Below are 72,089 nucleotides of genomic sequence, written 5' to 3'. Positions count from 1 at the left end.
CCTGAGGACGAGTTGGAGAGGCCAAAGCCACCCCCCCACCGTGCTTCAATAGTGCACATAAGAAAGTAAACGGGGAGGTTGGTAGAGTGGTCATTATACAACACCCTGTTATACAACACCCTGACATATGGGTGCAGGATACAGACCTGTACAGAGGGGACAGAGTAAATCTTTCTGACTGGGGGAATGAAGTGTTCCTCCGGGACTTGCAACGAGGTTTTCGGGAAGTGCTAGCTGGGTGGGGGAAGCGAGGATAAACAGAGGTTTGCCCCACTTTGGTGGCAGGAGAGTGCGGATGTTGGGTAGGTAGATTCAGGGGGTCAGTGTTTGGCTGGAGGGCCAGTTTGGGTGAGGGGGTCATGGAACAGCCTTTCTGGGTTTTGCAGCCCCGGGGTCTGGGAATGGCCCCCACTTGGGGGGTAGTGTGACTCAACAGCTCAGAGCCTCACGCCTTGGGTTTGGGGTGTGGTGCCCCCCCCGGTGGGGGTAACCTCATGGTGAGAGAAGGTCGGGACATGAAGCCTGACCGAATCAGGACTCAGCCCTTCATCCTGGTGTGGGGTGCCCTTCACTAGGAGGGGCCACAACACAGAGTACCCACAATCTGATTAGTTGGGGACCTCGTTGCAAGTCTGTTATCACTGTACAATAATAAAGTGGCCCTTATTTGCTCCAACTAAGCATATCCTGTCTTCATTGGGGCCTGGAGATGCAATGCTTATCATGCTTGGACATAAGATTTCTAAGTAAGATAATACCCAACGCAGAGGCGTAACTAGGGAAAATGGCGCCCGGGGCAAGCACTGAAATGGCGCCCCCCCGCCCCCCCCACATACTACATTATACTTAGGTTTTTCCTCACAAGTGCCCGCCGCCACCAAGCCAGGCCACTGACTGGCCGCCAGGCGCCAGCAAAGCAATGGGGGGGGGGGCGCGGGTAGTGCGGAAGGGACCGATGCGCTCCCTTGACTGCTGCAGCGCTGCTGCACTGAGCAGGAAACATTTGTATTAACAAAAAATTTAAAAAAATTTAAAAAAAGATTTTTTTGTCATGGCGGCGCCCCCCACGTGACCAGAAAAGATGGCGCCCGGGGCACGTGCCCCCCCTGCCCCCCCTATAGTTACGCCTCTGACCCAACGAGCATTTCCTATCCCCAGGAAAGCTCCTTCTGCTGATGGTGACCCTCCTTTTCAAAAGGTAATTTTTTGTGTGTTTCAGAAGTGGGGAGGGGATTGGCAGGGGAGGGGTGTGTGCATCTAACCCACTTCTTTTCTCCCTCGTGAATACTTGAATGTGGCTTACAACATTTTTTGGAGTACTCATAAGGAAGGCTTGCAGAAAATGAGTACAACTGAGGCATGTTAATGGCAGCTTGCTCAGCATTAATTTTCATGTAAAGTACGTAAAGTGTGCCATCAAGTCGATTTTGACTCCTGGTGTCCACAGTACCCTGTGGTTTTCTTTGGTAGAATATAGGAGGGGTTTACTATTGCCTCCACCCGTGCAGAATGAGATGATGCCTTTCAGCATCTGCCTATATCGCTGCTGCCCGATATAATACCAGCGGGGATTCGAACCAGCAACCTTCTGCTTGTTAGTCAAGCATTTCCCCACTGCGCCACTTTTCATGTACTGCTTCCTTATGTAACTACCAGTGCATATGTTAGGATATGCCATGATTGATTGCAATGGGAGGTAATCATCAACCTATTATGTTTGGTCATATAACTCTGCATGTTTCCCATTCAGTGGGAAACTGTGCATCTTTGGCGTTCAATGAGGAAAACAACTGTCTGTGAAGTATCAATGAATGAGCAGTAAATAAAACTAGCAGAAGCTATCACACCATTTAGTCATGCAATGCAAGACTAAACTTGTGGTATGTTATGTAACAAAGGATGGCATTTAGAGAGCCTCTTAGTAGATATGCATCTTCTTCCACAAGCTTACTCTCAGAGTGACTTCTTCAATATAAAGCTTATATCCCTTGGTGCATTGCTGGATAGGAACTTTAACAAGCTGTCTGTTAGAATATATGTCCCACTAGCATATATTCTTGGGACTGCATAGGAAATAGACAGGAACAGTTGCCTGGAAGGCACTGCCAGGTATCACTTAAAGTCTTTTTGTCTCCTCAAATGTGAACCCATTTCCCAAAAAAGAACACTGTCTCAGTGCCTCAGAGAGGCGAGCCTCTGCTCTACTGACCTCCAGCATAGGTCACTCCATTCGTTCCAGATGTTTATTTACATTTAGCAATATGGTCCATCCACCACCAGGTTTCAGTCTATTTTTCAGAGTCAACGTGGTACACCCCTATCTTAAAACTATAACCTTGATCAGACTGTTGTAAGTTCTTAGCAATTTAAATAGCATGTATTGCTTATTGGCATTTTTAAGTTGTTGCTTAATTGCCCTTTTTTTGGTAGAATTTGGCTACCCATCGGCCTTGTGCTGGGGTGGTGGTGCTTTGTCCTACCCACAAGTAGGCAGCTTCACGATTGCCTTTGATTGGCTCTGCTGGGATGGGGTGGAGCTTCCTGGTCATTACAGCTGACATGCTCCCTCCCAGTCTCAGTTTGGTTTAGGTGAGATCCCCTCCTCCCCCACCCTAGAGTATAGAATAGGCTTTGGCTGGCAATCCTTTTGGAGGCTGAGCAGGAATTTTTTGCACCTCACCTGATTGATCTTTTGTGATTTTTTTTTTTGCCTACTCTGTTCTGTACCCTTTGTTAGTAAGCTAGATCACAACAGGCAGTATGTGTGTGTGTGTGGGGGGGGGGCGTTCAGCAGGAGTTGGGGTTTACACTGATGAACATACTGGGGTTATTTAAATCAGGGGCAGGGGCAGGGGCGTCACTAGCATTAGACAAGGGGAGACAGTTGAGGCAATGGAGGCTCCATTGCTTCAAGGGCCCCCCAGAGGCACATGACTCCCCACCCCCCCATTTTGTACCCCTATTAATTAATATTGAGTCTCTTGGAGATCGTCACTTCGGCAGTAGCAGAGAGTAAAAAAAGGGTTAACTTTCCTCCCAGCCCTATTGGTTCTCTTGGCGTCTTGTGCTCCTCCCCCACTTGGAATTTGTATGGAACTGCAGAGCCCAGGAAGCTGGCTGTTGGCTTGTTGTTCTTCCTCCAAGAACAAAAGTAAGAAGAAGACATTTTGTACCTTTTGCTCTTTGTTTGTTTTTGTTTGGTTTGTATGTGATTTGTTCCCCTTGGTCAAGCTACCATGTTGCTCGCTCCCCGCCCACCATGAACCATATGTTGCAAATGTGAGAGAAGTCCCATCCTGTGTGTGTGAGAGAGAATTCTTAAGCTTTAAAAAAAACCCAACAAAACATTTTCAAAGTATGCCAAACTATTCTAGTGCAAACTTGTAAGAAAAACTTTCCCCATCCCAACAGTATACCTTGTGAGGAAATTAGTTAGTGCAAAAGTATTAAAAGCTTTGAAAAGAAGAGGGGGGAGGGAATGCTCTGACAAAATGGATGTTTTTGTTTATGTTCCTTTTTATTCCGGAAGTTACACTGCTTATAGCTCTAATCTGGTCTCTGTGTGTGTTGCTTTCTCTCCCCCCACCCAAAAATATTTATATGCTGCTTTTTTGGCAACAGAGTTCTCACAATGGCTTAAGTAGCAAAATATGAGAAAATGGTTCTCTTAACATGTTTCCCCTTTTAAACATTACTATTTTATTTTATTTTGCTTTGTGCTTGTAGCATGCTCCCCTACCAAAAGTCTATTTTTGTACTGTGTACACTTGCTTCAAAATAAGGCTTTGCAAATCAGTTCACAAGGAACTCATTTTTAAATTGCACATGAAATGATTGGTTGTCTTTAAATTCTGCAAAATTCGGATAACTTCATATATGACATTCTGCTGTCCTATTTGAAGTCAAAATGATGGCTTTTCTTTCTGTAGCGTATAGACACATTATACATTGTATATATACTGTAGTATATAGACATACACTATAGTTGCATATGATTTTTTTGCATATGATTTTCTTGCTTAAATGAAATGTACTAAATAAAAGATCAACCTGAATTGCATGCTGCTGTGATTGGTGTAAAAAAGGCTATTTGAATGTGCTTCTGAGTACATGCTTAGGATTGGAGTGCATGTGGCTAAAAGTGTGTGTGTGTGTGTATATATATGTATTTTGAAGCCCGTTATAATAACGGGCGCTAGCCTTTTCCTCTCCCCTTTTCTGTTTTTTTTAAAAATACTGCCGCCGCCATTGCCGCCGAAGTCTCACCCTCCCTCCCTCCCTCCCAACTTCCGAAACCACCTTACCCCGCCCGTGACAGTTGAGCAAAGGAAGACCTCAATTGAAGAGGGAAAGAGGAGCTCGCAAGCAGTGCTCCTCCCTCTGCAAAGGCTCTGCCCGAACTGGCGCTTTAGGCGAAAAGGACACCTCTTGCGTCCTTTTCGCCTAAAGCACCAGTTCGGGCAGAGCCTTTGCAGAGGGAGGAGCACTGCTTGTGAGCTCCTCTTTCCCTCTTCAATTGAGGTCTTCCTTTGCTCAACTGTCACGGGCCGGGGTAAGGTGGTTTTGGAAGTTGGGAGGGAGGGAGGGTGGGACTTCGGCGGCAACAGCAGTGGCAGCATTTTCACCTTTAGTTTTCTTTGGCCTCCGCTCGGCCCCTGGTCCCGGCCTCCGTCTCCCTGGGCCGGTCTGGACCCCCGCCGCCATTCCCCCTCCCACCACCCACCGTGGCCCGCGTCTCCGGCCGGGCCGGCCACCCAGGGCTCCAGCGGGCCCGCCACCCGCCGCGGCCTGCGGCTCCGGCCGGGCCCTCCGCTGCCCAGGCCCATTCCTGGCTTCCTGGGGCAGCTCTTTCTGGCCACCCAAGATGTTTGGCGGCTCCTGCCGCTCGGTCCTTTGCCGCCGCTAATGGCTGAGGCGGCGGCTCTGCCGCTGCCTCAGCCAGTCTCTCCCTCCTCCGCAGTCCCGGCTTCTTCGGCGTGACCATTTGTGGCCGCTCAACATGGCCGCCGGGTGCTGGCGGACGTGTCTCTCTTGGACTGTTCTGAGCATGCGCTCTGCGCATGCTCAGAACAGTCGAGGCACAGACGGACACCAAGCGTTTTATTAGAGAGGATATATATATATATATATATATATATATATATATATATATATATATGAGAATGACACATATCCTATCCTATCCTTCTCCAAAGAGGTCAGGGTAGTGTACATGTTCTTCCTCCCCACTTTTATCCTCACAACTATCCTTTGAGGCAAGTTTGGAGGGGAGAGAGAGAGTATCTCAGCTAAAGTCCCACAGTGAGTTTCATGACTGAATGAGGAACGCAAGTCCCCCAATCCTAGTCTTGACACTCTAATCACTACACCACACTGCTTCTCAGCTGTGTGCACAAGACACAGGAGAAATCTGATGCAGGAGAAAAAGGAGATTCATTTTTAGCTGTGAAGCAAGCTAGTGGGGAGGAGAGTGCTGAATACCTTTAAGAGAGCATGAAAGGGTTTCATTATCAAAATGTGGGGAGGCTGTGGGCCCAAGCCCTAGATCTTTTAAGTACCTAGCAACACCTTTGTAAGGGAGAGAGGAAGAGTGATAGGATTTTCCATGCAAAAGCTGGTATTAGCAGCTATGTTCTGAATTTCTTCTAAAAATAAAAAAATCAATCTTTCCCTAAGTGTATTTTAGAGTAAAAAGCAGTGAATTCAGCTAATTTAAGGGGGGAGGAGAAAAGAGGTGGTATGAGGTGGGTGCAAGGCTATGTGTGGCTCACCAGAGGTGCATCAGAATCTAATCTGGCCCACCACCAAATTTTAGTTTGACACCCCCTGGCATAGTGCATTTGCAAAAGAGAGAAAATCCAAACCCCAATATTTATATGGAGGGGATCTTTTATGGAGAGGTATTCTTGTTGCACCCCCTGTAATTTCCTGCTGAATCCGCCCCTGTGAACTAGATTCAATGTGAACTAGATATTCACTGTATTCATAATGGGGATGTGAGTGTGAGTGCACTATATATTGTGAAGTGTGTTTGTGTGTGTATATCAGCAAGGGGCCCATTTTAAAATCTTGTCTCTGGGCCCATTCCAACCTTGCTACACCCCTGATCAGGGGAGTGTGCAATCTGTCCTTAGAGGCATCAAGGCTCAGCGGGTACATTTGATACTCACCCCTGCTTCAAGGACTTCACAACCTCAAAAGTCTGGGCAGCTTGGTGATGTGAAGTCCGTGAAGTCCTGACCCTTTGGGTTGGCTATGTGGGACAGGTATCAACACTGCTCTGATGCCAGGTTCTGAGCCAGGGTGTGTCATCCACCAGTTGGGAAGGGTTACATACATTGTCCAACCTCAGCATAGGTTAGTCCTGCATGGCCAGGTGATAGGTTTTCCATCAGCAAAATCCAGTTCTTGAATTTATTAATAAAGTTGTGGTCCTTTCTCCCAAGTCATTGTATCAGTGTGTTTTTTGGCTCTGTGCTAGTGGATGTGGGGGCAAAGGTGCATTGAATATTTCTAGCAGCAGTCATTGTGATACAACAACAATGCACTTGTGCAGTGCAGTCATATTGGCATTGACTGACTAGAGCAGGGCTGATGCCAACTGGCAAAGCCATTTGGGACTTCCATATGTTCTAATAATCCCTAGCATGGAACCTGCCTTTTTCACAGCGGCTACGCACTGAGTCAACACTTTCAAGGAGCTGTTCACGACGACCCCAAGATCTCTCTCCTGGTCTGCCACTGATAGCTTAGACCCCATCAGTGTATATGAAGTTGGGGTTTTTTGCCCCAGTATGCCTCACTTTACACTTGCTTACGCTGAACTGCATTCTCCATTTCGTTGCCCACTCATCCAGTTTGGAGAGATTCTTTTGGAGCTCCTTGCAATCAGTTTTGGATTTCACTTCCCTAAATAGTTTGGTGTCATCTTCAAATTTGGCCACCTTGCTGCTTACCCCAACTTCTAGATTATTTATGAATAAATTAAAAAGCATTTGTCCCAGTACAGATCCCTGGGGCACCCAAATGCTTATTTCCCTTCATTTAGAGAACTGACCATTTGTTCCTACCCTTCTGTTTCCTGTCATTCAACCAGTTGCCAATCCACATGTGAACCTGTCCCTTTATCCCCCCTAAGTTGACAATGAGGCTCTTCTCACGATCCATGAGAAAAAGCCTCTAGCGGGTTAGCCTGCTCTCCCTGCACATAAGCAGGGCAATAGCCCTGGGTGGCCAGATTGGCTGCCTACAAGACTGCCGGCTCCATTACGGAGCCAGCGGGGGCTGGGAGTATTGGGGGCTGCGTGGCCCCTGGAAGCTCCAGCATGCCCTATGTGAGCATGCAGGGCATGGTGAAGAGACCCCTGAGCCAGGAGGCTGCTTTTCAGCCTCCCGGTCAGGGGTCTGCTTGGAGCCACACTGCAGCAACTCACAATTTAAAAAATGAGTTTGCAGAGTGCTCGCTCCGCAAACCCGGTTTAAGGGGAGGGATACTTTAGCGGGTGACCCGCTTACGAACCACTGGGCTCACAGCCAAGCCTGGTGGTTTACACGATGGGAGAAAATAGCCCGATTTTCCCCATCGTGTGAATAGCCTCAATGTCTGGTTTCACACCCAGCATTCTCTGCCCAATTTCTAATGTTGGTTACAGATATCAGGAGAATGTTGGGTGGTGGAGGGAACCTGGAATTGTCAACTTGACATGTCCATTTTTTTTTTTAATGACATAGAAGGGGTAGAAGTACTGGGAGGGTATGCCTACCATTAACTGGTGGTTCCCTTGTACTTACTTGCTGCTGTTATGTGTGAAGCCATTCATAGTCAGCAAGGACTTCTTAGACCTCTAGAAGATGGTGGAATTCAATGAGCCAACAGAAGCCTTCATCAGACTGCAGAAATTGCTGTATTCATGAGCACAAATTCTGTACTTGGTTGGTTAGTTAATAGGTTGGAGGACATCTTAGTATTCAGTATTGTTGTTATTTAGCTTTGATGAACTTTTGATACATTCTTTCTCTTTCTTAGAATTGCTGAGAATATACTACAGGACAGCCTGTCTATGTAATTCCACACAAACAATATACAGTCCCTTAAACCATCAAGAGACGATTATCTAGTTGTGTGTGAGAGAGACAGAAAATGCAATAAACTCTAGAAGACCATAATGGGGAATAATAGGAAATTTCAATTTCAGGCAGAACATTTCTTATACCATAGCGGTGTTTACACATCTGAATAGAAAATGCTAGTTTTATCATAACAAACAAAAGAAGATTTAAACTATAAGGAGAAGAATTCTTCCAGAAGAATAGAAATGTAAAAAGCAATTAAATAGCTAAATTGCTTTCTTCAGTTTTCTCAACAAAAATAATAAAGTAAATATTAGGCCTGCCAGCTGCCTGGCAGAAATGTTGTATTGTTATACTGATATTATAGAGAATTTTGTGTGTCGTTGAGCAGCAATAGCGCACTTCCTTTTAGAATATACAACACTTCCCCTTGAGATTCAGGATGTAGTTCAGCACTCTAATCTTAAAAATATGCACTGCTTTGTGACTTCTGCTGACCTAGCTGGCCATTCTGCAAGTACACATTCCTGTGTTCCCTATCAGCTGCAACCCAGTTTTAAATATAGGTTTCACCAAAGTAGCTGTAATGTTCTGAGCCGCTATCTCCTCCTTGAGGAGAGATGAAAGCCATAGAGCTTTGCAGGTCTCTTCAGATCTAGGCATCTGCAAGAAAAATATTATCCAATTATTTTCATTACTAAAAACCTCATTGATTTTGTTATTCCTCTGTTTACATTGCATTCATATTGTTACAAACTTCATTTGTTCATGTATGCATGTATTTATCCTTATTGATTTCAAAGGTAGGGCTCAATGTTCTCATCTTGCTTCTAATCCTGTTGTTTTCCATTTAATTAACATGGAATTTTCAGATAACATAGGGCCTTTCTATGGGAACGGCCAAATTTCAGACATAGGACTAAAAGGCACTTTTCTTAGATACAGCCAGACTCTTATTTAAACTAATCGTAAATACAGACAAAAGCTACGGGAACAGCAGATGGTCTTCGAGGTGCAGTCTGTTAGGGCAGAAGAAGGAGCAGGACTTCTGGGTAGGAAATGGGAAGTGTTCCCTGAGTTCAGTCTGATAAGCCATGGGGCACACAGTTGTATTCTCTTAAGGGTTGGGGCTTAGGCAAAAGGCAGACTTTTGGCTGTCCAACTGCACCTTCACCCTAATACTGGGTGCCTGATATCCTTCAAAGTCAAATCAGAAATTCTTGGGCATGGTCAGGTACAGGACTTTGGCCAAGACAGAGCTGACTGGGTGAGTGAGTGAGGTGTGTGCCTAGGAAGTGGTGTGAACCAAGCTTGATTTGTATACTAGATATGCTCCGGAGCTAGCATATGAAATTAGGCTGGTTTCACCAGTGTCACAATGTGACCAGTTCTTTATACGGTGACTATGTATAGTCTGGGTGTGAAGGTAGAAAGAAGAAGACCCCCAAAATACTTCAAACCATTCAATGGGCTTTATTGATTATTGAAGAACAGCAGCATCAGTCTAACTGAGCGGAGAACAGAACAATCAATCTGAACTACTAACAATATTTCAATCATGGCTAGCAACAACATCATCCCAGTGTTTCTAACTATCATATGTGTGTGTGTGTATTAAATCTTCCTAGAGCCTAACATAATTCAGACATAGATGGAAGGGGTGAGGAGGTAAGGAAGGTGCAGGAGTGGTATGGTTGGGGAAATCAGGAATTAGTAGAGGGATGAGGGAGGAGAAGAAGGGGGAAGGAAAGAGGGATCCAAGACTGTAGAAGCAGCATATTACCAGGATCTGAGGCTTGAGAGCAGTGAGGCTTCAGATGGAGGGGAAACACAGGTGCTGGAGAACAGGAGCCTGGGGTGCAAGCTTCAAGCAGTCAAGCAGGCTGGGGGCAGATGCTCAGAGCAAAGTGGGGAGTGAAAGCAGCATGGCTGGGGGAAGTCTTTATTTCTCACTGTGCAGCAGAAGTCACAGACAGTCCCTTCTCCCTAGAAAGAGTTCCTGCTTTAGCCCCACGGCTTGGAGCAGCAAACCCTAGGATTGTTCTTGAGCAAAATCTGCTGGTTAGGCAAAGCTTGCTAGTTCTCTGTTCAGTACGCTCCATCCTTATAGTTGTTTCTACCTTTGATCTCCATAGAGTCTATTCAAAATATCTGCATCCATCCTGTATGCCAAAAAGGTGTCAATTTGCTGTTACCCTCTGGATATGGTCTTTTAATTATTAATATTCATTCAGGATATTAGCTCAGTCCAGGGTGAGCTCCATCTCCTGTTAGCTGCTGTTTAGGGGAGGAGATTGTTCTATTGAGATTTGTCCAAAGCAAATCTGCATCTCTGAGCTTGCAAATGGGCATCTTTTCTTGTACCCAGATTTCTGGCACCTGGTCCCAAAAAGTTTTTAAAAGGTGTTAGCAAAGAAGAATCAACGCTACAGGTGTTTTCTTTGTGTGCATCTACCTAGGGTGGAATTCCTAAAGACAGCAATCGGGTATAACCATATAACTTCTAATTCTACATAGCAAATGTCTCTCAGAGAGAGACAGGATTATCCCCTTTGGGCAGAGCAGAGCAATTGCCAATGATTAACAGTGAGGCTTTTCCCACAGCAGCAAAAATCAGGCTAGGAGAGCCTAGCCCGATTTTTGCTGCTCGTGTAAACCACCGGGCTCGCAGGCAAGCCCGGTGGCTTACAAGCGGCTATCCCGCTTGAGTAGCCCACCCTTAGCTCAGGTTAGAGGAACGAGCGCTCCGCTAACTGGGGTTAACAGATCGTGAGTTGCTGCGGCATGGCTCCGCAGCAACTCACAAGGAGACCCCCGACCGGGAGGTTGAAAAGCAGCCTCCCGGCTCAGGGGTCTCTCCAGCATGTCCTGTGTGCTCATGCAGGGCATGCTGGAACTACTAGGGGCCATGTGGCCCCTGGACTCCCCAGCCCCCACCGGCTCTGTGACAGAGCCGGCCGTTGTGTGGGTGGCTGCAGCGGCCGCCCAGGCAGGACTTGCTGCTTGTCTGCGGGGAGAGCGGGCTTAACCTGCTCTCCTCGCAAACCCTCCCCAGGGTCTTCTCACCGATCATGAGAAGAGCCTCATAGACTTTTTGGAGGAGGAACTGCGAGCCCAGCTCCTAGCTTCCACCAAAGACACTACCTGAAATTAAACTTAGGCAATTTTTAGGAGTTTAATCATTTTACTCCATTTGAATTCCTGTTGCAAGGAGTCCAGTTGTACTGGCAAAGATCAGAACTCCATCTGGTCTGCTGGGCTATGAGTTCTGATTGTATATGAATGCTGGGCACCAACATATCAACATTGCTAGTGTGTGTAAATATTCCTGCCATGCATCTGTAAAGGCATTCCACAGTGATAGTACTTGGATATGTGTGAGACACCTGAAACCAAGCCTGGCCATTGTGTCTCTCAATTACCCATTTCACAAACATAACAAAATAATGCCGGATTGCCTCTTCCTTCACAGAGCAATTACCATCTGTCCAGAGGTAATTCATGAGGCCTGGATGTCATGCCCTCTTGAGTTCAGGCATTAATTGATTCCTTAATAAAATGGAATTAGACACAGGCCTGGATTTCATATAACTGGGTTGGTGGCTATGGGTTTAATGTTGGAGTCAGGGTGTCCCCAACATGTAGGGTGCCCAGAAGAGCATACAGGGCATTATTGGCTCTGGACCAGATGTAGTATCAGGACATACAGGTGAAACTCGGAAAATTAGAATATCGTGCAAAAGTCCATTAATTTCAGTAATGCAAATTAAAAGGTGAAACTGATATATGAGACAGACGCATTACATGCAAAGTGAGATAAGTCAAGCCTTAATTTGTTATAATTGTGATGATCATGGCGTACAGCTCATGAAAACCCCAAACCCACAATCTCAGAAAATTAGAATATTACATGGAACCAAGAAGACAAGGATTGAAGAATAGAACAATATCGGACCTCTGAAAAGTATAAGCATGCATATGTATTCAGTACTTGGTTTGGGCCCCTTTTGCAGCAATTACTGCCTCAATGCAGCGTGGCATGGATGCTGTCAGCCTGTGGCACTGATGAGGTATTATGGAAGACCAGGATGCTTCATTAGCAGCCTTCAGCAATTCTGCATTGTTTGGTCTCATGTCTCTCATCCTTCTCTTGGCAATGCCCCATAGATTCTCTATGGGGTCAGGTCAGGCGAGTTTGCTGGCCAATCAAGCACAGTACACTGTATACTTTTCAGAGGTCCGATATTGTTCTATTCTTCAATCCTTGTCTTATTGGTTCCATGTAATATTCTAATTTTCTGAGATTGTGGATATGGGGTTTTCATGAGCTGTACGCCATGATCATCACAATTATAACAAATTAAGGCTTGACTTATCTCACTTTGCATGTAATGCGTCTGTCTCATATATCAGTTTCACCTTTTAATTTGCATTACTGAAATTAATGGACTTTTGCACGATATTCTAATTTTCCGAGTTTCACCTGTAGCTGGAAGAGAAATGTGTCAATGCAATTCCTGTTTTCAAACAGGAAAAGGTATCTGTGTGGGCAGACAAGGCATTGGACCTGACAAGATAAACCACCTTTTATTAATCAGATAACCAAGGTAAAAGAGCAGGAGTTTTCTAATACATGCAAACAGGAAGGGGCAATCGAGGATAGGTTGACCAGGGAAGGGATTGGCTCTTCTGCATGTAGTAGTTGGGCTCCAACTCAATGGTAGCAAAATGGTGCAAATTGCCATGTGCTCCAGCAGTGATAATTGTTCATTATCCTGAGTGGCAGTTTTCTTGAGCAGTAGGAAGGCTGTGTATTGCTTGTCCTGGTCCTTTCTTTTCATCTGTCTTGAACTACAGCATCCAAACTGAACTTGGGGAAACCTTTGGGCTCCTCATACTCTTGAGCAGAGTTGGTCTTTTAACTTCCAGTTCCCTCTTGTCCTTACTATCCAAATATATCCTGCTTAAAAATAAGATACCATCATGAGAAACCTCATCCTGCTCATCACGGAGGCTGGTAAGAATCTTGTTGCTATGAACTTCAAAAGCTGCTTCAGCTGGCTATTATAGAGCCTGCACTCAAACAGAATATATGAAACACTGATATTAAAACTGCTAGGATAATTGGCTTTGGGATGGGCAGGCTGAATCACATCCCTGTTAAGTCAGAACAACATAATAGGGCTGAAGCTGGTATGTCCTCCTAGCGTCAAGGTGACCAAATTGTCTTAAATCCAAATTTCAGCTGGCCTGGATTGTGGGTTAGTTGGTGTGAGCTGCATATAAAACAAGATAATGGCTTGCATTTTTTGAGATGTGTGCCACAACTGCAATGCTTCAAAATCCTCTCTAAATTATTAATGGAAGAGCAAACAAAACAGTAATAAGATCCTTTTGTTTTTTTTAAAAGACAAAAACTTCTATATAGCTTAATAGGTTTTGCAATTGTAAGCTAGCTGTTATTGATCAAAAGTATCCCCATAATAAAAAAAACCCAAAACATTATAAAACCCAAAGGAAATTGTTTTATTATAGGCAAAAAATCATGTATTATTTCTTTATAAAAAGTTCCTTGTCCCCCAAGGCAACAAGCTTCAGGTGAAAATATTTTTCTTACTCTTACTGCTTTACTTCTTAGATAATAAAAGTTTTCAGAAAGGCTTTTCTCTAATCCAGTGCCTCTGTTCTGTGAAATGATGTTGATCTATTATAGACATTACGGGATCCACCTTGGCCTTATGTTTCCTGTAAAATACAATATAATTCAGCATTTTGAAAAGAAATATAGAATGAAAACATTAATTTTGTGCTAAATCACAGGATTGACTGCATCCTGGATAAGGGTTAGTTTACAAGTTAATTAGGCTATTCCCATGACCAGGACAAACTGGGCTAAGGGAGCCTAGCCCGGTTTCTCCTGGTTGTGTGCTGCAATGGGAGCTGTGAGGCTCCTGGCAGCAAGCCTCCAAGAATGCGCCTCCCCTTAAACAAGGTTAGCAGAGCACGCTCTCCTCTAACCCCGTTTACCTGATTGTAAGAAGCTGTGGCGTGGCAACTCATGAGGAATCCTCCCCCCGCAAGGCTAAACCAAGCTTCCTGGCCTCAGGGGTCTCCCCAGGATGCTCCGTGCACTCGCACTAGGCATCTTGGGACTTCCAGAGGCTGGGCAGCCCCCGATCCATGCTGCCCCTACCGGCTCCGTGATGGAGCCAGCAATCGTGTGGCTGGTCGATCTGGCTGCCCAGAGATGGCTCCCTGCTCGTCTGTGGGGAGAGTTGGCTAAGCCCGCTCTCCCCACAGAGGCCAGTTAGGCTCTCCACACTGCTTGTTTGGAGAGCCTCAATATAATCACATGGCTTTGTTTTCCTTATCCATGAAGGTCTGTGATCACTTACATAAAATAAAACTCAACTATTTATTTGGAATCATCTTTTCCCTCTGAAGATCCTATTGCATGCTCACTGTTTTCTGTCCCCATGATTGCTTGTTTGCAGTTAATAAATTTAGCAGTTTAAGCCAAAGGAACCGTGTCCCACACTACCATAGATAATGTTGAAAGCAGCTGTTTTTAATATTTTATTTATTATATTGATAGCCTATATTTCCTCCTCCTTGCTGGAACTCAAGGCCACATTCATAATGTTTCCAGATGGTCCCCTTCAAACATTGACCAGACAGAGTTCTGTTTAGCTTCAACAAGTGGGCTGTATCAGACCAGGATACTTCTGTTTGTACCTTTGATTTCTTTTTTAGTCTTAAGAAGGTTAATACTACATTATGTTGCTATTACTTGTGCAGCTAATTGCCAGAGATTTTTAAGATTTGTGTAGATAATTGCCAGAGGTTTTTAAAGGGACATAACAAAAGTTGTATTAGTATGTTAAAAATGTTAGAAATGTTTGACAACATTGACAACTATCTTTGACAAGATAAGAACAGGAATTCCCTTGGGTAGTATTTCTTAAAAGTAGCCTCCAGGGATTTAAATTAATTTAGGATTTTTTAAAATTTCCATGGAGAAATCAGTAAAATTTTTCTTCCTCAGCTGTTTTTCTATTGTTTGTTTAAAGGTAATGGTACCCCTCTTGAAATGTGTGCCTGCCGCTTGATTCCTTTTATAGGTCAACGAGCAAAAGACACTTGCTGTTGTACTGAAAGATCCTTATATTGGTTTCCATTAAAAAGGGTGGGGTGGAGCCTTGGCAATACATTTGAGATTGTTATCAGTAAAGTCAGTCCTGTTACTATTTATCTGTAGGCTACAAGACATTACTGCATTGTTTCAGGGGGCATGGGACTACCCTTGTTGAAGCCAATCTCCAAATCTAGTAAGTAGAATGAATGGCATAACTAATAAAGACCTCAAAACATTGAAGAGGGAGTGAATTCAGACACGCACAGTCATCCTTTAATGACTTTAGCTGGGTCCCGTGCTGCTGGCCCGGAGTGATGCAGCCCCACACAATGCGATTAAGTAGAGCATGCTCATGGATGGGTGCACTCCCGACAGTTGACACGCAGTTGGCTGTGTGGGGATGGTCGGGCTTTCCACTGACAGACAGCTGTAGTGCCAGAAGACAAGGGGGTGGGGAAGGCAGGGGAAGGGACTAGAGCATGGTTTCTTAACCTTGGGCCCCCAGATGTTGTTGGACTACAACTCCCATCATCCTCAGCCAAAAAGGCCATATCTAGGGATGATGGGAGTTGTAGTCCAACAACATCTGGGGGTCCAAGGTTAAGAAACCCTGGACTAGAGGGAATGGAAGAGAAGCAGGGACTCTGGAGAGACCAGGAATCCAGAAGAGATTCAAGAGACCGTGAAGGCTGCATAGGGTTATTTATTGGAGGTAAAGGGAACATCAGTGATTTAGCAGATGTCTCCCATCCACCCTCTTACTTTGGCTCTTGGAGAGGACCAGGGCTTAGAGGTGATTCACAAGGAGGAGGAAGCTGAGGGTGACCACTGTTGGAGGTTGTTAATTTTTACCCCAGTAGCTAAAACAACAGAGCATTAAGGAATGAGCACACACTCCAGTTACAGAGTAGGTAGCAGAGGATGGTTTAGCTGTTGCAGCTAGTTAGAGAAAACACATGAAGATCCTTGTAGAACTAAGTATTTATTGGTTAAGTACACTTGGATAGGAAAGACCTAAACCTAATCTAAAGAACTATATAATGAAAAGGCAGAGGCGTATCTAGGGAAAATAGCACCTAGGGCAAACACTGAAATTGCGCCCCCTGTCCAAGCATCTGACACCCATCTTTGAGATAACTTTACCATAATATCAGCTGAAAAATACAAGTCAAGCTCATTAATCTTTTAATATTTCAAAAACTATTTAGCAGTGGACTTAGCCAGACCAAAAAATGCTGGAAAATGATGAATTTCAGTATGCGGGGGCTCATGAAATACCCAAATACAATGTGGAGGTATACTTGGAAAACTAAACAGAAGTGCCCGTCTAATTCTCTACTATGCATTGTAGCATCACCATTACATAAGTTTTAAAAATCAATGGAGAATTTGACTTTTCCCAGATACTCTGTAAATAATTAAAGGATATGCAGAGTAAACTGTGTCACTGCTTGGAATATATTCTAGTCTTTGAGAAAGACAGTTAAATTGAGACAAAGAGAGCAAGAAGCTCCCAGTGGACCTTAATATTAAGGATTTCACACTGATTCAAAGACAAACTCACCATTAATAGCCATATTAGCAAGACATCACATTTAACTCACTTATCACAAGAAGCAAAGTAAGAGCAAATGAATACAATCCTAGCTCATAAGTGTCAGCTCAGTATTCACAAGCCCTGATTTTCTGTACATAGTGCCAATCTGAATATGTGTACAGTGTCTTATATTATATTATTATTATTATTATTATTACCTGTAGCCCCTTTGGGGGGCTTCCTAAAGGCTGGGGGGGTTTGCAAAGGTTTCCCCTCACTCCGCTGGCCTCTAGGGCCTCGCAGGGACCATTTGAGCGTGTGCAGTGGCCGTTTTTAAAAATAATCTTTTTTTTTTTTTTTTTTAAGGCCACTGAAAACAAAATGGCCACCGCGCATACTCAAATGGCCTCTGCAAAGCCTGGCATGACCTAGGGCCTCACAGAGGCCATTTGAGCATGCACGGTGGCCATTTTGTTTTTGGCAGCCATTTAAAAAAAAACAATTTTACAAAATGGCACCCCCCCTTCAAGTGGCGCCCGGGGCACGTGCCCTGCCTGCCCTACCCCTAGATACGCCCCTGTGAAAAGGGTAAGGAGGGAGAGAGATGTTTCCATCTCCTCTCTAGGAGGAAAGGAAGGATTGTGATTCAGCACAGGTAGTGTGGAAGAGTCAGATCAGGGGTCATAGAGTAGAGACAGATAGAACAGTTAGGGAGACCCTTACTCACTATCTCTACTCCTAATGCCCCTAGTGGTCATTAGGATAGTTGGTACAAAAGGTTGATGCACTGGAACTCCGTATCCAGTAACTACAACCCCTTCCCTTCTGTCTGAGATTCAGTAGTAGCAGAGGTGGGAGCCCCAACATAGGAAGCTGCCATATACTGAATCAGTCCATAGGTCCATCTAGCTCAGTCTTGTCTTCACAGACTGGCAGCGGCTTCTCCAAGGTTGCAGGCAGGAGTCTCTCTCAGCCCTATCTTGGAGATGCCAGGGAGGGAACTTGGAACCTTCTGATGCTCTTTCCAGAGCCTCTCCATTCCCTAAGGGGAATATCTTACAGTGCTCACACATCAAGTCTCCCATTCATATGCAACCAGGACAGACCTTGCTTAGCTTAAGGGGACAAGTCATACTTGCTACCACAAGACTGGCTCTCCTCTCCTCTCCCACAAAGGCAGACTTCAACATCACATAATGACTTAAGGGATTCAAACATTATGTTGTATGAGTGTACAGATGTCTGTCCACTCATCTGTGTTTTTGTACAGGTATGAGTGACTGTAATTGCATTCATTTTAAAAGTGAACTTGGGCACAGACCCCTCAGATCCATAGTTTAGATAGGAAGTTTGCTCCTGTACTCCTGTTGAAAGTAATGTGTGAATATCTGTACCTGTGTACACTGTACATTCCTTGTACAAGTATTCCATATCATGTCTAAAAAGAACTTTGGATATGTGAAATAGTCATCATAAATAGTCACCCACAGAAAGAACTTTCTTATCTTATATGCTCTCGTGAGATTGAGGAATTGCAATCTGAAAGGGCTCCGTGTATGCGTCCAAGCATGCATAGGCTCTTTGGATCTTGGGCAGTATATTCTATATTTATTTCATTCTCATCAACGTCTGATTGGTGTCTAATGCATGAAAGCAGGACATATTTTAGTTGCTCCCATAGCTAAGAGCTGATGTAGTATAGTGGATGGGAGACAAATCTGGGAATCAAGCCTTCCCTCTTAGCCTCATCTCCCTAGTGCAATATGGGGATAATAATACCTTACAGGATTGTTGTAAGGATTACATTGAAATAATACATATGAAGGGCTTTGCATACTCCAAAAGCCTTATGCAGATGCAAAGTTTTATTATTATGGCCCCTTTCATCTCTCTCTTGGCTGTATTCTCTATATATCTCTGCAAATTGTGCAATCACGGAACAATGTCTTGCTTGATTAGTTTATTGTAATCAGAAAATCAGGTGGTTTCTAAGTCTATGGTATAAAGGATAGCACGAGATACTGGTCTATTTTATTTAGATATTGCAAGAATATCCTCTTGAAAAAGAGTGCTGTGAAAGGTTGCAAGGAGTTCACCCTGCCATTTGCTTCTGAATAAAACTGGTACTCTGATATGGGTAGAAAAGGTTGTCTGGTACATTATAAAACATTTTTACATGTAATTCCATTTATTTTTTGCTTCTGGCATGCATGCTTACAGTTTGAAATATCATTCTGATGAGGCCATCTGAGGTCTGTCTTTGCTTCTAGCTGAGATTCTACGTTATTTGTTGTTCATCAGGACTACCCCTTGCCTCTTGTTCCAAGTAATATATTTTATCTTACTGGTAAATTGCCATGGATGCCCATTCAGTATGGTAAAGTGATTTGAAATCTAAGAAATAAATATATTTTTAAGCAATTTTCGTTTCTGTGAGTCTATCTGTGCATGCCATGAGGAAACCGGCCAAATAAGAAGCTTTATTTATCTTTAAAGGATTTCTATTTGACTATTTGTGTGTGCTCAGAGCAAGCATAAAAAGACAAGTGAAACAACCAGAAAGGAAGGAGTGGGGCACGCAAAAGGAGGAAAAGTAAAAATGCAATCTGTTGAAATATGTTTGCACCACAGCATTTATGTGGTCAGAATTTGATTCCCTAATTCTCCATGTCCTCTCTAATCCATATAGTTAAGCCCAATGGGAGTGAGGGAGGGGGAGAGGGAGAGAATGAATGAATGAATGGTTTTCTCATACATTTCACTTGGTCTTACTGTTCTGTGCTTTCCAAAAAACATTAATTTAAATTATCATTTAAAGGAATGCAATTTAACAGCCTCAGGGCCACTATGTACATTTTGAAGATCCAAGATCTCTCAAGGTAGACACTTCTGTGTTTGAATATACATATCTTTCATTGAAAGAAGCATTTTCAAACTATACTACTTTTAAATTATCCACACAGGGCCAAACTATAGATTCTACATAAGTATGTCTTTGTGTGCCTTGTGTGTCTTTGTGTGCTTGGATGTTTTCTTTTTTAAACAAAAGCAGCCTCCAAGGCTGCAAATATGGGATGGAGGAGTTGCTTAACTAAGAATGCTATATTAATCCACCACAGATTTTATTTACAATGTGAATATTGTGAGGCTTTCCTCACAACCAGCCTAACCTTGCCAGGGCTGCCCCAAGCAGGGTTAGGGTGGTCGTGAGAAGCAGTGGAATCCTCACTGATCCCTCTGCTCCCCACCCGCCTAACCCCCTTAATAAGCCCATGTAGCCCAAGGAATCACAGAGATGTGCACATAGAGTGCCGGTCTGAGGGGGGAATCCCCAATACAATATGCATGCCACACGTTGCATTGAGGGCTGCCCGGACGCCAGAACAACAAGTTATGGCCCCAGATCCCTCTGCCTTGCTCCATGCTTCATGGAGCTGCACGAAGCAGGGCTGGCCGTGTGGGTGTGCGGGAGGTGCGCTGAAACCAATCTGCTTGGTCATCTGGGGGGGGAAGGTAAGTGGAAAGCAGCCTGCCCCCACCTAGGATAATAGTGTGAATAGCCTCTATATTTTTGATGTTTTCCTGCCTCCAAAAGCCCTTTCCATGTGTATAAATATGGTCTTGAGGGCTGTGAGAGTGGAAAAGGGCTTTTTGAGAGAGGGAAGAGACATGAAAAAGAGAGACACAGCTGTACAAGTAGCCATCAGTGCAGGAACATTGAACACTTGTGGACCTGAAGCCCTCCTGTTGTTGCCGGAGCTCTGTGGAGAATGTCAGTTAAAGTGCTTCAAATGTTCACTCATGCTTTAAAACCATGGAAATTGCAAATTAAGGCACCCACCTTAACTTCCCCACTATATAAGCTGCACGGGCTGGACTGTAACCTAGGAACCTGTTTGATATTATTATCAAACAAATAAAATAAAATAATACCCATTGACAAAATGCATATATCACCTCTCTTTTGGGCAGGGGTACTATACTGGAAACAGAAAAATGAACAAATGTCAATATCAAATATTACAAGTTCTGCAAGCAGACATACATATACTGAAAACATTCACATGTTACCACAATTTCCTCCATTTGCAAAATTAGACCTAGAGACACATGGAACAGGTCCTGCAGGCCAACGCTAGTAGCAATTCAAATCCTCAACTACATAGCAGCACACTTGTAACAGTACCAAGTGCTAACAAGGATAACCCTTAAGATACCAAAAAACAATTACAGATACTGTGTGCAGACATGCATATACTAGAAAAAACATTTGTATATAGGAGGGCATTCATATATAGGAACCATTTCCTCCATATACAAAATTGGACCTAAATGCACAGAAAATAGATCCTATGGAGCAATACTAATGGCAATTCAAGTCCTCAACCGCACAGCCGTGTACTTGTAGCAGTTCCAGAAAGCACTAACAAATTCTATAGGAAAATATTCATATGTTGAAACAGCAAAAAGGATCCTGATAGGCTGACCTGGGATTCTACTGAGCCCATTTTGGAAATCCTCCTTCTTCAGAGAAATCCATCATTATGTAGAGATAAGATGTACATTTGCTAGTCCTTCAAACTGACTCCTTAAATAAATAACCACAATAAATCTCACACAGTCCACCCCCTTTAATCACAAATTAGTACAAACCAGATGCTTCCTTCTAAATGAGCCCAATAAACTGTAGCTCTATGTATACAAGTCTTCATGGAGGCAACATTCCCTCCTACAGCTCTTTGACAAAAAAACTTACTAACCTCCAACCACCAAAACCCTAAAGATATACAGACCAGCACCAATCAAAGTTCTACTAGACCAGGTGAAGCTGCTTCCAATTGGGTCTAAAAGAGAGCCGGTGCAGGCATATCTACACCAGCTGTATGATATTATCATGCTCTACACCACCATGACATGGAAAATACATCTTACTTTGCCTCTTACTGTCATATCAATATGGCTAACCTAAGCTCCATATACAAAGTTGCATAAAGTACCTTACTGCTGTGGGTAAATAACAGGCAAAAAGCCATATTCTGAGGTTGGTTCAGAGTCAAAAACCCTATATGTAAGTGGTTAATATGGGGTAGGTTGCTTTAAATAAAGCTGAGTGGAATTACTATCCCCATCAAACTGCAGACCCACTACACTAAATGGTCCACATGGTGAAGATGATCAACTACAAAAAAACCTGACATAGCACATGCAGAGTTAAGCCCATGAGGTATGGTCATGTTTAACCTGTAAATAAAGGTGGTTTCCATTCATAACAACACCTGTTCAATATTCTCATGACCAATTTTTTGGGGTTTGTATTTATATATAACACTAAACCTAATGTCTTCTGGGGAATGTTGAGAACTCCTGAAATGCTCAGTAAGAGGTGCTTCTGAGACCATATGTTTGATTCTTCAACAATGCTCGAGAATCCTAATCCTGACTACCCAGTTGCTTTCCCCCACATACATAAGTACGCAGGGGCACATGATTAAATAAATAATATTTTTGCTGCTACAGTCGGCAAAAATTTGTAGTTTTACCATTCACCCTTCTCTGGGAATATGCAATTCTTGAATTTCCGTAACCAGAGGGCAAGCAGCACAACATAGTGGAAACCTACTGGAGTCTCAAAGGGCAGTGAGGTGTCACAAATGTCTGCGTTGACAAGATGATCTCTGATATTTTTTGTTCTCCTGAAGGTGAAGTTAGGTGGACGTGTGCAGCCTGGGATGTCTTTGACAATACGCCATTCCTGGTGAATAATGTTCTTAATCTTAAAGCTAAGGGGTGAAAAGTCTGAAGACCACATTATACGGTTTGTATTTTTGTGAGATCTTTCTTCTAATAACTGTCTCCTTGTTTTACACCATGCTTTCTCTCTGGCTGCATTAATCACCTGATTCAGATACCCTCTGTTTAATAGATGTTTTGTGAGGATTTCTGCTTCATTCTCAAAATCAGACCTATAGTTGGCATTTCTTTTTAAATGTAAAAATTGCCCATATGAGAGCCCTCTGTGCAAATAATCTGGATGCCACGAGTCAAAATGGAGCAGCATGTTCCTGTCAGTTGGTTTGTGAAAAAGTTTGAAAAAAATACACCTATTACATCCTATGCAGGTATAAGTGTCCAAAAACGCAATTCTTTGGGGATCTGAAGCCAAACTAAACTTGATAGTAGGGTGAATCGAATCGACCCATTTATCAAACTCAGTGAGTTTACTATACTCCTTAAAGATCATAATGAGGTCATCAATGTACCGTTTGTAAAATGTTATATATTCAAAAAACGGATTACATTCCTGGGACAACATCGTGGCCTCTTCTAATTCAGACATGAAAAGACAAGCAAGGCTGGGAGCCATAGTGTTACCCATAGCAACACCCTTCTGCTGGAGGTAAAATCGTTCATTAAACCTAAATTTTTTTTCTTCTAATACGATGTCAGCCAATTCCATATTAAAGAAGGACGGAGGATCCATATTGTCCTGTTTGTCCAAAAAGTTTTGTACTGTGATCCTAGCCTCATCAAAAGGGATATTGGAGTACAGTGCCGATGCATACAAGGTGACCAATATACACCCTTCAGGCACTTGCATTCCTTCTAATTTGTTGATAAGATATTTTTTATCTTTTATATATGAAGAAATTTGAGGAACAAAAGTTCTAAGGAATAGAGGTCTAAATCTACAAATTTTATAAGGTCCAAAATCTGGGCAAATTGTTTTGTACCCGAACCTGGCCAGCTAGCCGAGGGGCAATTTGTTCTGTCCACAAATCGCCCCAAACAGGTAGATTTGGTTATAAATCATTTTGTACCAGAATTGATTCGCACATCCCTAATTGTTTTATTTTCTTAATAAATATTTGTTTTTTGAACTCAACTTAATGTCTTCAGATAATCTCTTGGGCTAAGTTTCCCCTGCACAAGAGCATATTATTATTATTCTTTTATAATAATAATATTCCCCTGCACAAGAGCATACTCTGCGGTGTGAGGATTTTAATGTTTCTTCTCACACCCCTCAACAGGGTTATGGGCCCAGAATTCTGAGGCGGATAATTAGCCTGAATAAGAAAACAATGAGCCCTTTCTCACAACAGATTATATCTAGTCCAGGTCTAGCCATGGAGATCGTGCACCCAGATGTGCAGCTGCCTCCTCTGGCAGCCCTGAGGGTTGAGGGCCAAGACGCATTGCCCTGGCCCCCGTAACTCCCATAATACACCATGTGAATGTGCAGTGCATTATAGGGATTCCCTTGGTGATGGATAGGCGCTCTGCCGTCTCCCAGACCTGACTGCAAGTAGCTGGGGCTGGCAGATGGTTGAAAAAATTGGGCTAAAGGAGTGCTCACTCCCTTAACCCTGTTTAAGAGGCTGGCCTCTTTGGCGGGTTTGCTGCCACTGGCAGAGTTCTCACTCACACAGGCAAGAGTGGGTGAACAGTCTCAACAACAACATATGAACAGCCTCAATGTTTTCTAAAAAATGGAGACAGGACAAGTGCTACAGAGTATTGAGAAGTTACAAGGTACAGATTTTGAACTGTGGACTTTCAAAATGGAGGTGCTCCTAAAAAGTCATGGAATCAACAGGGTGTCGAAGGAGAAGAAAGACAAGCCTAGGGCAGTACAGATGATAAAGCCACCAGGACAATTTGTTTATTGGTGAGTGACCCTTTATTGGTACATTTAATAAATAAACAGCATGCAAAGAATATGTGGGAAACACTGAAGAAATTGTATGGAAGAAAGTCAGCTGTCTCCAAGGCTCATCAAGTTATAAAGATGTGTAATATGAAACCAAAGGAGGGAGAGGATCTGCCAACACTGGCAGAGTTCACACACGCAGGCAAGAGTGGGTGAACAGCCTCAACAATGTGGGAACAGCCTCAATATTTTCTCAAAGATGGAGACAGGACAAGTGCTACAGAGGATTGAGAAGTTACAAGGTCCAGATTCCACTTGGAAGACATCAGTCTTGCTAACTGAGCTAAGAGGCATCTTTTAAAAGTGGTGATTCTTTTTATTTAGCGGGGGAGACAACTGGCGCTATCCAACCACAGCATAGCATCCCTCCAGTGGTTGTTGCTGGTGTCATTCTTATGTCTCTTTTTTAGATTGTGAGCCCTTTGGGGACAGGAAGCCATTTTTATTTATTTATTTATTTATTTATTTATTTATTTATTTGTAAATTGCTTTGAGAACCTTTGTTGAAAAGCAGTATATAAATATTCATCATCATCACCACCACCACCATCAATTAGCACAGAGGCAATGGGCAGCAACAAAAGGTCAAGTGAAGAAAATGCTTTAAAAAATCATCAAAAGTACAAAAAGTATTTTGTCTGTGAGAGTTCCAGATATAAGAAGGCCCAATGTCCTCAGAATAAATAATTTGCAGCTAAAAGGGTGATACCATATTTCAAGAGAAGTGAGTCACCTAAACATACAAAGAAACATGCATGGAAGCAAGAAGAGAATAGGTCTGACAAACATAAAACATATGTTGCTAATACAAAGAAGAATTTCAGAGGTATTTCTACAAAATGTAATGCTGGAATTTGTATTTATTCAGGAACAACCAGCAATTTGATTGAAGAAAAAGAAAGATTTACTAAGTTGGACACAAATTATAAGGTTCCCATTTTTCTAGTGGATGGGAAGCAAATGTTTGCTGAAGGGAGAAGTTCTGCACAGTTATGCTGCAAGCTGCAAAAAGGAGAGTAAAACTGACTGTTGTCAATGCATTGTTTGTGCCCACACTTGAATCCAGTCTGATGTCAGTTAAATATGCTACAGAGAAAGGTTGTGAAGTAAAATTCAAAGGAAAATACTCGTTTATCACAGATAAAAGTGAGCTACTAATGAAAGAGACTTTGCAAGAGAGTGGCCTATTTGAAGTGTATTGCATAGATGAAGAGGCCAAAATTGTAAAACAGAGCTCACATTTAAGCATGTTCAAATTTATGGTATAGAAGAATGGAACACAGAGACCGCAATACAATACTTCAGCAGGAGAAGAATTTAGCCAGAGGCCCAAATATAAGTCACTGTAATGTAGAGTCCAAGTGTACATGCCATGTAAGGGTAAAGGGAACCATCTCTCCTCAACACAGAGAAAGAGAGACAGAGAAATCTCTTGAGCACAGTGATATTTGTGGGCCCATGCAGATTAATTCATCATGAGGAAACAGGTATTTGTTAACTTTCATAGATGATTATTCGAAGTACACATTTACTTATTTGATTAGTGAAAAAAACCAAGTACTTGAAAAACTGAAGCAGTATGTTGCAAGAGTTTGCAATAAGTTTGGAAGGAAGCCTCAGATTCTGAACATAAGAACAGCCCTGCTGGATCAGGCCCAAGGCCCATCTAGTCCAGCATCCTGTTTTGCACAGTGACCCATCAGATGCTGCTGGAAGCCACAGACAGGAGTTGAGGGTGTGCCCTTTCACCTGCCATTACTCCCCTGCAACTGGTACTCAGAGGCATCCTGCCTTTGAGGCTGGAGGTGGCCCACAGCCCTCCGACTAGTAGCCATTGATAGACCTCTCCTCCATGATGTCATCCAAACCCCTCTTAAAGCCATCCAGGTTGTTGGCTGTCACCACATCCTGTGGCAGAGAGTTCCACAAGTGGATCACACGTTGTGTGAAAAAGTACTTCCGTTTCTTGGTCCTAGATCTCCTGTCAATCAATTTCATGGAGTGACCCCTGGTTCTAGTGTTGTGTGAGAAGGAAAAGAATTTCTCTCTCTCCACTTTCTCCACACCATGCATGATTTTATAGATCTCTATCATGTCTCCCCGCAGTCGCCTTTTTTCTAAACTAAAAAGCCCCAGGTGTTGTAGTCTTGCCTCATAAGAAAGGTGCTCTAGGCCCCTGATCATCTTGGTTGCCCTCTTCTGTACCTTCTCCACTTCAACAATGTCTTTTTTAAGATGCGGTGACCAGAATTGTACTCAGTACTCCAAGTGTGGTCTCACCATAGTTTTGTATAAGGGCATTATAATGTTAGCTGTTTTATTTTCAATCCCCTTTCTAATGATCCCTAGCATGGAATTTGCCTTTTTCACAGCTGCTGCACATTGAGTCGACACTTTCAACAAGCTGTCCACCACGACCCCAAGATCCCTCTCCTGGTCCGTCACCAACAGCTCAGATCCCATCAGCATATACTTGAAGCTGGGGTTTTTCATCCCAATGTGCATCACTTTACACTTGCTAACATTGAACCGCATTTGCCATTTTGTCGCCCACTCCCCCAGTTTGGAGAGATCCTTTTGGAGCTGTTCACAATCCATTTGGGATTTCACTACCTGGAAGAGTTTGGTATCATCTGCAAATCTGGCCACATCGCTGCTTATCCCTGCTTCTAGATCATTTATGAATAAATTAAAAAGCACCGGCCCCAGTACAGATCCCTGGGGGACCCCACTTCTTACTTCCCTCCATTGTGAAAACTCTCCATTTATCCCTACCCTCTGTTTCCTGTCTTTCAACCAGTTAGCAATCCACACATGTACTTGTCCCCTTATCCCATGACCGCTAAGTTTTCTCAGGAGTCTTTGATGAGGAACTTTGTCAAAAGCTTTTTGGAAGTCCAGGTAGACTATGCCAACTGGATTACCTTGATCCACACACTTGTTGACACTCTCAAAGAAGTCCAAAAGGTTGGTGAGGCAAGATTTACCTATGCGGAAGCCATGCTGGCTCACTCCCAACAGGGCCTGTTCTTCTAGGTGCTTTACAATTTTATCCTTGAGGATGCTTTCCATCAATTTGCCTGGAATGGACGTTAGGCTAACCGGCCTGTAATTTCCCAGATTGCCCCTGGATCCCTTTTTGAAAATTGGTGTTACATTTGCTACTCTCCAGTCCTCTGGTACAGAGCCCGAATGCAGGGATAAGTTAAATATTTTAGCAAGGAGGTCGGCAATTTCACATTTGAGTTCTTTGAGGACTCTTGGATGGATGCCATCCAGCCCTGGTGATTTGTTAGCTTTCAGTTTTTCCAGACAGACAATGGAGGTGAATATACAGGAAATAAGATAACTGAATATCTTAAAAAGGAGGGCATTGAACACCAAATGACAATGCCATATTCTCCAGAACAAATAGCATTTCAGAAAGAAAGAATAGGTCTTTAATAGAAATGGCCAGATGCATGCTACTGGATGTAGGACTACACAGTAAGTTTTGGGGAGAGGCAATTATGACTGCTACTTATTTACAAAACAGACTGCCTACTCAGGTTTTAAATACAACACTAGTCACATGGAGAAAACCCCAATATGAAGCATATGAGAGTTTTTGACTCAAAAGTATAAGCCTGTGTGCCAAAGTCTAAAAGAACCACATTCAACTGCAGGTGTAAGGAAGGGATAGTTGGCCATGTACCATGATGTAAAGGGTATAGAATACTTGATCTTGCCACAGAAACCATTAAAATGCATCATATGGTGCATTTTGATGAAAAAGAAAAGCCAGCTGCTGATGAAGTACCAGATACTAAACTAGACATTCAGATACAGAAGGAGCCTAAACAAGAAAAATCAGATAAAGAAGTTGATGCAATAGTTGTGCCAACAACTATCCAGAACAAAACGAAAACATTCAGGCTCAGTCAGAGATAGGTTGCTCAGTAAGAACCAACAAAGGTATTCCAGCAAAAAGACTCACATATATTACTGAGAAGAAAATGTGTAAGAGCCTAGTACATGGGAAGTTATTGATAAAATGTCAGTTGACCAAGCTTGAAACTGGAGAAAAGCTGCAGAAGAAGAGATTCAATTATCTTACATAAAAATAATACTTGGATATTTACAGAGCTACCTATGGAAAGAAAAACTGTAGGTTGCAAATCAGTTTTCAAAGTAAAGCACAATGCAGAAGGAGATGTGCAGTGCTCTAAAGCAAGGCTAGTAGCTAAAGGATATTCTCAGAAATATGGTGAGGTTTATGATGAAACCTTTGCCCCAGGTTTCTATAAGCAGCAAGGAAAATGTATATGGTCCATTTAGATGTCAAAACTGCATTTTTACATAGTGATGTTAAGCAGGATATTTACATGGAGCAACTACCAGGGCTCAAGGAACCTGGTAAAGAGGAACTTGTGTGTAAGATCCAAAAGAGCATTTATGGTCTAAAGCAAGCAGCAAGAGCCTTGAATATAAATCTAAAGCTATACAAAGCTAAAGGAATATAAAGCTAAAGCTTTATTATAAAGCTCAATATAAAGCTATTTAGCCTGGCCTTAATGATATTTAGTTTTAATTGCAATTTTAACCGGCTTTTAAGTGTTTTCTGATTTTAATTATGTATCTCTCATTTTAGTATAAACCGCCCTGAGCCACTTTAGAAAGGGTGGTATATAAATCAAATCAGCCAGTCAATAAATTGCTAACTAACCAAGGTTTATTCAAGGAAAAGCTGGCTCTATATTCAAGGTTTAGAAATAATAGATGGACTTGCATACTAATATAAGCTGATGATTTTATTCTTGTCAAAACTGAGAAGATAGTGAAGAGATTGTAAAGCATTTGAACAAAGAAATAGAAGTAAAGTAAATGGGGAACATTTGCTATTATCTTGGAATACAAATAGAGAAGAAGATGGAGGTTATCTTCTTAACCAGAAACAAAAGATAAAAGATCTTTTCTAATGTCTGGTTCTCACAGATGCCAAGGAAGTCTGCACTCCAATGGAAGCCAACATTTTGAAGCAGGATGCAAACAGTGAGCTTCTTTCAGACAGTGGGCAATATAGGAAAGCAACTGGGAAACTTCTATATACTGCCACAGTAACAAGACTAGACATAAAAGACTGGGTAGGTACCTTAAAGGTACAGGTCTTCTAGAACTGAGACAGCCAGCAAGTAGTAATCCTACACTAGTGAGCTATGTAGATACAGACTGGGCAGAAGACAGAACAGATTGAAATTCCACAGGTGGATATCTGTTCTTTTATGGAGGTGGAGCAATTAGTTGATGCAGTCAAAAACTAAACACTGTTGCTCTTTCCTCTATGGAAGTGGAATATTCCACTTCCACTCAGGCTTGCCAGGAGGTGGCATGGATGCACAAATTGTTGCAAGGCTTTGGAACTGATGAACCGAAACCAACTGAATTGTTTGAGCACAATCAAAGTTATAGATCACTTCCACAAATGGAGAAGACAAAATTTAGAACAAAGCATACTGAGATAAAATACCATTATGTACGTGATATACAAGAAAAGAGTATGGTGGAGTTGAAAGAGTCTGGTCCAGTGGAGAAGATGATAGCAGATGTACTTGCAAAGCCAAAAGATCATTTTCTTGCATTGCGAGAGATGATGGGAGTTGTTGATTGGTGCTCGAGCAATGAGAAGGAATGTTAACACACCTGACAGTATAAATGGTCTACTGTTGGTATTTCTCAGGCATTAGTTGTTCCCTTAGTGTTTTTAAAGCAAAACGCATACTCCCAGGCCCCCAATCATGTCTGCCATCAAGTTACAGGGCTTCCCTCTTCACACAAACACTGCTTGTTTGGTGAGCAGAGGGAGATAATGGACAGACAGGGGTGGGACATCAAATTCCCTTTAGGCAGCTGTAATCATATTTGGCAGCATTCTTTTGAATGCCTGAACATGGCTTATGGCTTCAATCACAAAGTGCTGTTTTCCTCTTTGTATGTGTCCTTCTGTTCAATTGTCTTTGTTTCTAGCACCTTATTTATTAAATTTGACTGCCTTCTCATTGGCTTGCTTTAACATTTTCTCATCTGGCAGGAATTCCTATGACCAAATGTCAATGCCCTTGTGGGTCTGGGGAAGTACTACTTTATGGTTATGTGAAGCACGTGTTTTTCCAATGCTGAAAGTTTATCTGGGAAGATCCTTAGATGACAACAACTTCTTCTTCTTACTACTACTACTACTACAATTGTTTGTTCATTTTTGTTTTGTTTTGTTTCCAGGGTAGGCCTTATATAGCAGGAAAAAGACCAGCTATTTTATTGGTTGCAACAATTAAAACTCATGGCAAATTGATAATAGAATGTATGTAATTACTCTAAGTCAGCTTAGAGTAATTGATGTATGCTGTCTGTGTTGCCTGGTCGACTGACTTCTGTAAACTGGGTGTAATGCAAGAATAAACTAATATGCATACAATATCTGTGGGGGGAAATGTGCCTGGATGAACAAAGTTTTGCATATGCTGATTAAAGGAAAGGAATAAATGTCGCTGGATGCATATTATCTTCTACAATATTGGGCATTTGTGAATCAAAGTTGCAGAATTACCTCAGCAGTAAGTAAGTAAGGAGAAGTTCCTGAATTGTAGATGTGAAATTGACAAGTGAAAATTGAACCCCATTTTCAGTTTCACCTCTGCATAATAATGAAGGGTGTTTTTGCCAACTCCTGAGCTGGTAGTGGTGGCAAGGAAGCTGGTCAGCTTTGCCACTTCACAGCCTTTGCACAGGACTAGATACAGTCATCCCTTGCCAACCACGGTTTTACCAACTGCAGTTTTGAGTATACATGAATAGGAAATTGTGACAGGTCTTGTCAACCATGACCCAAGTATCCACAGTTGGTGAGGCTTTTTTTAGTGATTTGGGGGAGATTTCAGCAATTGGGGGGGGGGTGAGATTCAGAGGTTCATTCTGCTCATTCCTCTTGGTGACCATTGCTGACTTTGCTGTCTCTTGCCAATTTAAAATGCTTTTGAGTGATTTTTTGGGGGGTGGGGTTAAATTTTTTTCCAGAGGTTCAATCTGCTCATTCTTCATGGTGACTCTAGGTGAGGAGAGCTGGTCTTGTGGTAGGAAGCATGACTTGTCCCCTTAGCTAAGCAGGGTCCACCCTGGTTGCATATGAATGGGACACTAGAAATTTAAACACTGTAAATTATTCCCCTCAGGGGATGGAACTGCTCTGGGAAGAGCAGAAGGTTTCAAGTTCTCTCCCTGGCTTCTCCATGATAGGGCTGAGAGAGATTCCTGCCTACAACCTTGGAGAAGCCGTAGTGAAGACAATATTAAACTAGATAGACCAATGGTCTGACTCAGTATATGACAGCTTCCTATGTTCCTATGATATTACAGGATTTTTTAGCAGTTTGTTCTGTTTTTTCCTCTTTATTTTGGTCTTTTTGCAGTTGTGGTTCCCCTAACCCCCTGTTTCTCATAGACTTTAATGCCTCGCCAACCACAAATTTGCCAATGGTGAGGTTTTGCCAGAATGGTTTCCTAGTGGTTGGTGAGAGATGACTGTAATATAGCAATAGCAATAGCAATAGCACTTACATTTATATACCGCTCTATAGCCGGAGCTCTCTAAGTGGTTTACAATGATTTAGCATATTGCCCCCAACATTCTGGGTACTCATTTTACCGACCTCGGAAGGATGGAAGGCTGAGTCAACCTTGAGCCCCTGCTCAGGATCGAACTTGTAACCTTCTGGTTACAGGACAGCAGTTTTACCACTGCACCACCAGGGGCAAAGTAGTATTGGAGTAGTTGAATTCACAAACCATTGCGCAGGTAAGCACAATGGGGGGAAATGCATGCATAGGCAGAACTGGTCAGAAATGACACAGATAGTGAGGCAAGTCTCACAATCAGTGAGACTTGCCATAAGGGGGTTTGTGGGGAGAGCGGGCTTAGCCTTGGGATCGGCCGCCCATGTGGATCAGCCACCCAAATGACTGCCAGCTCCATCAAAGTGCCAGCAGGGGCTGTGGGGATCAGGGCCCGTGCAGCCTCCACAAGTTCCAGGATGGAACAAGTTCCGCGCAGCCTCCGTGCAAGTGTGCGAGGCATTCTGGAGAGACCCCCAAGCCCAGGAGGCTTACAGCCTCCCAGTAGGGGGTCTACTCATGTGTTGCCACACGCCACAGCAACACATGAGCAAAAAGAAGAGGTTATTGGAGTACTCGCTCCATTAACCTTGTCTTAGGGGAGGGGTATTTAGGGTAGCCAGCTGCTGGGAGCTGCACGGCTCCCGTTGCAGCACACGGTCACCCAAAAGTGGGCTAGGCTCCCTTAGCCTGCTTTTGGGCGATTGTGAGAATCGCCTCATTGTAACCAGACTCACTCATTATCCCATTTTTGTGTGCTTCAATAAACTCCCACACAAGAGAAACATAGCCATTTAGACATTGAGGAGATTCTCGCGGTCGGCAAAAAGTGGGCGAAGGGAGCCTAGTCTGTTTTTTGCCGATCGTCTCCTGCCACAGGAGCCGCGCAGCTCCCGACAGCAAACCTCCCAAAGTACCCTTCCCCTTAGCTGAGGTTAACGGAGCGAGCACTCCCTTAACCTCATCATTCTTTTCGTGTATTGCCGCGCCACAGCAACACATGAGGAGACCCCTGCCGGGAGGCTGAAACAATCCGGGAGGCTGAAACACGCTCATGCGGGGTATCCTGGAACTTCCGGGAGCCACGCAGCCCCTGCTGGCTCCATGAAGGAACCGGCAGTCATGTGAGCGGCCGGCATGCTCGTCTTCAGGAAGAGCAGGCTAAGCCCGATCTCCCCGCTAACTCCACTGATCGTGAGACTCACCTCATTGCCTTTCTTAGCCTGTTTTGGAAGGGAAGCTTTAGCTGGCTACATTCCAGAAATTGCAGGTCGTTCTGATACATTTGCCCATGGTGCCCCCAGGTCATTGCCAGACTGTAGTAGACTAAAGGAAATGCTCCTCTGATTGCATCTGAGTGTATACAGAGAGATTTGGAACAGACCAAATCAAAAGAATAAAAGAGACAAAAGACATAGGAATTCTAGCTTCCTTCTTTCACTATGGGCCTCTGTTGATAACAAGTTTCAAGGAGAAACTCTTCACTCTCCCTTCTCTGTTGTTAACAAGACTGGTGAGTAAGGCCAGAGAGAGCGATGTGTCCTCCTACCATTTCTGTTCAGATTTCTGCCTTCAGCAATCATCTGTGAATCAGTTCTTTTGTTTATGAAGCACACAAGAGAAACACTCAGGTGAATAATCAATAATCAATATTCATGCCATATATGGAACAAGCATTCAAAAACCCTATAGTGTTTCAGATTATGCAGCAACTCTTCAATCATCCCCCATGGACTTCAATCAGGCTACTTTCCCAGCTAGAAGTGCTTCTCCTAAAAGGGCATCAATCTCTTGCACCTCCTCTTGCACTGATCTCTGGCATTCTGTATCCTGGACTACTCCCATGCATGCTACTCTTGTGCATAGATCACCACGTGCTTGAGTCAACTGGAGAGAAGAACCCCAGCTAGATCAGGTAGATATGAAAAATGGCTCTATTATTTCTCTTTCTTTCACCCTCAGACCTCTGACCCCTCTTCCCAGGGTTATGACATCGTGCTCTAGGACCCACCTTAGCCATCTTGAGTAGGTCTGCCAAACTCTATTACTAGAGTTATTAAAGTGTGCCATCAAGTCGATTTTTACTCTTGGTGCCCATAGAGCCCTGTGGTTTTCTTTTGGTAGAATACAGGAGGGGTTTACCATTGCCTCCTCCCACGAAATATGAGATGATGCCTTTCAGCATCTTTCTATGTTGCTGCTGCCCAATATAGGTGTTTCCCACAGTCTGGGAAACATACCAGTGGGGATTTGAACCAGCAACCTTCTGCTTGTTAGTCAAGCATTTCCCCATTGCGCCACTTAAGGTGGCCTGTAGCCATGTTACCCCTCCATAAAGCAACTCTTTGTTTTCAAGTCACGGGTTTATGTTCTTCTGTCTTTTCCAGTGTGTTCACACCACAACTAACTGTCTCAGGTATTTTAATATAGCTGTGGGCTGGTCTGCAAACATTTGAAGTTAATTCCCCCATTTTGAGCAAAGCATAGTCACGAAGGGTGTTAGTTGCCACACTTCTGTGCAGACTTGTCAACAATAGTTGAAACACTCTGCAGAGTTTCTGTGGATATCTAACACTATGAAGTGAAACAGGGAAAAACCTGCATAGAAAAATGAACAAGTTCCATACATCCCTTTGCTGAACTCTTTCCCTTCTAGAAAGTTTTTTGTTGTGCTAAAAAATCACCAATATCTGAGTCTGGGACTACATTATTTGGCTGAATTTATAAAATATTTGAGTTTCCCTAATGGTTTTCATTTTTTTAACCCACAAAAGAGTACTGGATTGCAGCAACTTCATTTGGAAATTGTTCCAGTAGTCTGGCTTGTAGTCATGAGATCACCTTCCCCTGGCGAAAAACTTAGAGAGCTTAGTTTTGATGTAAACAACATGTAAATTACTTAAATAAACACATAACAGGATTGCTGTTTTTCTAGAATGAGGCTGATCAAACAAAATCAGGATTAAGAATAATTACCTTGGCAATAGTTCAGTTGTTTCTAAATTCATAACATGCTTGCAGCTCTGAAAGTCAGGAGTAGCTTGAGCAGTGAACATCCTTTCTATGAGGAAAGAAACACTTAGGAATTTCAACAGAGATTAGAAGGCTTTCTAATTGGAATCCAGTTCTAACACAAACCTCCCTGTGCCCACATGTTAGGTACAGATTACAAAAAGTTAATTGTTCAAAATTTATTGCATTTCTGTTGGTTGTGTAAAATGTAATAAACCAGTGTGCATATTAAGAAAGGGAATGTGCCCTGTGCTGCTGCGGATTTACAGTTCCAGCATTTGAAGTACGGAATCTTGAGGTCAAATGTTCTAAAAATTCTGAAGTATGACTGTTCAAGTGTTCAAATCCTTTATGGAACACTTCAGATCCACCCACTGCACAGTACCTCCAGTGATTGTTGCTGGTGTCTAGCTTATGTTTCTTTTAGATTGTGAGCCCTTTGGGGACAGGGATCCATCTTATTTATTTGTTATTTCTCTGTGTAAACCACCCTGAGCTGTTTTTGGAAGGGCAATATAGAAATCAAATAAATAATAAATACATAACAATAATTAATACAAATTGAAGTTTAGTGTCCTTGTGTTCTGAACTGGTACACACACATCCCAGAATGGGTCATTACATCAATGTTCTGGCCAGTTGCAGATAATATGCCACCAAAAATCCATTCTCTCTCCCTCCCCCCACTCTCTCTATATATGTTCTAGAATACCCTAGTACAGGGGCAGGCCTCCTTGGCTCTCCAGCTGTTAAAATACAACTCCCATAATTTTCAGTTTATTGTGGCTGGGAGTTGTAGTTCAACAAAAAACTGAAGAGCGAAGGGTGCTTTCCCCCTACCCTAGTACTTGCCCTAGTACCTGCCCTAGTACTTCACTAAGATATCAAACCCAGGAAAGGGCTCTGTAGATTGGGGTTGTTTCACTTTGCAGTGGCTTATATCCTGACTAATGAAGTGTGCATGCGTTGTGAGACAGGATGGACATGCCAAGAGCCCTTGTGCATCTCTCCCAGTCCCCCTGAGCATGCGCTGTTGTACAAGAGCCCTCAGAGTTTGGAGACCCTTCACTGAGGCTCAGTGATGTGTTTCCGATCTTATAGGGCCCTTCCGGGACACAGGCAGTGCTCAGAACTCTATGGGCTCTTGTGCAACACACATGTGCATGGGGGGCTGAGGGAGTTGCAGAAGGGCTTATCTTGTGTCCCTGTACTCCTTTCAAGCCTGTGTATTTTGTTAGGATGTTAGCCAATGACTCCCATTACATTTTATGAGTCAAAGTTGAGAGTCAGTCTCCCATGGGCTCTGTGTGTGTGTGTGTGTGTGTGTGTGTGTAAGCCATTTTGTTCACTTATGTATGTTCTATTTTCTCCCTTCTCTGAGCATCAATAGTCTACCAAGCATCAGTTATGGGGTTTTTCACACTTCTGTGTTTCAATAGGGCTGGCAACAGGACCCAGTGCCTTCAGTGATCATTAGATAAACCATTATAGATGAAAAAAAGGGCAGGCTCTAATTAAGCAAATATGGCTTGATGGTCAGTAGTTCATTGGCAATGTTAATATGTGAGTGAAATAAGTGTAAGACAAAAAACACAGATGGAAGAAAAAAAGCTTTAAGTACTTTCAATAAGAAGAAAAGATAATGAAGTGCATAAATGCATAAAACATGGCAGTTTTATGATTGCTCTGCCATCCAGCCATAGGCATACCCTACCAACAACAAACACACACACACACACACACACACACACACACACTAGTGTCTGTCAACTGAATGTTTACAACATTTCATTTGTATTTGTACTCAGAAACATAGGCAATGCATAAGTCAAGTGCCCTGACTGCAGGATCTGAAACCCGTGTGTAACAAAGAAGTTCATGTTTGCATGAACCAATCAAGTGGGTGTGCTCTCTAAGGAACAAAAGCTGGAATGGCTGGTGGAGAGGTGTGTATATGGTACTGTATGGTTGAGCTCAAATGCGTTATTGGAGATGGGGGCTTCTCTTCCTAAGAGAGAGAGGTTTCTTTTTCTAATGATCCTAGGAAACATAGGAAACATAGGAAACTGCCACATACAGAGTCAGACCATTGGTCTATCGCACTCAGTATTGTCTTCACAGACTGGCAGCGGCTTCTCCAAGGTTGCAGGCAGGAATCTCTCTCAGCCCTATCTTGGAGATGCCAGGGAGGGAACTTGAAACCTTCTGCCCTGAAGGGAATATCTTGCAGTGCTCACACATCAAGTCTCCCATTCATATGCAACCAGGGCAGACCCTGCTTAGCTATGGGGACAAGTCATGCTTGCTACCACAAGACCAGCTCTCCTCTCCGGATCCTGTTTTGAGTCCGTGACAGCTCAGTCACTTGGTGATAGGAGACTCAGGGATGTGCCATGCTTATCTGAGTAGTTGTGAAAGCAATTAGCAAAGCTAATCCCATTGCGTAAGGGGTTAGGTATTCCACTTGTGAAGGTCTCTTTGACCCGAGTCTGCTTGTTAGCTACCTCCCCTTTTGTATAAGAGAGGCAATGGAGGTGTCCCTGCAGTTGTTTGCTAACCTGTCCTTGGGCAGTGCCTCCCCATGTGCCAAGCAACCTAACTGCATATTTGCCAAATATGGGCATGTGCAGAGTTCACAAGCCCGTGAGCTCAAGTAGCCAAAATGGAGGTTTATTTATTTATTTGATTATATACCACCCTTTCAAAAATGCAAGCCTGCAACTCCAAATCACATTGAGGGGTGCTGTCTGCAACACCAAGACAAACTGTTTCTGTAACATCTCTCATTTACTCATGAGTGAGAGAATCAGTCCCGAATATCTTTATATACTGGTACAGGCTCCCGAGTTCCATGAGTGGCTCCAAGGAGCAGTGATACATGGGTTTGACTTTCGTTATAGGAGAGGAGAATTATGAAGCCTGCTTTCATAAGCAGCCTAGTCCTGGCGAGGCAGACTAGCCTGGGTTAGGCTTATCGTGTGGAACACTGGGAAACCCTGCTCTTAGCCAAGGTTAAAGGGAGTGAGCGCTCCCTTAGCCTGGCTGCCAGGATTGTGTGACGCAGAGATGGGTGCCTAGAGTGCCCGTCTGATGGGGAAATTCCTCAATGCACAGTGCTCAGTGAGTAGTGTATTGTGGGATTTCCAGAAGGCAGAATTTGTCATTCTGGCCTCCGGAGATCCGTGCTGCTTGGCACAGCGCAGATTGTCTGGGAGTGTGGCCCATGCTCCCAATAACATTTTCATTGTTGTCTGCGGGGAGGTAAGTTTGGAGCAGACTTCCCCCCGCCCGTGTGCCTCCCCTCCCACGCAGTCATGTGAATACCCTCATGGTGTTTTTGTAATGTTTGGTTGATCTACAAATAGAGCAAAGGCAAAGACATGCAGTCTATGCTTTCCTACAAGGCAGCAGAAAAATTACCTGACAGATAACCAGAGAGAGGTCCTGCACTCTAAGATGCCTTCAACTTTCTCCTTCTACCACTCTGTTCCAAACTGCTTTTTCTTCACACTCACACAAGCTTCTTCCCATAGTCAGGGTGAGGTCATCTTCTCAAAGCGCTGATATTTCCCAATAGCTCCAATTGAGGAAACATCAAGTACACTTTCTGGATGTTATAAATAAATCTGCTTAACAAAAGGGTTTGCCCACCAGTTGTAACAGTACATGATGTATGTTTTAAGATTCATTGTTTACTGCCTAGAACTTTAAAGTTGAGGTAGTCTTCAGATCTACTTAATTGCAATGAAAAATTCAGTTTTTCTAAGGTGTGGGATACATTGAACTTCTGGGATTTCCTAATCAATCAATCAATCTTTTTTGGTATGGTCACAGACTAGCAAATAATTTTCTAATATTTTCCTATGTTTGTCAATTTGGATATGGTTTTGTAACTGATCATTAACCGAGGAGTAGCAAAATTCCCTTACTTTTACTTTTCAGCACTATATATTTCTAGGATCCTTGAGGGGCTATCTGAGAAACCTGGCAAACCCTTCTTGACAACCTTAAAATTGCTTTTATCTCTGTGGCATGCTTGCTTCTTGACAGTTTCTTTGAGTAATAAGACCATTCTTAAAAAAACCAAAGCCAATCCCTATATATTCTTGAGTTAGAGAACTCCTTTTGTGTGAAATCACAGATGTTCATGTACTCTGCTCTGGTAAACCTTATGGAAATGATGTTGCAGTGTTTATTTTAAGAATCTACTGAGGGAAACAATTGAGTCTAAAATTACCTCTTGTTTTCTACAAGGGGGAAAAAAGGAAGAGAGATGGGATCTTTTAAAGCTGCTGGTTTCTAGAAAACTAGCTGCTCAATCATTGCATTCAGTTGTCTGGGAACAAAGAGATATTACATCACATAAGGTTTCCAGTACCACAGAAATGAGAGAACAGTGTTCTGTCCCAACTGAATGAACACTGTCTATTTGACTGTATGTCTTGGGAAATGTCAGTCTTTTGCTCATGCAGTCTGATACTATCCTTTTTTTTTTTTTTTGAAATCTGCTTTCAGTGAGGCTTTCTCACTGTGTAAATGTGGATAGGACTGCAAGTAAATGTGCAACCCAGGAGACATTTCTCATTTTCAGAGCTTCTTACCTGCTTTTTCTAGAATATACTTTAATTTCAATTATTGAGTTTTAAACCTGAAGAAAACCTGTTTTGCTTGCATTTTTCAGGCCAAGAAGGAAGGAAGAGAAAACAGTTTTGTATTCATTCTGAGTCCTTGGAAGCACTGATAATGAAGTGATGAGCTCTGATTACAAGAATATAGTCAGATTAATAATTTACCATGCTGCTGTATTTCTGCCTGCTCTTATTGTAACAAAGAATTAACTTTCAGCATGAAGAGAGTGCTTGTGTTTTTATTTGCTAAGATTTTTGCAGATAAAATTTCAGGCTTATTGCCAATGCCTCGAAGGAGAAAAGTGTTTAAAACCAATTGGTCATTTTAATGCCTCCAGCTAGTTATTTAACTGTGTTTTGTGTTCCTTTTCTCTTTTGACCAGTTCACAGTAGCTCCTCATCACTGACAGTCAAATAAGCTGTTTAAATCGCCACTCCAAAAAAGGAACATTGATGTTTGGGGTGCAGAGGAAAAGGTCAGGCAGATTGTATTAGGCTTAACTACTGGCAAACTCTTGCAAATTTAACAAGATAGGTGCTAGTGTTTTGGACTCCACTGGAGGACTTTAAAAATGGGAGTTCTAACACACACCAGTGAGGATTGCCACTTCTCCCAAAGGAAAACCTACAGGTGAAACTCGGAAAATTAGAATATCGTGCAAAAGTCCATTAATTTCAGTAATGCAAATTAAAAGGTGAAACTGATATATGAGACAGACGCATTACATGCAAAGCGAGATAAGTCAAGCCTTAATTTGTTATAATTGTGATGATCATGGCATACAGCTCATGAAAACCCCAAATCCACAATCTCAGAAAATTAGAATATTACATGGAACCAAGAAGACAAGGATTGAAGAATAGAACAATATCGGACCTCTGAAAAGTATACAGTGTACTGTACTTGATTGGCCAGCAAACTCGCCTGACCTGACCACAAAGAGAATCTATGGGGCATTGCCAAGAGAAGGATGAGAGACATGAGACCCAACAATGCAGAAGAGCTGAAGGCCGCTAATGAAGCATCCTGGTCTTCCATAACACCTCATCAGTGCCACAGGCTGATAGCATCCATGCCACGCCGCATTGAGGCAGTAATTGCTGCAAAAGGGGCCCAAACCAAGTACTGAATACATATGCATGCTTATACTTTTCAGAGGTCCGATATTGTTCTATTCTTCAATCTTTGTCTTCTTGGTTCCATGTAATATTCTAATTTTCTGAGATTGTGGATTTGGGGTTTTCATGAGCTGTACGCCATGATCATCACAATTATAACAAATTAAGGCTTGACTTATCTCGCTTTGCATGTAATGCGTCTGTCTCATATATCAGTTTCACCTTTTAATTTGCATTACTGAAATTAATGGACTTTTGCATGATATTCTAATTTTCCGAGTTTCACCTGTATGTGGTGAAGGGAGGGTAGCTCATCTGCTGTTGTTGCTAGATTTGCTTATAGTTGTTATGAGTTTGGCTGTTTTGAACACAGTCAATGAGTGGTCAGGGCCTTTACAAAATGCTAGGACATGTTAATGTTCCTTAATGGATGTGGATGTTCTCCAAAATGGTCAAGTCAGGTTTAGCGATGTGGACTGAGACAAGTGTTCGGCAGGTGTGTATGTGAGAAACAGCAATTGTCAGTTGGAATAAACAGAGATGGAAAGAGGCCGAAAGCAACATGAGAGTTGCTAGTTAGCGTTAGTTGGCACTGGGGATATAGGCACTGAATTGGGCTGCACAAGTTGTTCTCTAGGAAACTGCTGCCTGTTGAAGGAGTGCCTGTTTGCTTCCACTATGCTGTGCTTCTATAGTTGTAAATAAATCAACTGTAGACACCATGAGACTCCAGTGCTCTCTGATCCAAAGGAAACTAAACCCCTGTAGCACTGCCCCTGGAACTTCTCACTGCTTGGAAATGGGGAGTGTGTAGCCCAGTTAAATGAAACATTTCCCCCTTAATATTGAGGTGTACCTAGAAGAAAAATGACCAGATAGAAGAGCTGCCCAGGTGGAAATTCTAGCCTAAATGTCTGCTCTTTCCAACTCTGGCTACTGGTGTTCTTAAATTAGCCCCATAGGGAACCTATGAATTCTTCAGCCAGTTACTTTGGATGCTTCACAAGGAGCTGCTAGTGCAATGCATATGAGTGCTGAGGGAAACAGAAAGTCAAGAAAATATCTGAGCTTGGGTTGACTGAAAAGGGGAAAATTCAGTGTTGCAAATATCTTGTGTTTGTATGTTATTTTTTTTTCTATCTAACTCTGTCAACTGCTCTGTAACAATCCTTTTACATAAGTAAATTTGAAAATCTAATATAAAATACCTAGGTTATAAAATGCCTAGGTTGAGAACTCTCCATTACACTTTCAGATATTAGAATGTATGCTAAAAGGATAACATGATGACATGCATACTTAAGGACAAAATTGTTAAACATATAGAAGAAAAGGCCTTGCTGAAGGAGAACCAGCATGGCTTCTGCAAGGGCAAATCTTGCCTCACTAACCATTTGGAGCTCTTTCAGAGTGTCAACAGGTATGTGGATAAAGGTGATCCAGTTGACATAGTGTACTTGGACTTCCAAAAAGTTTTTGACAAAGTTCCCCACCAAAGGCAGTCATGGGATAAGGGGACAGGTTCATGTGTGGATGAGTAACTGGTTGAAGGACAGGAAATAGAGGGTAGGAATCAATGGACAGTTTTAATTGAGGGAAGTAGGAAGTGGAGTCCCCCCAGGGGACCAATGCTCTTTATATTGCTCATAAATGATCTAGAAGTTGTAAGCAGAGAAGTGGCCAGATTTGTAGATGACACAAAGCTATTTCAGGTAGTGAAATTCACAACAGATTGTGAGGAGCTCCAAAAAGATCTCTCCTAACTGGGTGAGCAAGTGTAAAGTGATGCATATTGGGGCAAAAAACCCCAACTTCACATATACGCTGATGGGATCTTGTTGGAGATGGCGTTCCAGTGCATCGAACTTTTGCACCAACTATCCTAATGACCACTAGGAGCATTGGGAGTAGAGGTAGTTAGTGAGGGTCTCCTTACTGTCCCCGCTTGCCTCTACTCTATAAACCCTGCCTTGATTCCTCAGGTACTCGTCAGTGAGTCAGTGCTCTTCCCTCCAGGACTAGGGCTTTCCTATCTCAAATGTACTTCACCAATAAATCTATTTTGTTTAGATTGTGCAACAATCTCTTTGCATGTTCATTAAATAACGACAACAACTAAACTCTGCACTCTAACTGGAATGGGTAGCTTCTTTTGGACTTTTGCACCAACAGATCTGAACTGTCAGTAACTGACCAGGAAAGAGATCTTGGGGTTGTGGTGGACTCAGTGCATGGCAGCTGTGAAAAAGGACAACTCCATTAGGAAGTTTATTATAACTTTATATTATATTATTATGATATGATATGATATGATATGATATTTTATAACTATTATAACTCCATTAAAGTTTATTATATTAGGAAGTTTATTCTCCATTATAAGGAAGGATTCTTAGGAAGGGAACTGAAAATAAAAATGCAAATATTATAATGCCCTTGTACAAATCTATTGTGCGGCCACATCTGGAGTACTGCATACAGTTTTGGTCACCGTATCTTAAGAAGGATATTGTAGAACTGGAAAAGGTGCAGAATGGGGCAGTCAAGGTGAACAGGGGCCTGGAGCACCTTCCTTATGAGGCTAGGCTACAGCGTCTGGGTCTCTTTGCTTTGGAAAGGGGGCAACCCCTGCTAACTTGGCAAAGAGGCACCTTCTTAACTTGGTGATTCTCTTTATTTAGCAGGGAGAGAGTAACTGGCCCTATCCACCCCCAGCACAGTACCTCCAATGACTGTTGCTGGTGTCTATCCTGTGTGTGGTTTTTTTGTTTTTTTTAGATTGTGAGCCCTTTGGGGATATGGATCCATCTTATTTATTTATTATTTCTCTGTTTTAACTGCCCTGAGCCATTTTTGGAAGGGTGGTATAGAAACTGAATAAAACAACAACAACAACAACTTAGACATGGTAGAGTTCTATAAAATTATGCATGGAGTGGAGAGAGTGGACAAAGAGAAATTTTTCTCCCTCTCCCACAACACTAGAACTGGGGTCATCCCATGAAACTGAAGGTTGGGAAGTTTAGGACTGACAAGAGGAACTACTTTTCCACACAACGGCTCCCTGTCCCCAAAGGGCTCACAATCTAAAAAAAGAAACATAAGATAGACACCAGCAACAGCCACTGAGGGATGCTGTGCTAGGGATAGATAGTGCCAGTTGTTCTCCCCCTGCTAAATAAAGAGAATAACCACTTTTAAAAGGTTTCTCTTTTGTTCAGTTAGCAGGGGGTAAAGCTCATTTGTTTCAGGATGTTTTCAACCTGACTGCCTGAGAAGCAGAAACATTTTGTATGTTTGGATGGAGTGCAATGCTTTCTTTCAATCAGCTTGTATGCTTCCATAGGCTTGGTTCTGGCCTGTGCGCATTGTTGTGACCCCTGTGCATGCATGGAAGCTAGAACTATGCTGCTGCCAGGCTGGTGGCTCAGTAAAGGAGGAGGAAGCGGGCTATCCATTCCGGGAGGGTGAGAGGCAGAGTGTGGCCGGGGTAAGCAGTTTTCTTCCCTGTCTCACTGCTGCCACCTCAGGAATGCCCTTTACTGTCCCAAACCAGTTCACTCAAACTGGGCTCGATTTGGTTTGATCATGGACCGAACCACCCCTGGTTTGGTCCATGATCAAACCTTTGAACTGGTCCCGGTTAGAGGGAAACAATTCCGGATGAACCATTCATGCACACCCCTATTGGCAAGCTAAGGGTGCTGTCCCAAATGTTGGGGTGCTGCACTTGGCATTTGTACTTATTGCTTATGCTAGGTGTATACTAATAAAACTGTAATTAGGAAAAGATGAATGGCAATGCAATATTTATTCCAACAAATTAAAAAGGGGGTTGTGTGTGTGTGCATCTTCTCTAAAATCAACATTATTTTTATGCACTGAATTCCATGTGAGCATTTGTGGCTCAGTGGATAGAATTTTAAGGGCTAAAACTAGGAAGCATATCCTAAATCTGATATGGATCTGCTGTGTAGTTTAATCTAAGTCACTCTCCATCAGCTTCCCTTTCCCATCTGTGAAATTAGATGGGGTGCTGGTTTGAAAGATGATTGTGTGTGCTGTGTGCTGACACAACATATATACCTGGAGACAGAGAAAACTAAGGCTAGGGCAGGGAGGACAAGATGTTGGTACTGTTTGGTAGCATGATAAATATGTTGGTACTGTTTCGATAAAATATGCAATACTTCATATTTCTGCAGTTTAAGGAAGTATAAGTCATAAATTGTGCTGCATGGTTGAGTTAAAGGACTAATTTGTAACTCTGCACAGTGTGGTTTCATACAGGACCTCCTGGAGTGAAACTCTGGCTAATCAAGGTTGGCTTTCCTACAAGGCCTACTATCAATGTAATCTTTAAGAAGATGAATAAAAGATTACTAGGAGTTGTTCACTGTATTTCAAATACTGGCTTCCTATGTAGAGGACATTTAATTTACTGAGGTTGAGAGCTTATCTACCAGGGAAGTGGAAATAGGTGGCTATCTAAAAAGAAAATCAAATTGTCTGCTTCAGGGACTTCCACAGCAGGGCACAGAAGGTTTGTTTCAGAGGTGGTGGAAAAATTAGGCCTCTTGAATTTGGTGAGTTACTTGGGTAAGTTAACTGCAAGTCCAGCTTCTTGATGAGGCTATGACAATCCACAGGCTGATTATGGAAGTGGTGGGGTATGGAATTGCTTGTAATCTTTGAATCCTGACCTGCCTATTCCTGGGTTGTTGGGGTTTTTTTTGCAAATTTTCTGTCAGTTCACATAGCAAGTTGGCATGTTCAAGACGTTAGTTGAATTGATTTCCTGTTTGGTAAGTGCTAAAGTAATTGTGCAATCATTCGCATGCACTCCCAACTTGCACCTCAACCAGTATTTGTAAAACTGCCCAGACCTGGTTCGGTAACAGCTGATTAGAGCCAGGTTCACACTCATGGTTGTTCTTTTGTTTCCTTTGTGAAGTGGGTTGAGTTTTGGGGCTATGCTCTGCAAAATCTCTGCACAGTTGAACTAATATTCAAAATACACCCGCTTCCTAATTATGAGGAAAGAATGATGGTTGTTGTTTAATAATGGTTATTTCCTGAGCTTCAAGCAATATTTTCATGAAGACATAACATAAGCATCATTCCTGCACATTACAGTATCAGGACAATCACATGAGCATCTCTAACCCTATCCAGACACTGAAGTCATTCTCATGACGGGGAGGCAGACAAGGCTGCAGAAGCCCACCTTCCCTGAAGACGATCGCTGAGGACTGTTTGGGCACGCGCATCACGTGCCCAGATGGTCCACCACTGCCCTAGGGAGTGCAGAAGTGTGCAGGCTGGGATGCGTCGTCCTGGCCCCCATAAATCCCACAATGCACTGAATGATGCATTGTCGGAAATCTCCCCAGTGACGGGTGGGCACCCACCAGTGTGACAACACCGGCTGAAAGCAGCTAAGTGCTGACACACAGTCAAGAAGTGAAGCTAAGGGAGCACTTGCCCCTTAACCCCATTTAAGAGGCGGGCTACTTAGCTGGGTTTTTCCACTGAGGCACTGCCGGGAGTCAGTTGGCTCCTGCAGGTTCTCATGGACAGCCAAGCCCGGGCTCAGCTGCCTTAGCCCAGTCTTGGCTACACCTGAGAAAAGCCTCATTGTGTTGTATAAGTGTACAATCTGTTCAAAGTATACAAAGTATAAAAAAGTGTACAAAGTATACCTGCATTCATTTTAAAACAGAACCTTGGACCAGGCCCCTGAAATGCATGGTATGGACAGGAGGTGAACTGTTGTACCTTGGGTTCATATAATGTGTGCACAAATGTACCTAAGTATGGATTTGTACCTGTGTACACTGTACACTTGTATGAGTATTCAACTTAATGTCTGAATAGGGCTTCTGTGGATGTTACCAGGGTCTGCTGGATATGTGCCAATTGCCACGGCTCATGTCTATGCTTTGCTTAAAGTGGGGGAAATTAGTGTCAAATGGGTGTAGATCCATGAACAGCATGAAAATAATCAAAGCCCAGTGGGACTGTGGCTGCAGTGTGGAGATGCTGGAAGGAGAAGAGAGAATGGAGATGTGACTTTGAAAACAAAGAGTTGGCTTATTGAGGGATAATGGGGGTACAGGAAATGAAAAAGAGGTTGTTAATCTTGCAGCATGTTTACCAAGTTATTGTACTGGGAAGGGGGATAGGGGCTTGAGGGTGAAAGAAAAGGGGAAAAGTGAAAGTATTTTTCATATCTACCTGAATCTAGCTGCGGAATTCTTTCTCTCTGGGAAGCTCAAGCATAAAGCGAGCTCAGTGGGTGCACCTGAATGATGTGGGGCACACTGAGCCAGGTCTCACGGTCAGTGAGACCCAGTTTAGAACCGTGAGTGGGGAGAGCAGGCTAAGCCCGCACTCCCTGCATACGAGTGGGGAGGGAGACCTGGGTGGCCAGATCGGCTGCCCACACAATTGCCGGCTCCATCACGGAGCTGGCGGGGGCTGGAGAGCTCGGGGGCTGCATGTCAGATCACTTCCTTCTGTGTTTTACAGTCTTAGTGGCTACACCTCTCTGAATGGGTGAGGGACCTATAAAAATGGTCCACCCCCCAGAGACTGATGGACTCTGATGGATTCCTGAGAGTTCTGGTGGGGTATTCCAGCTAGTACGGCAGGCACTAGGGATGTGCGAATCGGTTCGAATTCGAACTGGTTAAAATTCAAACCGGGGTGGTTTGAAGGTTCAAATTCGAACCAAACCAACCATCAGGTTCGAGCTGCAGGTTCGAATTTGAACCAAACTGGGGGTGGTTCGATTCAAGCCAGTTCAGACTGGTTTGAACTGGTTTGAACCTCCAAAAGTGGGTAGGGTGGTAGCTGGCACCCATGGGTACCTACCACCCAAACCCCAAAGCAATTGGACACTCATTTTATGAATTTTTGAAATTTATTAAAAATCAGCCCTTTGCCCAATTCCTTTCAAATAATTCTGATAGCTTCCTTGCCTCTCTTGGGCACTACCATCCACCACACTCTGCTCTAGGCCACCCCTTTGCCCCCGACGTGAAGCTATACATTTGCTGCAATCCTCATGATTCCCTATGAGGAATTCAAAAATATTTTAAAATTCACCAATAATCGGAGGAGTGTCCAATTGCCTTGGGGTTTCATGGGTGATTGGCACCCCTGAGTGCCTACCACCCACCCCACTTTCGGGCCCCTAGGTGCTCTACAATAGGGGATAATGGTCTGGTTCGTGTCCTATCATACCCTATGAGAAAAATAATTAAAAATATTTGAAATATTCAAAAAAAATCATAGGAGTGTCCTATTGCTTTGGGGTTTGGGTGGTTGTTGGCACCCATGGGTGCTCCAAAATAGGGAATAATGGGCTGGTTCGAGTCCCATTATACCCTATGAGGAAAAAATGAAAATAAATTTCAAAAATTCATAAAAAATCATACGAATGTCCGATTGCTTTGGGGTTTGGGTGGTAGGTACCCATGGGTGCCAGATATCACCCCACTCACTTTTGGAGGTTTGAACCAGTTCGAATTGGTTCAAAACAGTTCAAATTTGAACCGAAGCAGGGGGAGGTTTGAGCAAAACCAAAACTTCCCCTCCTGGTTCAAACCTGGTTCGAATTCAAACTGAACCGGGCAAACTAGTTTTGTGCACATCCCTAGCAGGCACTCCTGTTGAAGCTCTAGTTGCTCTCTGGAATGGAGAGATAGCTCAGGTGGTTGACTGTCCCAAGTGCCCTCTCTCACAAAGCAGAGCCCATGAAGCACCTTGGTATACACCTGAGCTGAGGGAGATGAAGCACGCTGAGAGATGGTTGGAACATAAGTGGAGGAAAACTCGGGGTGAGTCTGAGCAAACACAGGTTAGAACTCATTATCAAGCCTACTCTGTGGCAATGATGGAACAGAAGAAAATGATTTTTTTTTTGTCTACCATTGCATCCTTTCAGTGTTGTCCAGTGGGGCTTTTCTGAAATCTGGCCCTAGACAAGATGTATTAGAACCCTCGGTAGCATGCTGTGATGCATTTGCACAGCACTTTGAGGGTAAATTCGCTTGTATTCACCATGAGTTGATCACGGCTGACGCAGGATCTTTGGGAGAGGTGCTCAGAGTAAAACCTAGTCTAGTTTTGCTAGTTTTGGGTGGTTTCAATTACCACCCAGGGACATTTTTGTATATAAATGTACTAAACAAACAAACAAACAAACAAAGAAACAAATTCTTGGTCCACAAGGATGAGGACAAGGTGTTTAGTCAGGTTCTGCCAACCACATGCATGCTAGACCCTTGCCATTCATGGCTTATTAAATCTAATAGGGAGGGAATTTTCATATACCTATATCTCTATCTATCTATCTATCTATCTATATCTCCCACCTTTCCTCCAAGGAGCCCAGAGCGGTGTACTTCAAACTTAGGTTTCTGCTCACAACAACCCTGTGAAGTAGGTTAGGCTGAGAGAGAAGTGACTGGCCCAGAGTAACCCAGCTAGTTTCATGGCTGAATGGGGATTTGAACTTGGGTCTCCCTGGTCCTAGTCCAGCACTCTAGCCACTACACCACGCTGGCTCTGCTGGGTCCAGCAGGTTCTATACACCTCATTGAGAGAGGGAGTGGTCCCTGCTTCATTGAAGGAAGCTATTATTCAATCACTAAATAAACCCAGTCTGGACCCATATGATGTAAAGAACTATAGGCCTGTGACTGATATTCCCTTCCTGGGCAAGGTGCTTGAGCGTGTAGTGACTGACCAGCTCCAAACATTCTTGGAGGAAATGAAATATCTAGATCCATTTCAATTGGGCTTCAGGCCCAGCTTTATAACAGAAACTGCTTTGTTCACCCTGTGGGGTGACCTATGCAGAGAGAAAGATGGGGGAGTGCAATCCTGTTACTTCTCTTGCATTTCTCAGTGGCTTCTGATAGCATTGACCATGGTATCCTTTTGAATAGGATGGCCGAGCTGGGTGTGGGAGGCACCGTTTGGAGGTGGTTCCTCTCCTACCTTGAAGCCTGTTCCCAAAAAGGTGCTGCTGGGGGACTACTGCTCAACCTCTTGGCAGTTATGCTATGAGGTTCTGCAGGATTCCATTCTTTCCCCTACGCTGTTTAACATCTACATGAAACCGCTGGGAGAGGTCATCAAGAGCATCAGACGCAGGTGAGGCGGTGACTGTCCTGAACTGGTGCTTGAATTCAGTAATGGACTGGATGAAGGTGAATAAACTGAGACTCAATCTAGACAAGACAGAAGTACTGTTGGTCAGTGTTTCCTCTGTGTTCCTCTGTCCAGGTGAATGATGAATGTTGTACTCTCCTTGAAGGACTAGGTTCTCAGCTTGGGGGTGCTCATTCAAGTGGCCTCTGTGACCTGGAGTACCTTTTTTCAGCTTCAGCTGATACGTCAACTGCGACCTTACCTGGACAGAGATAGCTTGGCCACAGTTATTTATGCTCTAGTAACATCTCACTTAGATTACTGCAATGCATTGTACATGGGGCTGCCATTGAGAATGGTCTGGAAACGGCAGCTGGTACAAAATAGGGCTGCAAGATTATTAACTGGGACTGGATGTTTTGAGCATATTACACCTGTGCTTCATCAGCTACACTGGGTCCCAGTCACTTTCCGGGCCCAATTCATAGTGCTGGTTTTTTAAGCTTTGAAGCCCTGAATGGCTTGGAACCGGATTTCCTGAGACAGAGCCTTGCCCCATATGTCCCAACCCAGACCTTAAGATCTTCTTTGGAGGCCCTCCTCTGGGTGCCCCTGCCAAATGAAGTGAGGCAGGTGGCTACTAGGGAGAGGGCATTTTCAGTGGTTGCACCCGGTTTATGGAATAGCCTCCCCAGTGATGTTTGCCTGGCTTCATCACTGTGTTCTTTTATATCCCAGGTAAAAACCATTTTGTTCACTTAGGCTTTTTAAATTCTCATTTTCAGATCTGATATGATTTTTAACTAGTTTTAAAATGAGTTTTTCAACTGCTTTGTATTGTGTTTATATTTTCTTTTCTCTTTTTTTGTCTGCTATGCTTTAATGTTTTATGTGTTTTTATTGTATATTTTAATCTGTGTTGTGAGCCATCCAGGAAGCAATTTGTGATGGGGCATCTAACAAATAAAAATGATGATAATGATAATGATTCCTGGCATGATAAGGCACGAATATTGGTTTTTGATTAGGTTATATCAAATGGCTCCCTGTATGCTCCTTTGGACAAAGAAAACTTCATGAAAGAGTGACCACTCTGGGCAATCACCTGTGATGAAGGCACATCACACATTCTGGCATATACTTGCTGGTTCTGATAATGACAGGAAGGTAACAAGATAGAAAGGTTGGCTTAACCTTGAGCTTATCAGAGTACATAGGAGGAAGAGGGCTTGCATTCCTTTCCCCTTTGTCTCTTTTCAACCCTAATTGGATCTGTTCTACATCTCTTTCTGCCTATGCTCTATGATAATAAAGTCAGAGAGGGGCATTTCCTCTGAAATGCCCCTCTTGCTGAAGTTCTTTGCAAATAAACCTGGAGAGCACTTTTTAGGAAAACGCCTTGCCAGAACGACCTTCTGTCTGGAATGCAGCCAGCTTTTCTCTCCCAAACAGGCCAAGGACAGGGAATGGCTGAAAGGCTAAGGTTTAGAGCACACTGAAGCATCCCCAAGATGGCGTAGCAAGTATGGCTAGTAACATGGATGCTGAATTAACATAACTACAGGAGTAGGGGTGTGCACAAAACCGGCTGGTCTAGTTTGGTTCAAGTCTGAACTGGACCCAGACTGGGCAAATTCAGTCCAGCACACTCTTGAATCCTCCCCCTCCCGCCTGATTCGGTCTGGTCCAGGGAGAGGTTCGCGAGTTTATTTTGGTGTTTAATTTCCCCCACTTACCCCTCGGGGGGAGTTGTTCGAGGTGGTGGGAGGGGGGTCCGTTGAGTTCCCCTCTCCACACTGGCCTCCCTTAAGCCATAATTTGGCCTCCTTCCCCCCTCGGCACAGCGGCCATTTTGTTAGGAGCCTGTCTATCCAGTGTCCGAGTCAAAGTCTTTGTCAGGGCCGCTGGAAATTCCTCCGCGTCCTCTCCGGCCCGTCTCTCTCGTGTCTTTGTTGAGGTCCCGGGCAGGGTCGCAGGCAGCTCCTTGGAGTCCTCCCTGATCTGCAAAGGAGACACAAGATAATACTTTACTGGAAGTATCAGGTTCAAACTGCCTCCCGCCACAGCCTGGGCCACTCACCAGGTTTCCTTGGGTCCAGAGCTCAACACAGGAGCAAGGTCTTCTCCACTCTAGGATGCAGACTGGGCATGGCAGTCTGGGTCATGAGCAAGGAACAAGGGTTATTGGAACAGCCAATAACTCTAAAGCCACCACGGAACTTGAATCCCTCAGAGTCAAAAGGCTGGGGCTGCAGCAATGTTCCAAGAATGACACGTTGCTAACCAGAAATCTGTTCACTGCCTGGCTTTGATTTATAGTGCCTGACTTAATTGGTCAACTCCCACAGCCAGCTGCTGTAGATTCAGCATTTATCTGTCCTGTTACGGAGACACAGATTATGCCTTGGAGCCTGCAGCTGGGCATCACGTCTAATATGCCGCCTTTCCTGGGGAGTTATTGCTTCTACATCCATCATCTCCAAGTTTGACTGCAGACCCCGCCCCTCCTTTCTGTTTCTGATGGTCCCTTGGGAACTGCAGCCTCAGTTTGGCCTGCCTCCGCTTCTTCCTGTGGCCTGACAGACGAACACAGCTCCTGTTGCTCTAATGGAGGATTGCCAACCTCACCTCCACTTCACATTGTCAGTGTGGCCAGAACCTAAGGGGTATACTCATGAGTCAAATGGGCCGTAACCCAAAATTTGGCTTTTAAAAAGCCAAATATGGCAACAGAGGACTCACCGTACCTCCTCTGCAAGGTATGGGCATGACACATTTTGGAGGCCACCATGCCTGAGCAATGGGCCTCTGTGTGGCCTGGGAACCTCTGCAGACAACCCCCCCGCCACCTTGAACAACTTCCCTGTAGGGGGTAAGTGGAAAAACAAACAAACAAACAAACAAACAAACAAACAAACAAACAAACCAACCAACCTCGCAAACCCCTGGGGGGTTGGTTGGTCTGGGGTTGGCGCGAACAGGGGTTGGTTCAGTTCGACCCCAAACAGTTGCGAACCAATTCAACACTGAACACATTTGATGTCAAACCTATTTGCACATCACTTTACAGGAGCAGTTATGTGAACTGACCCTTAGTAAATGGGTTAAGCTGTGAGCTGGACATACAGAAGAATTTGGTTGTGTGAATAACTTCTGCCTCCCATGCCTTTGCTCATACTGTGACTGTTCTTCTGAGTTTTTGTCTGTGTGGGAGAGAAGATTATCTGGGATATTTATATTTTAGATAAACTTACCCATGTGGATGTGAGAAGTATTGTCAAGATATACTCTTCAAGTGGAGAAAAAGAGAAGATACCTAAATTATATTTGCTCCTTGTTAAAAAGGGCTATCTGTCTGATCTTTGATAATTTGTTTTCTTTGACCAATTATTATTAATTAGCATTTTTCATTGTATACAGACAGGTTTCAAGGAAAATTACAGCCAAGGTGGAGCTGTGATTTTGCATGTTCCTGGTAGAGATTCACATCTGAAGCTGGTTATATGAGATTTAAATGACAGCCTATTGCATTTATGAGGAAAACATCTCTTTTATGAAAGGGTCAGATATTTCCCTTTCTTCTCTTAGGTATATTTATCTACTTTAAGTGCAACTGAAAACTCATTAAGGGCCCAGACTAACTTAGAATTATTTCTTGTTTCTTAACTCCCAGGAAATATTATTTTGTTGTGTGTGTTTCTCCTTTCTTTCTGTATTTACTCATGCCAGTCTTTGATTGTCATTTTTGTGCATCCCAAAATATGACCTTGAGGGTAGTGTGACCCTCAGGGAAATATTTGCACATTGAACAAGGCACTTCTAGGGGAAGTGGGGATCAGCAAAAATCACCCCCCTCCTGCTGTAGAAGCAGGAGCGCATCTGCTATATGCATGCTTCTTTTGACTTCATGCACAAGTTTTACTCAGGATGTCAGTCAGTGAAAGTCAGTTTTTTCAGGTCATGGGTAAGGAATCCTTCACACATAGGTTTTTTTTGTTTTTTGTTTTTTTTAAACCACCTTTCCAACAAATGTATATATAACTGTAGTGGTGGCTGAATATGTGAATGAACTCAACTGAAAAACTTTGTGTTTGAAATGATTTACTGATATATGAAAAGGAAACAATGAAAAGAAAAATCTTTGAGCATGTATAAAGTGCCAGTGTGGTGCAATAGTTATAGTGTTGGACTAGGACTGGGGAGACCTGAGTTCAAATCCCCATTCAGCCATTAAACTCACGGAGTCACTCTGGGTCGGTCATTTATATCTCAGCCTAACCTACCTCACAGGGTTGTTGTGAGGATAAACATGGTTATGTTTATCTACTCTGGACTCCTCAGAGGAAGAGAGGGATATAATATATAATACATGGTGCAACAGAGCCTTCCATGGCAGAGGATGGAACCTGCTTAAGCTGGCATGACACTATTTTTGTTAATATTTATATACTGTTCAACAAAAAAATGTTTTCAAAGTGGCTTAAATAACAAAAGAAATAAGAAAATGGTTCCTTGATCAAATTTGGTCTTATTGCTATGAAGGAATTTAGCGGTAGAAACTTTACTTGATGATGGCTTCATGGATTGGATTTTAGTGTGTGTGAAATTAGTCCAGCTCGGTGGTCTTTGGATTCATTTTCCTTTCTTTCAGTGACTGTTTTGGAACAGGACATTAAACAACCAGCATGGCAGCTTGAATTATCCTTGTCATACTTCAGATGAAAAGTTAACTCATCACTCTTAACAGCATTTTAATACCAGCATCCCCAGGTAGCCATACTTCCTGCATTAAACAGAATACTTTTCTTGGCATTGCAAATTAACGGCTCTGCATGAATTTTACCTAGTGATGTAAACAAATTGCCTCACTGCTGTTAGCCTTGTTGTGCCTTCAGGCTGGAATGCCCATACACAAGAAAACTTCTGTGTGCTTAAAAATAATTTGCATTAAAAATGTTTGTTTTTGTTTTGTTTTGATTGATATTGGAGCTCTGCCTTCTTAATAAAGACATTATCTAAACGATGGTTTACATTATTGTGAATGATCTGCAACAAGCCTCATATCTGCATATGTCTCCTGCATACACAAGGGAGGAGACTGAATAAACCACTGCTCCCCATTATGTCTGTATTTAGCAAATTGTGGATTACTTTAACCACTGTAAACCAAAACTTTGAAAGGTGAATTGGGCCATAATGTTGTGGCACGAAGGATGATCTGCACAGCAATATGTCTCATCGGGTTCGGATGAGTGGGTTCTTTATTTTTAAAAAATGTAGATGTTTTATTAGAAAAAAGGTAAATATTGAAAAATAAGAAATACAGAAAGTAAGACAAATTACATAAATAACACATAAAACATTACATGCAACTCGTACAACAAACATTACATGGTAATGGAGTGTGCTTGACTGTGGGGATACAACTGGGGTTCATGCACAACTTCCCCAGTGCACGGCTTTATTTATTTATTTAACATGTTTATTTAACATAACATTTATTCAACTTCCCAGAGATGCAAGTTTTGGGCAGTATAAAATATGTTCAATAAAAATTAAAAATATTTGTATACTGCCCGCTACCGAAATCTCTAGGCAGTTTACAACAATAAAACCAAGAAATTTCAACAATTAAAACATAAACATAACATTTTGTGGTGTCGAAGCTCTGTAAAGACTGTATTAGTAATTTGAACAGTTTGTGATTTTGTAAACTTTGAAATTTCTTGAATTTTCTTATTAATGCTATTAATTGTTATTAATTGTTAATCTGGTCTGTGACCGCAATAAACTTACTACTACTGAAACATCAAAATAAAATACCATTAATACTACCAAACAGCAAAAAAGCTTGACTAAAGAGATGCGCCTAAAGTTGTTTCCTAAAAGGCAACAGGGATGGAGCAGCTCTAATCTCAGCAGGAAGTGCATTCCATGTCTCTGGGGCAACTACAGAGAAGGCTCACATTTGAGTTGCCACCAGATGAGCTGGCTGCACCCTCAGATGAACATCCCTAAAGATCTTAATAGTCGGCAGGATTCATAATGAAGAAGGCGTTGCCTTAAATAGCTTGGGTCAAAGCCATTAATGACTTTATAGGTAATAACTTGGACTTCGTTATTTTGCCCGCAAACCTATTGGTAACCTATTGGTAGTTCTTTTAAAACCAGAATAATATAGTATCTTCGGGATGCCCCGGAGACCAATCTGGAAGTAGCAGTCTGCACCAATTGCAGCTTCCGGACTATATACAAAGGCAGCCTCACATAGAGTTTATTGCAGTAGTCAAGCCTGCAGGTTACCAGCACTTAATGGTAATATGAACCAAATTGGGTACAGTTGTAGGTACACATAGGGACACCTCAATGGCATAGTTTGTGATGATGTCATCCACCCTAATTCAAGATGGTGGATGCATAAACATTTGAGGTGCAAGTGGGCTAACTTGTGAACCATCAAACTGATTTGAACCAAATTTGCTAAAGCTGTAGGGACACATAGGGACACCTCAGTGGCATAGTTTATGATTATGTCATCCACCCCAATTCAAGATGGCAGACGCATACATTTTTGAGGCACAAGTGGGCTAACTTGTGGACCATTAACTGATTTGAAAATTTGGTTCAGTTGTAGAGAGTGACACATAGGGACACCTCAACGGCATGGTCTGTGATGATGTCATCCACCTCAATTCAAGATGGCAGACACATGAACATTTGAGGTGAACAAATACATTCTGTAATTATAAGGGTAGCTCTGCTTGCTTATTTCATACACAAATAATAGAAAAACCACAGGTTTTTCAATGATGCTTGGTGCAGCTATGAACCATCTCCTGTAATTTAGAGGACACCATGGAAAGCAAAGATGAATGGGGGACACTTAGCCTGCATGTCCATCCTTGCAAGCAACAAATGCTTTTTAAAATAGATATCATTTCCTTAATCCTTGCCCAAGGGTGTTCCAATTGACATGTTAATGTTACATATACTGGTCAAAGTCCAGATAAAAACCTGGTTAGCTCTCTGCTTAGCAAATTGATTTAAAAAATATTTTCCTTCCAACAGAATCCATTCGTTAGTTCTCTATACCACACTCACATGGAAAGCCACTTCTGCAATTATTTGAAAAGCACTTTGTACTCAGAAACCCACACATATGCCCTAAAAGAGATTTCTGGCTTCTTATACCAGTTTCTAATCTAATTAGTCCAGTCTTACAGTTTGCTGTTCTTTCCAATGTTTATGGCATGTCATTTTGGGAATGGGCATAATACTTCGCATATAGATCAGATCAGAAAGCAAGGGAGAGAAAACAGAGGTTGCATTCCTCCCCCTCAAACAAACACAAACCAAGAAGCCAGCAAGAGATCAGACTTACCAAGAGCCAGCCAGCATACCTGCTCTGTAACCAAAATGGTGACTGGATTCTTCTGAGTAGCTAAAAAAAACCCGAAAAGGACTTCTGCACCCTCTGGGCACTCTGATTAGTTGCCTGAGGAGTCAATCAGCTTAGTCCCTCTCTGACTTGTTTATAGGGCGGTCCTAGGACTGCCTACTTTGCAAAACAAAAGTGATAATGCTTATTGGATCCTGCCTTATTAATATTAAAATTTTAAAAGATCTGGGGCTTTTCATTTCTTCTTTGAGGTTGGTGCTACCATTGCCCACCTCACAAAGCAGCAGCGGCAGGCTGCAGGCAAGATCAGCAAGGAATAACAAGGAGGCAGTGGGTGCATACCATGGAAGCAGAGACAACATGGCTGACTTAGAAATTTAAGGTGAGCACTGCCCACTTTGCCCATAGATATGATCTGCCCATGCTCAGGAACACAGTGGGGGGAAAGAGTTAAGCTCCTCTCCCTGATGCAATCCCAATCTGTATTGAATCTCCTCTCTTGTGCATCCTGTTTATGTTAGGAAATCAAATATGAAAGCCTGAATCCCACAACAGGTGGTGGCTCTTAGTTCAGATTAAGGAAGGATGTTAGGAAAGTGAATGCACAGCCTCTCATTCCAGGCTAGTTGCTCTTGAGCTGTATGCAACAAAACACACAACTCTGGGCAGGATTTAGGAAAATGGCTTTTATTCTCTTCCAAGATTCTTATTTCATGAAACTAAGCTGCCAGAAGCTCCTCTTAGCTTAGCACTGGATGCTTTTTGTGATCTCTCCTTGTCAAAGTAAATTTCACACTGTATGATAGGCTGTATCACCCTCAGTGAGGGTGGAATTAGTAGTCTTGCTTGGGTGACATGGCCTATGAAATCCTATCCATTCCCCAGATGGTCAGCTCATTTCTTCCTTCCTATTTTAAATTAGACACCAAGGAATATTTTAGCTTCTTTTTAAAGTGCTTTCAAAAACCATACCATAACAACAACAACAACAAAAAGGTTTTTGCTAACAAATAAGATGCTCATTAGGGTTTCTCAGTCTGTTGATATGCAAGCATTAATCAGTACAGTAATAAGGAATACAAGGGAACAATTCAGATAATTAGTTAATCCATTCCTGTTGCATTTCACACTGATGGCCACCGCTCAAATGTAATGGAAAAAGCCATCACCCAAAGGTCACCTTGAAATAAAAATGTCAGATAACCAGCAATGCGATATGTATGATTTTTTGGGTGCATTGCATACAAGCGGGGGCAGCTTTGTTTATTTTGTAGGGGTCTTAGTCCTTCTGCTTATGAGGATTTCATTCAACTAAAGTATCATGTGATTCATTTTTGGGGAATAACTTTTCTAAATCTTGTTGTCAAAGATTTTCAGAGAATATGCATAGGGAGTAGATGAAGACATTTGGCAGAGCAGGGAAGTTTTATTTAAAATGTATTCATCTTTGAGGTGGTAAAATCCCATTTGTGACCATGGGAAAAGAGAGCCAGCGTAGCGGATGGACTAGGACTGGGAAGACCCGAGTTCAAATCCCCATTCAACCATGAAACTCACTGGGTGACTTTAGTATCTCTCAGCCTAGCCTACCTCACAGGGATGTTGTGAGGATAAAATAACCATGTATACCACTCTCAGCTCCTTGGAGGAAGAGTGGGATATAAATGTAATAAATAAATAATAACTGTAGAAGTGCTGCTTGCGCTACCACCCATTCTTAACAGCATCAGGAGTGCCTTAGGCGTGTGCAGCAGCCTCAGAGTACAGTTATGGCTCCATAATGCTGCACATCATGTCAGCCAACATATATAACTTTCATATTGTATGGACAACTCATCACAAGCATGATGTAATCATCAGTCAGTTTTTAACACCCACAGGTCTCTAAGTTTGAAACAGTAAAAAGTCACTATTCGGTCTCACTGGAATAGGTTCTGTCTCTTAACTTCTACTAAAAAAAAAAGGATCTTAAGATCCAAATCTTGAAATGTCTTCAGTGCAGAAGGCTAACAACCGAAGACTAAGGATTTCTTAAAAAGTCAAAATGTCTTAATTAAAGACTTGTATAAAATATGACAGTATGATCACAGTAACGTAATGGGCTAATGAATACTCATGGGAAAGTGAAGCAACCCAACCCATTCCTGTCATATAAATCCTCAGACCACACACTTGGGAACGCTGGTCAGACGAGAAGTCAGACATGCTGACTTGATCATATAAAAATGGATGTGTGAACTAGTCAAAGCTTTGGCTGAGCTCTCATTAAAAGACTATTTATTTCTGTGCTTTTCAGGGTCTGGGTAGAGCATCCTGTTGCCAGTGGGAATTTCCAGGATTGCTGTGGCTTTAGGCTAAGAACCTTCTTTGGAAAATTTCTCTGTGAACTGAACTTGTGTTTTGATGGGGATTTATTTCATCAGGAATCCCTTTAGATCTGCTCTTTCTTCTTGCATTCGTGTTGGACATTAAGACAGCTTGTTTACACATCAGACTGCAACATTGTGCATGTTGTTTCTTGAAGGGCAGCTCATTCTAGATGTCATTTAACAAAAACATATAAGACCATTGTGTTCAGGAAGCAAATGATACTGATGGAGTAGGTGTGGGTGGACATGCCTGAATGTCTAAATCAGCTATCTATATATATAATTCTCCTGGGTATGCTGATTGGCTGGGCTGCAGGGGGCGCCTGATTGGCTGGCAGCACACCCAGGAGAATTCGCTTGCTGGGCGGCTGCGGAGGCAAGGCGGCGGGCCCAGGGCCGTGGCGGCGGAGCCCAGCGAGGCGGCGGAGCCCAGCGCGATGGCGGCGGGCCAGGCCGTGGTGGCGGGGCCCAGCGAGCGGCGGGCCCAGCGAGGCGGGGCAAGGCGGCGGGGCCCAGCGAGGCGGCGGGGCCGGGCCCGGCCGCGGAAGTGAGGCGGTGGGACTGGCCGGGCCGCGGAGGAGAGGCGGCGGGACTGGCCGGGCTGGGCCCGGCCGCGGAGGCAAGGCAGCGGGCCTGATGGCGGCACTCTGGGGCTGGCCGCAGCATCGGCGGTGGCACTCTGGGGCCGGCCAGGCCCGCTGGCGGCGGCCGCCGCACTCTGCCCCACCGGAGGCGGGGGGCGGGAGGAGAGAGAGAGGTAGCCTGGCCTGGCCGGGCCGCGGAAGTGAGGCGGCGGGACTGGCCGGGCCCGGCCGCGGAGGCGAGGCGGCGGCGGCTGCACTCGGCACCCGCAGGGCGGCGGCAGCCGCACGGGTCAGCTAGTAACTGTGAAAGGCATGAAAGACAAAAAGATTTGGTCTTGACGATATGAAGTTGAAATATGCTGAGTCCAATCATTGCTTCATCAAGTTCAGTATTGTCTACATTGACCAGCTATGGTACTCTAGAGTTTCAGACAGAGGTCTTTGCCAGCAGTAGCTGGAGAAGTCAGGGATTAGAACTTGTCCCGTAGTGGTTCGTCACAGTCCTGTCTCTATTCCCACTTAATACTAAGAACTTGAAGGTGTAGGTGATTGGCAGCTTTTGTGGATGTAGAGTAGACTGATGTGAATTGGTCAATGCAACCTTCATTGCAAATAGACATCTTTGAATTCCTAGCACTACAGCCAATATACATGTATTGTCTTGTTATAGGATAACATTATAATCTCACAAACTATCATTTTTAAATCTATCTATCTATCTATCTACCGCCCTTCCAGAAATGGCTCAGCGTGGTTTTCATCAAAATAAAAACAATTAAAATCAATTAACAATTAGCATCAGAACTAAATCAATTAAACAATTAAAATCATTTAAACATTAAAACCATCAACATTAAAATCATTTAAAACTATTAATCTATTTTTTAAAATTATTGTTACAGAGAAGAAGAAAAACAACCATTAATCTAATTAAAAGCCTAGGTGAATAAATGTGTCTTCAGTGCCTTTTTAAAACTTTTTAAAACTTTTTAAAAGTTGCCAGGGATGAGGAGGCTCTTATTTCAACAGGGAGTGCATTCCAAAGTCCAGGGGCAGCAATGGAGAAGGCCCGTTCCCGAGTAGCTGCCAAACGAGTCGTCGGCAACCACAGATGAACCTCTCCAGATGATCTTAACAGGCAGTGGGGCCCATGGTGAAGAAGACGTTCTCTTAAATACCCAGGGCCTAAGCTGTTTAGGGCCTTATAGGTAATAACCAGCACCTTGTATTTTGCCCGGAAACGTATCCGCAGCCAATGTAGTTCCTTCAGCACCGGAGTAATATGGTCTCTCCTAGATGGCCCAGAGGCCAACCTGACTGCCGCATTCTGGATCAACTGTAGTTTCCAGACTTCATACAAAGGCAGCCCCTTTGACAGACATTCTTTTATTATACACCTAAGACTGTGCAGCATGTTGGTGGATAGTGTCCAGGGCTTAGTCTCCTGGCCTAGTGTCTCACTTCAACCTGAATTCTTAGCATTCTCTTTTGGCCTTAGGACTTCTGTGAAAAACAGGAATAGGAAGATATGATTGTGGTGTTGATGAGAGAGAAAATAATTCTAGAGTATTTCATTTCATGTGAGTATTTTAGAATCTAACGCTTAAAGGTAGTCTAAAAATAGTTACAACGTTAATTAGGTTTATTTTATTCAGTTTTTGTATAAAATTGTCAGACTTGTTTAAGGATAATATTTCGAGGGCAGAGCAAAAATAGATTGCAACTACAACTTGAGGAATAAGTCCCATCCAGAAAATGTTTTCCAGTGACAATCTGCTTGTGGCAAAATGCTAAAATTTGTTTGTTGGTTTAGTTCCAGTCTTTTTTCCATAGACTACTTTTGACCTCACATGTTTTATGAAATGTGGATGTTTTCTCAGATGAAGGAAATTGAGCGAGAGCATGTTCAACAATTTGACAGTTTCTGAAAGCCAAATATGACGACAGAGGAAAGGAAGGTAGGAAGGGGAAAGATTTGAAGCAAGCAGAGCCAGTGGTTGGTTGAGACATATTTTGACTAGCTGGATTTGCAAACACTGAAATGATATCAGTCACGTATCTTCTGCAAGGACATCACATCACATCCTCCAATTCTTAAAAAAGCTATTATTGTTAATTGTTGGTGAAAATGTTGTCAATATGACCTGGCTTTATTAAGACAGAAGGGAGTCATCTGAATGCCCATCAGGAGGTACCTTTAATCTTGAAGAAATATATAAATACATTGCACTATTATATTTATTTAACTTGTATACCTCCCAAACTTTCGTCTCTGGGCAGTTAACAATGACATTAGAACAATTAAAACAAATATAAAAGGTTAAAACAGTTTAACAATTTAAAAACAGCATAAAATTAAAACCTACAAATTAAAAAAGCTGAAAGAGCTTGGGTGAAGAGTTGGGTCTTCAGACGTTTTTAAAAAATAGCCAGAGATGGGGAGGATCGTATCTCAGCAGGGAGCGCATTCCACAATTTTGGGGCAGTAATCAAGAACGCTTGTCTCCGTATGACCACCAGACGAGCTGGTGGTAACTGGAGACAGACATCAAGTGACCTCAATGGGTGGTGGGGCACATAACAAAGGAGACGTTCTCTTAAATACCCAGGGCCTAAGCCGTTTAGGGCTTTATAAGTTATAACTAGCACTTTGTATTCTGCCCGGAAACCTATTGGCAGCCAGTGTAGCTCAATCAACAAGGGAGTAATGTGGTCTCTCCAAGATGACCCGGAGACCAACCTGGCTGCCGCATTCTGAACCAACGGAAGTTTCCAGACTACGTACAAAGGCAGCCCCTCATAGAGCGCATTACAGAAGTCAAGTCTGGAGGTTACCAACAAATGTACCACTGTTTTGAGGTCATTGATCTCAAGAAATGGGTGCAGCGTATCAGAGAAACCAGGGAGAGGTGTGGATCCAGAAGTACTCCCAGACTGCAAACCTGTTCCTTTTGGGGAAGTGTGACCTCATCTAGAACAGGTAGATCAAAATCGTCTCTGGAGTTCTGACCCCGCACAATAAGTACGGGGTTAATAAGAAAGTCTGGATTCTGGTTCAGTTTATTCTCCCTCATCCAGCCCATTACTGCCTCCAGGCAGGCTTTCAGGGAAGATATGCCATCTCCTGAAGAAGTTGACATGGAGAAATAGATCTGGTTGTCATCAGCATACTGATAACATCCTGCTCCAAATCCCCTGATGATCTCTCCCAGAGGTTTCATGTAGATGTTGAAAAACATTGGAGAGAGTACAGAACCTTGAGGGACACCATACTTAAGCTCAGATTTTGAAGAGCAACTTCCTCCAATCAACACCATCTGGAATCTGTCTGAGAGGTAAGAGTGGAACCACTGTAAAACAGTGCCTCCCACCCCCAACCCCCTCAGACGTTCCAGAAGGATACTATGGTTGATAGTATCGAAAGCCGCCAAGAGGTCCAGAAGGACAAACAGAGTCACACTTCCTCTGTCAATTCCCAACTGGAGATCATACATCAGGCCGAACAAGGCAGTCTCCACCCCATAGCCCACCCGGAAGCTAGTTTGAAATGGGTCTAGATAATCGGTTTCCTCCAAGAACGCCAGGAGCTGAGAGGCCACCACCCTCTCAGTTACCTCGCCCAGTGATGGGAGGTTGGAGACAGGCCTATAGTTGCTCAACTCTAAGGGATATAATGTAGGCTTCTTTAAAAGAAGTCTAATGATATATAACATCCATCTGCCTTGCATTCTCCTTCACTGAAAGTTTTCAAATAGAGGCTGGATGGGCTTTTGTCAGGGATGTTGTAGTAGTTGGCTGATCTAAGCCAGGGTTTATGGAGGTGTGCACAAAACCGGCTGACCCAGTTTGGTTCGAGTCACCCAAGACACGCAGAGGCCCATTGGGCATGCACAGCACCCTCCAAAATGGCCACCATGATGGAGGGCAGGCCCGGAACAGACCGAAGACTGCCTGAACAGGGTGATTTTGGTAGTAATGGAGGCTGGCAAGGGGAGGGGGAACCTCCAGAGACCCCCCATGACCTTGGAGAGGCCCCCCAGAGGGAGTAAATTGATGGTTTCTTAGTGTCATGCCTCCACTCAAGGACATTTGGGAGGAGTGGGAGGCAGGCGACTTACTAGAAAGCGGGGAGGTGCCTGAGGAGGAGCAGGCCGGTGATGTGAATGGGGAGGTAATTGAGACAGGCCAGGGCGAGTGTTTGGTGCAGGAGGCACCAGCAGGACCATATGATCTTTGGAGAGAAGGGTCAGGATCTGAGCCAGAGTGTGAACGGCCACTATCTCCTTGAGGATGCAGATGGGAAAAACATCAGCAGCAGGTGAGGGAATTACGGAAGAGTAGTTGATTGGCAAGAAGACAGCAGGAGCCGGATTGAATCTATGGCAGCTGGTGGGGGTGCAGTGTTGATTAAGTGCACATGGCTGCTGACTATAAATCGGGCCTTGAACAAACTGCTGGAAACAACACATCAAATCTGCTTGGAGCTTTTGTTGGAGAGATTGTGACTTTGGAATTTGGGCTTCTCACTCCTGTATTCTTGGTGAGTCTGTTAAACCTGATTATTTAGCAGTAAAACTGAAACATGAGCTACTGGCTATTGTGTTATATATTTCTGGCCAGCATCTTCTGTTGAGTGAGCTTGTGACAGTTAAAAACAAACAAACAAAAAACTTCGAACCCCTCAAACAGGTTTGGGCCTTTTTGGCTCGATGCTGAATCAAACTAGGGGTGGGGGGTGGGATTCAATGTCAGGTTTGGTTCCGAACCTGTTCACACATCCCTAAGGGGTTAGGTTATAAAACCTCCAGGAAGTTTTTCATATACCCTTGCTAACTTGGCAAAGAGGCACCTTTTAACGTGGTGATTCTCTTTATTTAGCAGGGGGAGAGTAACTGGCCCTATCCACCCTCAGCACAGTACCTCCAGTGACTGTTGCTGGTGTCTGTCTTGTTTCTTTTAGATTGTGAGCCCTTTGGGGACAGGGATCCATCTTATTTATTTATTATTCCTCTATGTAAACCACCCTGAGCCATTTTTGGAAGGGCGGTATAGATATTTTAATAATAATAATAATAATAATAATAATAATAATAATAATACTGTTAATATAAAAACACTGTAATAATACAGTGATGTAGATAGGCTATACCTCCCTCGCAGCTCAGGTGGAAGAGGAATGCTGCAAGTCCATCAAACAGTAGAGGAGGAGAAAAGAGGCCTTGAAGAATATATCAAGGACAGTGAAGAAGATGCACTTATAATGGTCAAGAATGAGAAACTATTCAACACCAAAGAAACAAAGCAGGCCTACAAGAAAGAACAAGTCAAGAGCCGAGCAGAAAAATTGAGAAATAAGCCCCTGCATGGTCAATATTTGCACAATATAAGTGGAAAATCAGACATCACCAAGACCTGGCAATGGCTTAAGAATGGCAACTTGAAGAAACAGAGGGTTTCATACTGGCTAAGCAAGAACAGGCACTAAGAACAAATGCAATAAGAGCAAAAGTAGAAAAGTCAACAACAAACAGCAAGTGCTGCCTTTGTAAAGAAGCAGATGAAACAGTGGACCACCTAATCAGCTGTTGTAAAAAGATCGCACAGACTGACTACAAACAAAGGCATGACAAGGTAGCAGGGATGATACACTGGAACATCTGTAAAAAATACAAGCCACCTGTAGCCAAAAATTGGTGGGACCATAAAATTGAAAAAGTTGTCGAAAATGAAGATGTAAAAATATTATGGGACTTCCGACAACAAACAGATAAACATCTGCCACACAATACACCAGATATAACTGTAGTCGAGAAGAAAGAAAAACAAGTGAAAATAATCGACATAACAATACCCGGGGATAGCAGAATAGAAGAAAAAGAAATGGAAAACAATCACAAAATACAAAGATCTGCAAATTGAAATTGAAAGGCCGTGGCAGAAAAAGACCAAAATAATCCCAGTGGTAATTGGCACCCTAGGTGCAATTCCAAAAGATCTTGAAGAGCATCTCAACACCATAGGGGCCACAGAAATCACCATCAGCCAATTACAAAAAGCAACTTTACTGGGAACAACCTATATTCTGCGACGATATCTATAACAGCAACAACATTGACAATAAAATTCTGGCATCCCAGGTCCTTGGGAAGGACGCGATGTCTGGATAAAACAAACCAGTCAATAACACCTATCTGACTGTGTAAAATAATTATAATATAATATAGAGCGTTTATAGCTCTTTAACTTGCATCACCTCCAGAATGGAGGGGGTGCATTCACATATCCATCAGATCTACCCTGAAGTCCCTGCAAGTTATCGGTAAGCAGTTCACACACAATTTTGGTTTTTCACTGAGCATTAGAGTGTAGCCCGATTTATATCCGGGATTAAAAAATCCACTATTTGTGTCAGTTTTTTGAGAGAACTTCAAGTTCACAGTAAAGCCTCCCAGTAAACTTGCATTAAAGCCTGCTGTGTGTAGAAGTCCCATGGTCCCTTCCACTTGTAAAACTCTATTATTCTGTTATACTATGATCTTCTGACATACCAAAAATCTACTGCAAATATGTTATAAAGTTAGCTTTAAGAGGATTAAGCAGATTAAACATAGATATAGAATATTTATAATATGAGGAGATAAGAATACCAAAATGATTAGTGGAAAACGTAGGGGGCAATATCCAGATTGTCAGTCATTACTAAATCCACTGAAAGTAATGCAATTAATTAAGTTACCCATGGCTAACTTGTCTAATTGATTTCAAGGGTGCTTAGTCATGACTAATTAAACTGGATGTTATCCAGGGTGTTTTTTTGGAGGGAGGGTATGATGAAATATGGGGCTGTTGTTATAACTTAGTCCTAGGACGAATTCATACAACCATTGAATGCATACTGAACCACTTGTGTGTTCTTCTTAGTGGTCCATTGTCCTTTACGCTTTGGATGTCTGCGGCTGCATAGACAGGACCTCGGAACGTTCTAGAATGGTAAGCTGTAAGCTTTTTGGCAGTAGCCCTGACCCCTTAGTGACACACGCATAGCCCCTCACAGATTACCTCTCACAGTCTTCTGACTGCCGCAATAGCGACTTCAGGAGACCTTCTGCCTTCACTTCATGTGGGGAGAGCTGTCAACAACAACAACCAATCAAACCTCTGTACCCTTTCTCTTTAATTTAGTTTTTCATTGATTCTATCTGTCTGTCCTCATTTTTTCAGTCATTCTCATTTTATGTCTTTATTTAACTGCTCCCCCTGCTCAAGGTTTTTCTCTTCAGAGATCCTGAGGCAGTATATGGCTGCAAGAGTCTCTTTTAAGAGCTGTCTTACTTGCTCTCCATTTCAGGCACGAGGAGTGTTTAGCATGCTTTGGAGACCCACCAAACTGACTTCTGTGCTATTTGCCCGGGATTTAATAGACAGGCCCTCTGTGCTTTGTTGTGGGAGAGGACCTTATGTGCTACATCAGCCCTACAAGCCACCCCCACTATCCAGCTATCCCAGCAGTGCTGTACCAGCTCTGGTATGCTGTGTTCTCAGGAATCCAAGCAGCTGCCACAGAATGAGTCACAGCCAGTGCTGGTACCAAAGACAGCCCCCATGCGCCCTCTCTTAAAGGGACAGGCGCTGCTAACACCAAAGCAGCGCCTGGTGTTTTCTCCTCAGGGCTTAAACCTGCTAAACAAGGGAAGCTGGTGGACCAAGCTGGAGTGAAGAAGCAACATGGCAAGAGTAAGCATCCCAGGGCTTGGAGAGCAGGAGAGGGAGAGCAAGAGGACTTTTTACTTGCCTGGACCTTGCTGGAGAGCCTTCTCAAAATATTATGCTTATGACAGCCACAGACCACATTATGAATATATTTGGGTAGAACCCAGGTCTGTGGTATATCACCGTGGGCACAGTTATTGAGGACTGGAAAAGAGGGACAGGTCTTACCACTGCAGTCATAGCTCAAGGTGCCATAGGTCCAAATCCAGCTGGGAGAAGAGCTGGTCTTGTGGCAACAGGCATTGGTTGCCCCCTTTGCTGGGCAGGTCCACCCTGGTTTGCATGTGAATAGTCACTACTTGTGTGAATATAAAACTTTCTTTCCCACTCTCTTTCCTGTAATAGGAAAAATACAGCACCCAAACCTGAGACAAAAAAGACAGCAAGGGTTTACTAAAAAAAGCAGCCAGCCGCAATGCACAGAGTGCCACCACAACCAGTCAAAGCTGTGCCAGATACAAAGGCTGACACCCCATGGGTTTTTTAAAATCTGCTTCAGACTCTGAGGATGATGCTGTGTCCTGTGTAAATAAGGACCCAGACCAATCCCCAGAATCCCCAGCTGATCTTCTGGATGCAGATAAGAACCAGTCCTCTCCTGAGGATTATAGACTATACTCTGAACAAGTCCAGTATGGCATCAGTCTTGGGCTTAGAGACACAGCAACGGAAGCATGAGACTGCAGATCCAGTGTTTGGCCTTATTCAGTATGCTTCTGCAGCACCACCACCCTTACCATTTTTGCCCACTTCAACGAAATTAGATAGCCTCTATAGAGTACACCAAAGTGATGTCCCCTACCTGTTTTGGCATCCCAAACCTAACTCAATAGTTGGATTGAGTCTACTCAGCTAGGGGCCAAACAGAAGTTATGATCTATCCCAGCAGATCCTGATGGCAAAAAGCTAGTTTCATTTGGTGAATGGATATATGCCATTGCACGCCTTCAGGTACCCATATCAAACTATTAGGGGTGTATGGCTAAGTATACCCATTTTCTCTTTACAAAGCTTGAACCTTTCATCTGACAGCTTCAACAGGACCAGAAAGATACAGCTATGACCTTTATCTGTAGGTGTACAGACCACCAAGCAGCAACTGCACTCTGCCCACTATGAGGCAGACTGCAGTTCTAGGGCAATGGTGGCAGCGGTGACGCTACAGAGACACACATGGCCATACCAGCAAAGTCCAGTTAAGCAATGCCCTTGGACCCAACACTCTCAACAAAGATCATCCTATCAGTCATTCTTCCATCATGATCTCAGAAGGAACAGGTATTAACCTTACAGTTCCTTTTGCAAGTCAACTATGCCATCACAGAAAACCACTCCCAAGTCCAAGCCAGCCTACAATAAAAGGTGATGCCCGGCTCAAGATTCTTCCCTCCTTGTCTTTTGTGTGCCACTATGCTTTGGGCACCAGGTTAAGAGCCCATTCACAGTTTGGAGCAGCAATCCTCGACACAGTTCTTCAGTAGATGCTCACTTCTCCCTCCGTCCTGGTGAATAGTTCACTAATCTCCAGTGTGGAGGACACCAACAAGAAAGTCAGGTTGCTTACCTGTAACAGTTTTTTTAGTGGGCTATTGTCCTTCACACGACCCTCCCTCCTCCCCGCTATAATGGTCACCTACCTGTTATGCGTGATTGCCACGGTCTGGGACTGAGGGAGGTAATCTGTGAGGGGCTATATGTGTGTCACTAAGGGGGCAGGGCTACTGCCGAAAAGCTTATAGCTTACAGCTCTAGCAGGTTCCAAGGTCCTGTCTACAGAGACACAGACATGCGAAGTGTGAAGGACAATGTACAGTAAGTAGTACAAGAACTACTAGGTAAGTAACCTGACTTTCTGTGCACACAAAGTCCAGTTTTTGTCATGTAACTGGAAACACTGCTCAGAGGCGTATCTAGGGAAAACAGCGCCTAGGGCAAGCACTGAAATTGCGCCCCCCACCCCCGCCAAATATCTGACACCCATCTTTCAGATAACTTCACCATAATATCAGCTCAAAAATAAAAGTCAAGCTTGTTAATCCTTTAATTAACAAATTATGGCACTATCTGAAAATTATAACTGCACCTTACTTGCTTTCACTGATGCAAATTGCTGAGGCAGCACAGATACAGCCTTCTTCACAAAGCAGGAATCACACCTATCAGCTATTCAGAGAAGTACTGGAGACTGGATGTAGTCCTTATACTCCCTGATCAGCATGTTCATTGCATTACAAATCCAGCAGTGTGTATTAGCAACCCCACTGCCCCACCCCCAGCTGCTATCTGCCAGCAAGCAGTAAAATTCACATTTTTTATATCCCGTTCTTCCTCCAAGGAGCCCAGAGCAGTGTACATATTTAAGTTTCTCCTCACAACTACCCTGTGGAGTAGGTTAGGCTGAGAGAGAAGTGACTGTCCCAGAGTTACCCAGCAAGTCTCATGGCTGAATGGGGATTTGAACTTGGGTCTCTCTGGTCCTAGTCCAGCACTCTAACCACTATCAAGGCAGTGTGTGCACACCTGCATTCAGAGTGGGGCCTTACAGCCTCAGCGCCTCCTCCAAAACACAAGTCAGCCTACATGCACATACAGCTACAACATGCAATAAAAACAAACAAAAAACCCACTCCATCTTAAGAGTAAGATACACAAAATGAGCAGGCAGGGCTATTGCTGAGGAATCTCAAGATTAGGGCAAGGAAGAGAGAGAAACTAATAAATTAATTCTTAAGGGGTACGCTTATGAACAATTCTGGAATGTTAATCAAACTGTTCCCTCTTTTCCCCTTCCAATACATCAGAGCAAACAACATAGGAAGAGAGATTTTGTTTATCCATGTGCCCATTTTTAAAATTTACATTTACACTTATATCCCTCTCTTCTTCCAAGGAGCTCAGAGTGGTGTACATGGGTTTTTTTATCCTCACAACAGCCCTGTGAGGTAGGTTAGGCTGAGAGATACATGACTGGCCCAAAGTCACCCAGTGAGATTCATGGTTGAATGAAAATTCAAACTCAGGTCTTCCCAGTCCAAGTCCAACCCTCTAACCACTACACTACACTCTCAGGAAAAGTCACAAAGAAATCCATCAATTACACTTCTATTCATCCGCCTCATAGAAGGCGGATAATATGCACTATCTCTGCATATTAAGCTTTTAAAGGTTTCTTTTTGTGACTGTATTGTTTATGCACATTAATACAAGTCTATTTCTACATAGTGTGCATGCCTGGCAGTGAATGAAAAACTTATTGTAAGTTCTAGAAACTGGCTTCAAATTTCAGATGTAAAACAATCTTTTTCATTTACATTTACAATTACAAGCCTTTTTCAATTACACACGATTTGCTGCACATTTTAATAGTCAACTCTTTTAAAAGACAAGACTTAACTCACAAAATCAATTTTTAACAAACTGGTGCTGCTGGAAGGGCAAGCCCTACTCTCCTCCACACCCCTCCCCTCTAACCCCCTCTAACAACAGAGCACAGAGAAAAGCCCACCCAAAGAAAGGAAGACGGGATATGAGATAGGGAGAGGGGTTGCCTACAGAATGTTACTTACTGAATAAGGACCACACCTTTGAGTGCAGAGCTGCCTTCACGCAGCAAGCCTGCTCTGAAATAAGACTGAAAAGCTACCTCCGGCTCTTTAGAGCTTGAAGACACGCCCCCTTTGCATGTGATATATCATGTGATGATATCACATGCATAGGGGGCGTGGCCTCAAGCTCTAAAGAGCCTGAGTGAGCTCTTCAGTCTCATTTCAGGGCAGGTTTGCTGTCTGAAAGCATCTGTTTTCAATTTCTCTCCTTCTCTGGAGGGAGAGAAAGGGGAATAGACGCTTTCAGCCAGCAATAATGCAAGTTCTCACTGGGGGGTGCCTCTCGGGATCTCAGTTAGGGTGGGGGCGGGGCATGGCAGGCAGTTTGCGCCCTCCCTGCAATG

At 43.2% G+C, this 72,089-nt stretch overlaps 1 long non-coding RNA gene across 4 annotated transcripts; it reads right to left on the bottom strand.

The window, feature by feature from the left end:
* Window positions 1-12,631: 12,631 nt before the first annotated feature.
* LOC128349132 (uncharacterized) lies at window positions 12,632-71,826 on the bottom strand. Of its 4 annotated transcripts, XR_008318574.1 has the most exons (7): window positions 71,707-71,826; window positions 51,755-52,019; window positions 38,530-38,716; window positions 35,074-35,158; window positions 18,961-19,136; window positions 13,688-13,815; window positions 12,632-13,030 (listed from the first exon to the last, which is right to left on the bottom strand). It is a non-coding gene; the product is annotated as an uncharacterized LOC128349132 (long non-coding RNA). The 4 variants fall into 4 exon arrangements; XR_008318573.1 differs by lacking the exon at window positions 18,961-19,136; XR_008318575.1 differs by lacking the exons at window positions 18,961-19,136; window positions 38,530-38,716.
* Window positions 71,827-72,089: the final 263 nt, after the last annotated feature.

This window comes from Hemicordylus capensis, chromosome 3 (genome assembly GCF_027244095.1).
Source record: "Hemicordylus capensis ecotype Gifberg chromosome 3, rHemCap1.1.pri, whole genome shotgun sequence".
NCBI lineage: Eukaryota > Metazoa > Chordata > Lepidosauria > Squamata > Cordylidae > Hemicordylus > Hemicordylus capensis.
Note: the sequence above shows the minus strand (reverse complement) of the source record. Positions and strands in the feature narration are given on the sequence as shown.